The sequence below is a fragment of the Pholis gunnellus genome (assembly GCF_910591455.1).
Source record: "Pholis gunnellus genome assembly, chromosome: 13".
NCBI lineage: Eukaryota > Metazoa > Chordata > Actinopteri > Perciformes > Pholidae > Pholis > Pholis gunnellus.
Window position 1 is genome coordinate 8,309,933 of NC_136540.1, and position 60,948 is coordinate 8,370,880.

At 39.9% G+C, this 60,948-nt stretch overlaps 2 protein-coding genes across 2 annotated transcripts in view; both read left to right on the forward strand.

The window, feature by feature from the left end:
* The window catches only part of b3glctb (beta 3-glucosyltransferase b), a 19,745-nt gene extending 18,806 nt beyond the window's left edge, over window positions 1-939 (forward strand). The window contains exon 15 of the mRNA XM_079171284.1: window positions 1-939. This exon is cut by the window's left edge and continues 555 nt beyond it. The gene's annotated coding sequence lies outside the window, so the exon portion shown is untranslated.
* A 20,624-nt stretch (window positions 940-21,563) lies between these two features.
* rxfp2a (relaxin family peptide receptor 2a) lies at window positions 21,564-54,266 on the forward strand (the record flags this gene model as incomplete). The annotated part of the gene is made up of 20 exons (XM_079172167.1): window positions 21,564-21,648; window positions 27,249-27,392; window positions 32,482-32,565; window positions 32,909-33,014; window positions 37,020-37,091; window positions 38,904-38,975; window positions 39,821-39,892; window positions 41,044-41,115; window positions 42,902-42,976; window positions 43,140-43,211; window positions 43,964-44,035; window positions 44,871-44,945; window positions 46,665-46,736; window positions 46,845-46,916; window positions 47,104-47,333; window positions 49,114-49,259; window positions 50,313-50,408; window positions 51,599-51,767; window positions 53,628-53,846; window positions 54,001-54,266. 20 exons carry the CDS (start codon window positions 21,564-21,566, stop codon window positions 54,264-54,266), a joined length of 2,271 nt encoding a protein of 756 aa, XP_079028293.1.
* Window positions 54,267-60,948: the final 6,682 nt, after the last annotated feature.

Here is a 60,948-nt window from a genome sequence, read left to right on the forward strand (position 1 = left end):
TTGCCGCCAAACATTTGTCTGTTAGCAGGAATTACAGACTTGGAGACTTTACATTTTTCGAGAAGCTGGAGGACTTCCTGTGGACCTCAGCACTGTCTGTCAGGCATTACAGAGACTGGATCTGAAAGTGATCACTGATTTGACATTGAGCCACACCGGTTGCCACTTGGATCGTGAGAGTGGATGTCTGACTATTACTGCTGTCACTTTACCGTGAAGCTAAACTTTAACCATGAACCCAAATGTTTAATTTATTGAAGAAAGATTGTGTTGATATATTTGTGTGATCTGATCTGATATCTGTTGTATATTAAGGATGTCTCAAGTCGATGTTTATTTTGTTTTATTTAATTTATTTAGCCTGTTAAGTCAATCTCTACAAGGGAGACAAAACACAAAATCAGGCAACAGCTTAGATAAAATACTACTAAACAGGTAACAATACGAAGACCGCTTAAAAAACATGTAAGCTAAGAATAGAGACAACTAACAAAGGAGTCATTTACCATACATTCCTAATGATGGAAACAATGTATTCCAGTAATATTAGAGAATTTTGTGTTCATTTTTTTTTCATGCAAACACACTTTTTTCGAAATATGCTTCTTCTTCTTCTTCTTCTTCTTCTTTCTTCCCGAGATTTAGATTTCCCAAAATATCAAACTGTTCCTTTTTAATTTGTAATTCATTTTATATATTTTGAAATTGTGCATAAAAAGTTGTGTACATGTTTTTGTTTGTTTACCAAATGGAATATCATTAACCAAATGAGTCTCTGGTGGGGTTTTGTATAATGTTTGTGGTTGAGTCGCTGTAGATTGGTGTAAAAGTAATTACAACCACAGCTGTTCAAATCTCGGAGCTGTTCTTATGAATATGTAAATGTTTTTGCACGCTTGCTGAAAACCTGTTAAATTACATTTTTCGATCGTTTCAAAATAAAATATCCATCGTGTTGAACAAAACTTTTTTTTGTGCAAGTTTGGTTTTTTTTTCCTCATAACAGACGTGATTGTGTGAAGGAAGACAGAATTATCTTTGTCTTTCTCTAAAATAACTACAGAGTGATCGTGTGTGTGTGTGTGTGTGTGTGTGTGTGTGTGTGTGTGTGTGTGTGTGTGTGTGTGTGTGTGTGTGTGTGTGTGTGCGTGTGCGTGTGCGTGTGCGTGCGGGTCTTTCAGTTTTCCAGACTTGTCATTCTCATTGAGGCCAGAATCTCATAAACCGTGAAGTGCCTTTTGTATCATGTCACCGTGACATCAGTTACTGTAGCAACAGGGACATTGACTGCCGGTAGTGACATTCCCGTTGTGACGGTTTCTCTTGAAGGCTTTGTGTGATGTCCGGCCAGATGACATATTGTCATAGATATGCATCCAACATGCATCCTCGCAGAGAGAATGAATACAAAGATCACTCTATTCATGTCACCATGGTGCTTAAATTGTTAACGGTGTCTGTTTTAAAATGCTTCAAACAATGATTAAAGCAAGACGGGATTGATATGTTTGCTCGCCTTGACTCTTAGAAGTTGAAGTTTTTATTAAACTTTTATTAAACTTTCATATCAGGTTGCAGCTGCAGGGATGTCGTGCATTCCTGGGCCTTTTTAATTGACGTTTCATGTGTAAATGTCTCTGTCAACGCCCAACGTCCAAAATGGATCCGTCTGTTCCACTGCCCGCCACTTTCGTTCACAGACGCATGCACACACACACACACACACACACACACACACACACACACACACACACCGCCGTCATTAATCCAGTGAGATGTTATAAACTCCAGAGGGCTCTCCCTCTCAACAGCACACACAGGAGACGTTTCCAGCTCTGCGGTTCACAAACGAAACAGTTTGACAGCTGTTGCTCATGTTTCTTTTGAGTCTGAAGCAGCTGTGGGAGTCCGCAGCAGCATCGCTCAAGTTTCGGCCTTCAGTGCTCCCTCGTCTTCCTGTTTACATCAGTGACCAGTAAATCAATCAGGTTAAACACACAGATGGTTCTTATTAGCCTGCTCATGAAAAGATTTAGTCACGGTTGCTTTCGTCTGTCGACAGTTACTGCATGTCAAATGATATTCGTACTGTTTGGTCTTCCTGTCACTGAGGTTCTCCTGTCGTGTTTGTTTAGCTTTCACTACATTTCTGATTGATTACTTACGTTTCTTATCTTTTAAAGAGAAATTGGACACAGTTAATCGAAGACTAATCTTTTTTGTGATCGCTCATTTATCCAATTAAAGAGCAGATATCGGAGTGTTAAAGGCACAATCTGTGACCCAAACAGAACCAGGGTGTGGAGGCTCAACGGCGAGCTTTGAGGTGCCTGAGCGTGTTCTGCAAAACGCATTCACACAATCTTCAGCATGTTGACAATGTCCAGTTATCGAATCCGCTTTCAAATATGCTCATGTTAACAAACAGTACATCTTATTATCTTCATATTAAATGATCTATTTAAGGAGGGTTCCAGAGGAAAATGGATGTACAAGGCCTGACTTGTCCCTTTCAGACCACTCTGCCTAAGTGTATGATTCACATTCTCAAAGCGTCTTGGCTTTTTTAAATGTTATTATCCATGCCGCACACATGATTTACTCACTGACGATCACTTAAAAAGGCTGTTTGTTTTATGGAGAAACCAGCCACACGACTGACCTTTTAGTTAATCGCAGGTGTGTGGCTATAAGTGGAATGTGCACCAAGCTTTATTCTCCACCATTGAAAAGATCCACTGACCTTTCCAATTGAAAATGATTTGTCAGTTCATCCTCAAGAAGTTCTGATACTTAGTGACCTGTTAAATGTATAACGGTGCGCCACTTAAAACACTTTAACTGGTATTGTTGCCATGTGTGGTGTGTTGTCTAATAACAGTTCTTTACTTATTGTGGCCGAGTTTGAAAACGGACGTGATGAGGGTTTTATTAATCCATTCAGGTGATTCATTTAGATATTAAGCTGTTTCTAATTTCTAATACTTATAAACATCAGTGTGCAAGAAGCTTGTTTCAAATTGTGTTTTTTACAGCGCTAACAGCTTCTGATGTTTTAGAATTCATTGCTCTCAAAGCACGCGCAGATCACCTCAAAGATATGAACAATATCAGCAACGCTGATAGTTGCATAGTCGTAGTTGCTTTTAATTTGTGTATACACCATGAAAAGGATCCTAATTTACTTTTATTTGGTATTAGTTCCGTGACACAAGATTTAAAAAAAAGGAAAACCTGTGTGTCCATGTACGCTAATTGCTAGATTTTAATTGCGCGACTATTTCACAAGCTGCCGTGAAACTGGGTTGCATAATTGGCATATTCATGCTTGGCTTGTGGTCAAAGATGTGTTTTGTGAGGTCACGGGGACCTTTGACCACCCAAATCTAATTAGTTCAACATTCTGTCCATAAAAATGTTGAGCCAAGTTTGAAGAAATCCCCTCCAAGAGTTCCTGGGAAGCCTGAAAAGAAGAGTGCTTTTCTGTTTTCACTGTACGTCCACAAAGTTTTTCAGATCAGCTGGTCCAGGTTCAAAGAAGCCACTATTTGGGTTTTTCTTTTGTGTCATTGATAGCCAATGATATATGAGAGAAGACAGACGGGAGCAAAGCGCATCCTTCGAAGTAAACACAGTCAGTGCTGGTGTCACATCTGAAGCATTTCAGTTTCGCTAATCTGTCTGCTCCCTTCGGCCGGCCTGAATGCAAACAAGGCACGGCTAACAGCTTTCTTGGCACCTCCTCTTTATGTGGACACGAAACTGAGACCAAAGGGGGCTCTAATGGCGTTCAGATATAGCTCCGAGACAAAGGAGACGGCAGCATGTTAATGACATACAGCTGGAGCTGTTCAGTCCATCAGATAAACAGACACAAACAAGGAAAATAGCAGGCACACATGAGAACACAGGCGCTATCTTGCTGTTTGATTGAATTAAAGCAATTATGAGCTGATACAATCCCAGGAGGATGGAGAGCTGTACTAGTTTGCTATCATAGCTTTTTTCCATTTTAAGTGCTTCTAAACAAAACTCAATGTTCAACATTTTTCTGAGAAAAAGTTGCTTCACTGGAAGAAATAAAGCCTGCAAGTTTGTTCAGACAGACGACTGGAGAGCACCGCTTCACTCAAGCGTTTCTCTATTTGCTGCGACATGTATTAAATGCAACCTTTGTGCTTTTGCTCTGCTGTGTTGCTGCTGTGCTGCAATGTTTCAAAAACACCTGTGCTTGTGCAGAAGGATTTGTAGAGAAAAAAGAAAATCCCGTTCTCACCAAACTTCCTGCAACTCTACTTTTCAAAAGGGTTAATTAACTCTGAAGGCCGTCGCCGATTCACTTCGTTTTGCCAAGCGTTCTCTGCTTGTGGTGAACGGCTATTGAGTGTTGTTTTGTTTGTACAGTGTCATTCTGTTCATTTCTGCTCTTAGGCTGCTGTCATCTCTCTCTGTGGAGCATTTGCTAATTGTGCTCGTTGTAGCTGCTCTTATTCCGGTTGTTTCAGCTCGTGCATGATATTATGACGCTTTCTTGCCGGTGATTTTCAAAGTGGTGAATTATCAGCTCAATGTTTGAGTTTGATATTTCAGTGTTAATTGGCTGAACCGCTTTTGTGGCATGTTTCCTCACAGGTTGCTGTCATTGTTTTGTGAGGTCCTGTTGGCTCATTATGAATTAGATGTCAAGCACATGGTTGTGCAGTATGTTGGCTTTAAAACAGGACTGTCATCGTCACTCAGAAGATAGGAGGTCACGCTCACACTTTCGCCGCGCACTTCATGTTCAGCGTCGTCATCCACTCCGAAACTGTGGAAACCGTATAGTTTCCTAAACATGTCACCTACAACAAGGAACAGTAGAAGGGAGCAGTTTGAAACAGAAAAGAGAGAAACTCAATCTGCTCACTTTGTGCTCAGATTCAAACATAACACCACAACTGCAGCATGTCGCTGCCCGAGTTCCAAGCTTGAAATGCTGCTGCAACCTGAGCAAAACTCTTTTTTTTTTTATACAAATTGAGCAGAATACATTTCCTCTCCCTTTTGTCTGTGGGGAGTCATGCACTAGGGAAATATTTCCACTCAAATCATTGGTTTATGTGACAGCTTACTAAGACGTAAGCTTAAATCAATGACAGTCGACTGCTGCTTTTACGGCATAACATTTCAAAGACGAGATTGTTTCTCTCGAGCTGTGATTTTTTTTTTTTTTAATCTTTTTTTTTTTTGCTTCACAGCTAAAAACATTTGTAGACAGAAATAATGGGCTATAACATTTAACTGTAACAGCTTCCACTCTTTTGAGACCTGGCTGAAGTTCCTCCTCACTAAACTCATAAAACTGTTTCTTTATATCTGTTTTCCCTTATGCACAAGGGAATCGTTATGAGGAAAATGTTGTATGCATCCATGCCATTAGCATAAAACTTAACTTTGTCTGTTTGATCTGTTCTGCAGCAACTTGTCAACAGTTGGTTAGTTGAATTCCGTCTGGCGTCTCAACCTGTCTTGGAATCTCCATTGCTGTAAAATCAGCCTGGTTGTAATTTATATGTAACCATGGCTGCACTGCAGGTTTGTGTCCTAATAAAGTCAGACATGTTTGATGTTTTATACCCCGACGACAAGATAGACTGATAAATGGAAAGATGTTTTGCATTCCCATATGCTTCAACTTTGGATGATTACGTACCTGCTACAAAGCCATTGCGGTTACATCTGGGTGGATATCAAGCCTGAGCTATCATATCTCATGGTTAACTTCTCTCTCTCTCTCTCTCTCTCTCTCTCTCTCTCTACTTCCCCTTCCTACAAAAAGTTTTTTTGTTACGTAAATATCTCCATCGTGGGTTTCTCTGTCAGTCAGGAATGTTTCACCAGCACATGAAACTCATGTTGACGTGTCAAAGACACACGGCAACAAAAGAGGTTAAGGAACAAGTACAACCTGCCCTGAGCTTCTCACCTGTTGCATTATGGTTATTATTGTTTCCTCATTCAGTTTAAAAAAATACACATTATGCTCTGATTATTCATTCAGAGGCGGTATTCGCAAGCTATTTAAGCACAGTTTTAGCGTTTTTCTGTTATTTTCTGAGCGATTATTGTGCAGATTTGTATTCTGTCTGACAAAAGAAAGCACATCACCAACATCTTTTGAAGTGCTTTGTTTATTCTTTTGCCTGTCAACTGGTAGAATTCAGTGTCCTGTCATCCGTTCAGAGAGGGGCACTTGAAGTTGTAAAAAGTCTTCTTAAAAGTTAGGTATCATAAACCAGTGTGGGAACAACAACAGTAAAATGACACATTGCATGTGTTTCACCACACAAATATACATACATAATTTACCAGTACTACACTGAAAAGACTGCAAAACAAAAAGACCTACTGAATTAACAGCTAATGAAGCGGTAGTAGGAAGGAGGAGTAAATTAACAGTTTATATATATATATACCGTATATATAGTATATTTAGATATAAGAAAATAAATCTAATTAAACACAGATCAGTTGTAAACTACTAAAAAGGGACAAATTGAAATGTATGGACGGTTAATGGTTGTGACATGGAACTGCTGTGAGTAAGTGACTGATTTGTGGTTTTGCCTCTTACTGTATGTCTCCAATTACATAAAATGGCAATATGGGAAGAAAACAGATTAAATTAATTAGTTAGAATGAAAATGAAAGAAGATGGAGAAAGAATGCCAGTTGGCGTGAAAGAAGCAAGTGGTTAAGAGGTGTAAGGCAGAGGGAAACAGAGAAGGTGTGTGCGTGCGTGCGTGCGTGCGTGCGTGCGTGCGTGCGTGCGTGCGTGCGTGTGTGTGTGTGTGTGTGTCATATTTTGGGGACCTGATAATCCATATACCCTTATGGTCCCGTGGTTTAATGACAAGCAGTGTACTTTGAATCATATACCAAAGGGCTGATAAGTGATCTGACTGCTCGGTTACTTTCGTTAGTTATATTTTTAAAAAGTACCATATTTTAGAGCACTCTTAATAAAAGATTGCGGTGCACATGATGGGAATAGGATAAAAATCTGAATTAATTCAATTTATTCTTCTTCTTTGTCAAAACCTGATTGATTTGGCTCTCGCATTGCGTCCAAGGACATTTGCATCAAGTTTTGCCACGTCCCATCCTCAATAACTAGCAGCCGATTCCTGCAGCTCCTGAGTCTGTATGTGTCTGAGGCCGGTAACTCCACACCTCCAGATTGTTTTTCATTTTCAATCTGGTCCCAACTCGCGCTGGCTTGAGGCTTGAAGCAATTTATCAGACTCTGTGCAGCTCCCTTTGGAAGGTTTAATATGGGCTGTAGTACTTCAAACAGACTTTCATGTGTAAAAACAGAGTTTGAAATAAAACATTTTTACCAGCATACAGTATATATACTTTGTGTTTGTTGTTATGTATATTAGGTCAAACTGTAAATGATCAAGAAGAAGAAATGTTAAGTTTTAATATTTTTCTGCTGCCATGGTGACCCCTATAATCGTGCTCTCCAGGGTGCTGTGAACGTTTGCCTCCGAATGAACAGAATGAACCGACAGAATGTTATATTCTGTAATCTCACTGGTGTAAAGATCTGTGTGGGCAAACACTCAAACTCGTTTGTTACCACCACAGTTCCATCTGTGATTTATGCACTTTGTACGTTGTTCGGTTTTGAGCAGACTGATCACTTGCCATCACTGGACCCATGAAAGAGACCGCTAAGGCAGTCCCAAGGCAAGACCCGCTCCTTTGTAGAATGCAAGACGAGAGTACCGTGTGGGAGCAGCACATTGCTCTGCAGGTCTAATGGAAAACAGTGGTAAAGTTGGCTAGCTAGGCTAACTAGCGTACCAAATGAACAGCCCGTGCTGTGGGTGTCTCCAAATGCTTTAATGTTGTGAAAGGAGAGATGTCTTGAATCAGTGCTGGTCCAGAACCAACCCCATGCAGGCTTGTTGAACAAGGGAACCATAACTTCTTGTTTCAACATTCGTAGGCCATGAAGTGACACGCTCCGGTCAGTGGTACGCCACAGACGTTGACAGTGCAGCTCTCAGGTGTCAGTCCACCACTGCCAACAGAAACACACCCAATGAAGCTTAATCAAAACACACTTTTACCCTCTTTTTGAAAAATGGAAAAATATGCACATGCTGCAGTATCAATATAGTCAATATTTCCTGGTATAAAAAGAAGATAATTAAAATGACAAATCAGCTTAAATTGAAGCTTAATTAAAAATAAAGCTCGAAGAATAAAATAAAACATTCATTAAGAAAGTTACAGGCAAGAAAGAAATGAAATAAGAGGTGACAAACGTTAATATTTGTAGATAAAGAGCTCTTTTAGTCTATCTGCTGATCCCAGGAGTATAGTGCAGCACCTTGAGACACAATGGGGCTGAGTGTTATTCTTTGTCAAAAAGCTGCCTCGGCTCCACTCTCATGTCTCATTATCACAGTATCCGTGCATTATTTACTGTCTCCCGCACTACAGACAGAATACTTTTTACAGTTTGGTTGATGATTAACAAAAGCTATTTTAGAGTTTCTGGCTTATAGAGAAATGGATCTCACAAACGCTGACACAGGATGCAGAAGATACCATCAGACAGAAGGCACTGCGCTGATTGTTTAATCAATTTATGTTTAACTTGTGGTGGAATGGCTACAATCTACTTTCAAAAATGAAAGTTTCATTTTAGATAACAGAATTTAACAGAACGTTCAATTACCTCGTGGCCCCATCCTTCTTTCAATGATTTGATGTTTGATAATCTGAAGGTTTCTACGGAGTCCGTAACTCAGTAAAACAAATCATTTTATCAGTTTATCTATAACTTAAAGATGTATTGACTACTAGGAATGTACACACTACTAAATAAACATAAATGAATTGGAGGCAATGAAAGGTGGACAGGTGATTTTCAGTTCACACAATTCATAATGAACAGTAAATTGTGTAAAATGGATGAATTTTAATTCGTTAGTGGATTTAACACACCTCCAGCAGCTGAGAAATTAGTGGGAATTAAGAGAATACTGACGGGAGATGCTACTTCTATCTTCCTATCACTCTTATGCTGGAGAATCCATCCCTGATTACAGAAAAAGCAAAGTTTGACCGACTCAGATGGGTGCTCAGGTGATGAGAACGTGAGTCGTTGCTCAGACAAGTTAACGTCAACCACGCTCTTCTCTTAAACCTAAACTGAGTGGTTTTGTTGCCTAAGCGTCACTTCTTGTGAAGATGGAGGTTTATTTTGAAAAGACACTATGCGTGTAACGAGAGGAAACTGACATGCTAGAGCGGTACCTAGAGCGTCATAGTTTGAAGCTTAGGGCAGCTAATCAAGTGTTGTTATTTGACAAATTGAGAATGAGAATATTACCATTGGGGAAAAGAAACAGTCAAATGCTTATTTTAATACGTTTTTGTCTGGATGTAAAGGGACACCGGACTTCACGTCAGCGATGGATGGTTCACAGTGTAAATGTTCTGATTCCGCAACATCATAGCTTTGCGTAATAACTATCCAGTTCTTCATGAATTAGCGTCACTATTGCACACAGCTATGGACATAACAGTGCCCCTCTATTGGCAAAACTAAATTAATTAATGAACTGTTTCATGACAGTTTTCTTCAGTTCTGACTTTAGCAGTGTGGGAACACAGGGGACAGAACAGAGTTTCAGGCAGGAGCAGTTTCTCAAAGTCTTAGAAATGAAGCTCTAAAGCGCTTTGGCCGGAGTTTTAGCTAAAGTTTGAGGCGAGCATGAAGAAGCAAAGAAGGGAAACAATAAAAAGAGGGTCAAAGGAGGATAGAGAGTGCTTCTGGTTTTAATTGACATCCTCGGTAGGGGTTAGTGGCTGCAAAATGACGCAAACCTGCCCCTTCGCAAACAATTATCTCCTGACTTATTCATTCACATGCCCCGTAGAGTTTCCGTGAGACAGGAAGCTGTTATGTCATATTCCTTGAATAAGTCCATTGCCTAATTAACACAACATTTTTCAAAAAATGCAACAATCCATCTCGTTTGTTCTTTGTTTTAGGATCACCAGTCTGTGGCTGTTGCTGCCGTGTATGTCTCTGGGATGTGTAAGTGTTAGCAGCATAAAATTGATGACAGTGAAGGGAATACTAACGAGCAGGTTTTGGTTGTAGGAAAAGGAAATGAAAAATGAAAATGTCCAATTTGTCCAATTTCTTCACGACGGGGTAGGCAGCGTACAGGGGGTTTATAGAGCTTTATGTGGAAACAACGATGACGAGAGCCGCGGTACTGAACCAAAACAGTATGTCGCAGGATGTAAAACCAAGACACTGAGCTGGAAGATACTGAAGTGGTCCAAAGAGCCGAGGAGAACTCATTCTCCGTGGGTTTATCACAAGATACGACCGCTTTCAAGTTCCGCATAGTAATTCCATCCCTTGTTGATATGAAATATGACAGCAGACACTGATCGCTACATCCTGTTGGTTTAAATGTGGACTTTGATATGAGCAATATAACTATAGATGCAGTTTACAGTTGTTCCTCATACTACTTCTCATATGTATCTCTGTTCTTTTTATTTGATTTGAGCCTGGGTGCGCTTTATCTTGCCCAGATGAAAATCTAAAGACGGAAGGACTGGCTGCATCATAAAATACTTGCATTGGACCACCGTGTGCAGAACCTTCCTTTCTCAGGATTAGATGTGTTTGGCCTTCTTGCACCTTAGCGGTTGTCTTGAGTGCGGTGATCTTAATTAATGCAATCATGACTTTTCGGTCGGTTAGATATTAAGCGTTTGTTAAGGTTGAGCAAGATTTCCAGGGCTGTTAAACAAAAGTAGACTCACAAGACTAGAGTGCAATTACCGGTACATATCTTGCAAGATATTTTGCTTCTCACTAAAATGTCTGTTTGCAGCACATTCCCATCTGCATGCACCTGCATTTATCTCATCTCGTTGTTGGAAATTGCTCCTTACAGACCTCATAGTATAAGTTACATTTGGTCCGAGTAAAAGCAAAGCACTTAATCAACTTTTTCAGCCTTGAGGTGTAATTCTATCTCCACCAGGATTTGGGAGCTCTGCTAGAACTGTGACGGGACAGGTAGTACTGAGAACATTTTTTATTTTTTGGGCTAGGGGGTTTTAATTACCACTAAGCCTTATGGCTGTACAGTACTGTCTCCAAACAGGCCACAACATACCTTGAATTCTTGTGTTCTCAACTTTCCAAAATCACTCCGCCCATTCCCCGCTGTGCTGGTCGGCTGGTTATGCCAACACACACCAGTCCGATTCAGTCCTCTCCTATTGTGAGAAAGAGAACTCCACCGAAGTAGCACAGCTCTCCTTTACCTTTGTTTCACAATTGACAGTAATAAAAAAGATCGACGATTCAAGATTCCAGAACTTTATTGTCATTGCTCAAGACCAACAACTTCAGTTATTTCAGCCTCAAATGGTGCATTGTATTAAAAACGTAACATATATTTACAAACAATAAATTAGGAACAAATGAGATAATAAACAACAATAAACAGATAATTAATATTGGCAAAAAAAAGTACAGAAAAAAGTAATGTAAATACGATAAAATTCAACTAACGAGTGTACAAAACAGCAGCAGCAAAAGTCCAGTAAAGGTGCAGTACGACACATATGCAGGGATTTGTATTGTTTTTTTTTATAACGTGTGTTTGGTGTAAGATTACTGCACCAGAACCCAAGGCATCGTCTTTATTATTCAATGCATTATTCCTCTTCAGAACCTACCACCTACATTACCCAAAATGCAACTTTTTAGTTGGAGATTTGGGTGTGTTATGCCAGGAATGACTTGAGCCGCTAGTCACAAAATACAGATGTGGAGCGGGCTAAAGACGTCCGGTGAGATCATCAAAAGCCTTTTTTGCAATGCTTTTCACAGCAGTATGACCCAACACCTGGAAACACACTTTGATGTGTAAAATCAGTCCAGTTCCCTTCTAACCGCCGTTCACTTAGATTGTTTAGGTTCACAAAAAGATAAAGATACAATACCGTGGAGCTGTGACTGACAATTATTTTCATTATGATTAATCTGCCAATTATTTTGTCAATACAATTTTATAAAATATTTAAAAATCTTCGTTTAATGAGAATGATAACAAACTAAAACCAGCAATTGTCAGACCGCCATTGTTGTTCTTAATGACTTGCCTGGTTAAATAAAGGCCATATAACAAATTCCAATTAAAAAATTCAGAACAAACTCAGACTTCTACATTACTTTCACTTCTCTTATGACAACACTACCATCTCTTCAATTACCAATGCTTGGTCAGTGGCCCTACAGGGCTGTCACATTATCATATTTTCACTACAAGATTATTTGCGTCCAAACTAATTAATTGCAATGATATCATTGGTAGCGATATCCATAGAAGATTTGACTAATAATAATGATAATGCTTTGTTTTACAGAGGGGCACTGACCAAGTGTCGGTTCTTTCTCGAGTTGGGAGTGAGAATGGGGTCGGAGGAGGAGGAGTTAAGTGAGACGAAATTTTCATTCACTTACTGAAGTAGAACGAGGTTACTCCAAAGAATTGAACACGTTCTCCTGACATGAACTCTGCAGATGCAGAGAGGCATTAGTGCCACTCCATGTGATAAATGAATGTGAGGTTTTAGAGTAAGAATTGTCTATCTCAGAGCTCTCTGTGACATTTATAATGAGACCAGAGGGTTTAGCCCCATTGTATTAGTAATTCATGCTGTGATGTGAACGAGAGAGAACCCAGAGTTCCTCATAAAATGCTGGTCTGCTGCACAGATGTAATACATCTTCAGCATCTCTCTCTGTTTCTCTCCCGCCTTGGGCTGCTGTCACACCTCTGTTTTTGTCTCACAGCTATTTTCCCAGTTCGGTATTGTAATGCATCAAACTCCACCTGCACAAGCCTGGGAAAAGCTGAAATGGTATTTAATGGGAACGATAAATGTCAGGTGGTGTTTTAAGGAACCACATTGTGGTTTGCAGTTTTCAGATATATGGCTGTTACTGTAGGTGGTTTACTTGGCAGAGGCCATTTGTTTATTGCAGGACTAGGTGCTGCTTGTTCTCTCAGCCACATTAAATGTTACATTATCCTGCAGTGAGCCCTGAGCCTGAATGTATCCCACGCTACAAATCCTTCTGAGAAGGAGGAACAGCTGGTTAGGATGCAGCCAAGTAGTTGAAAAATCCAAGTATAGTCATTTGAGATTATTGTCCAATATCGTATAATTTACATCATTGTAGTCTACTGTATGGAGCATTATCATTGCACTTTAAAAAAATTTTTTACCATAGAATTAAAAAAAAACTGTATTTTTCACATAAAAGAGTCGTAGAGATCAGCTGTTTTGTGATGCTTTACTCCTGCAGTCCTTTCAACTAATGCTAACCTCGACGTGCTAACATGCTCAAGTGTTGGATAAATTGAAACTTTGACCGGACAGTTAGTAGATTATTGTTCGTACCAAATTTCATGATAATCCATCCAATAGTTGTTGAGACATTTCACACATTAAAAATGTCAACTTGCTGGTGGCGTTCACCAGTCAGGGGATCACCAACGTTATTACAAGTCATCCTCTCGGGATCATGAAAGTTTAAAAAAGAAAAAAATCATAGCAATATTTTTGATAGCTGCTGAGATATTTCAGTCTGGATCAAAGTGATGGTACCGACATTGCCATCCATTGAGCCACACCCCTGCAGATCGTTTCTGCAGAGCTACAGCGTCGTCTGACATTTCTTGGCCAATCTGCCTGCTAATTATTGGGACCGGTGTGCTATTTAAACTCTGGTCAGTGAGTCACAGCTCACCTTCTCCAGAGCAGCTTGGAGGATGAGATCATAATGTGTGAACAGCCTTTCGTAGTGACCAATTAGCTGGGAAAACCGAGTCATCTGTCCGGCAGAATATTGCTATAATGGGCAAACATGTAGTGAAAGAAAAAAATAGATATAGTAGAAAACGGTGGGCTTCTATTGTGCCTGTTTTCAGGGAGATTCTGCTGCTGAGGACTAACTTTTTTTCTGTAGATGTTTAATTTGATTCTAGCACATTTTTAATTATTCTGATGGCATATTGTTAAAGAAGACACAATCCTGGTGAAAATTGGGGCAGTCTATGACCCAGCACTAATGTTCCCTGTAAGCTGTCAGCACTGAACCTTTAAAGACTTTGACTCACGTCATCTATGTGATTTCTGGGACTGCACTTTGCGGAATCATAGTTTATTTGATGCGTAATAAAGTGGACTGTTTGTTGTTGGCTTCCTGCTTGTAATCAAAACAGGAAGTTCCTCAAATGAATACATAAGATAAACATAAATGCCATATTTCTGTCACGTTTCCTTATTGTTTTAATTAATTTGAGATTTGACTTCTTCCAATTCTGTCATCTTGTTGCATGCTTGTCTTCATCAATGGTTTAATGGCTCTCAATTGGAGAATTTGCATCATCAGCTGTTTATCTTGATTAACTAACGTTTAATATTTACTGTTAACAGTTGAGGATGGAATCACGCGTTAATTAAGAATCTTCTTTTGCAAATATTTTCTGGAAATTTGGTTCAGTTTTTGGATGGAAACTGTGAGTGAACACTGCAACTGAGCCCATTCATTTATCTGCACATCCTCGACATTCTTCTGCCTCCACTCCTTTTCTCTGACCACTCCCAATTTAATACGTTTTTTAATGCAGCGGACGAGCAGAGGGGAATCACCGTCTTTACCCTTTGGATGGCACAAACATGCCCTTTGTTGAAATACGGAAAGTCCTTTGGGAATTTAAATGGTTGTAAATATAATTTGGTATCGACAATAAAGTGTGTTTGTGAGGGTTTGAGAAATGGGCAAAGTCTCTTTATTTTTTTTTTAGGAACTGGACCTTACTGTAAAGACTACTCTGATATATTGCCCTCCAGGAAGAATGTGCATTGCTCAGCCACAGAACTCTATTTCAGAGAGTTTTTAAACTCAAGAACCAGTTTTTTATTAGCTGTTTTTCATGTTCAGGGGAATCTCTCACAGCATATCTATTGCCTCCGCACTTGTTTGCAGCTAACGGTGCAAACGGTGCAAACAACAGCAACAGTGCTGACAGAGACTGACAGGGAGCGCCACTGACTCCGTCATCCCCGGGACAATTTCCTACCCCTGCACATCCCTTCTATGTTTCTTCATTTAAATACACTTGACACTCTTACATTACACTTACACTTGTTTAAAGTACTGTTATCTGTTTGTTTGTGCACTATATTTTATTGTACATTTGAATATGTTTCTATTTTTGCACTGTGCTGATTGTTTAATGTTACGCACCACCCACCATGTCAAATTCCTTGTATGTGCAACACACCTCGGCAGATTAACGGTTCTGATTCTGAGCTTACAGTGCTTACCTGAGGGGGAAGCGAACGGTGGGTGCTACGCTTCCCTGACAATGCCCGGGGTTTGGACAGAGTTATTAGCAGCAACCGCCGTATGAGCGCAGTGCAGAGCGGTCACCGTTTGCTCCATGTTAACGAGAACTTTGCACAGGAATTTTCCCTTCTTAAGTTTCCTCAATAAATAAAGCCATTCGTGAGCTTTTTTTTTTTTTTACAAGGATGGAGATGTTTGGTGACCACATCACGTGATGGAGGCTTTCTGAAAGGCAAGGCAATAGGTTTATTCTATTCTTGGTGGGAGACAAAATGTGCCATTGTGGAGCTGAAACCAAAGTTGCAATTTTAACAACATCTGATGAGTTAGACCAGGGGTCGTCAACGTTTTTCAGGCCAAGGACCCCCAAACTGATAGAGAGATGGAGCAGGGACCCCCTACTATATATATATATATATTTATATATATATATATATATATATTGCCATTTAGAAACATACCTTGTCAGCTGATACCAATGCCAATATCAACATTGTCTGTCAATTGCATGATAATCATGCGTACAAGCTATTCAAATTGACGCTTTTATTTTAAACATAAATGTGGATACGAAAAATGAGTGATGGCTTATTAGTGCCACTGCCATGCATAAACATACATGTTATCTTGCATACAATACTGAACAATTAAAATAATGGACAGATTCATGATTTTTGGTCGAGTTACAAAACGATCCATTTTCGCTCATAACGATATCCAAACACTTGGCACAATAATATACTGGCCTCAGTAGTTGGCTGTTGTGGATAGGAGCTGCAGTGTTTTAGCCAGTAATTTAGTTTGAATACATTAATATCATAAAAGACATTTATTCTGACAACTTAAACTCTTCTGAAGAAGTTTTTTTGTTAGTTTGAAACGAATGGAAATTGGTTCATCAAATTCCAGTCACGTTATGAGAGAAAGTTTGTCCCTCGAGCTAGTTTGCCTCAAAGAAAGTAGATTGCATTTTTGTGGTTAAAAAAAACTATTCAGATGTATCCTATTAAAAGACGTGCCACCTCAAGAGTTCGCCATCGGAGAGAGGCCCTGACGGATGCATACCACCACACACTCTCACGACAATTGCGTTGCATTCAAAAGTAATTACTGTGTTCACATATCCCCAATCAAACTGAGCCTGTTTAAAAATAACCGGTTAAAGCGAGTGTGAATACACTCTTAATCATATCATTTATCTATTTCCCATATCCCCCAAGCAACGTTTCTTATTTCAGTCACCACATTTCCAGTTTTCCCAATGCTTATATGAGTTGGGTGTGCCTTTTATGGTAAAGACAGACCCTGATCCAGGAACTCAAAATGAGAAAATAACAAGAAGATGGAAATAAAAATGAGCTCTTGAAAGACAAAAGGGCCTAGAAGGGTGACATTCATTTTATCAACTGACTAGTGTGGAAGGAACAAAATGATAAATAAATAGCAGCTGATTGGAAGTCAAAGAAAAGTTACCAGGCTTTGTTTTGAATACTTTATCTTATAGTATTACTTATTGATATATTCCTTTATATTCAATATATATTCAGTCAGTTTCAAGGCTCCGTACTACACAAACCTGGTGATGAAAACCAAAATAAAATAAGCATATTGTAAATGATTTAGGTTTTCATTTTTCAATCTTTAATAACCACATTTATATGCATATTCATAAAAAATAACTTTGAATTGTTTTTGTCACAGTAACAATAAAACACTGAAAAGATATAAGAAATGGTTGAATCATGATGAATAAGATGAGATCGTTTCTTCTGTTTTCAACTCTATGAAGTTCATGAATGTTGATCACTGCGACTGTGTCTCTTAACTGAAAGCCAAATGGTTTGCCCTCCCAGCTGCTCATAAACTCCTCATGAATAAAGATCAGCTTCTTTAATCCTTAAACACCTTTGTGATGCTTTGAGTGAAACGAGCCGCTTTAGTCTGTGTGTGTATTTGTGTGTTTGTGCACATTCGTCCTTCCAAATGTAGGACTGCACTGCAGATGGTGAGGGTTGATGCCTGATAAAAGTCAATTTGGTTGTTTTCGCTCGCTCTCTGTTATTTCTGAGCGGACACCCAGGCCCTTTGTGGTGTCTCTGGTCTCTTTATTGTCTCTGAGCCGTTGAATGCTTTAACTAGCACTGATCAAATACAACGTTTTTTTTAATGCATGGATGCATTAGTTTCACACTCTTCTTGTGTCTTCCATGTGCACGGCTTGTCTGTGAATGTGTGTGTGTGTGTGTGTGTGTGTGTATCGTTTCCGGCCTGCCAATCACTTGGACTCTGACTACCAGCAAACTTGTTTGCAATCAGCACTTTACCTCTCCCGCTTCGGCTCGCCACATCTGCTCGCCACCTGTCCTGCATATCAAGTCTGGCTATTCTCCTGCTCGTCGCCACTAGATCTTGAGTTGTAAAGAATTCAGCTTCTTGCACCATATATTACTGCTTGCCTCCTCTGCCTGCCACTCCCCAATCCCCCCTCTTCCCTCCGCCATCATCCGCCAATTCCCTGACTTCAAACCATCTCCATCATCACTAATCGTTGCAAAACATTCACCTGCATTGAAATACTTCATCAATTTGGAAATCTGTGATTAATCACAACATGAAATGATCACAACCGTTGGCAAGATTGTGATGAAATTGTGTTTGTTCATGGTCCCCAGAGGATGATTTATAACCCCCTGATCTATTGTCTAGCTCTTGACCAACACCTCATTCATTCCATTACAAGATATCTTGACTGATGGCCAGATGAGAGGGGGGTTTTGGGGGCCTCCCTAACCTTTCCTGCTTGTTCCACCCACCATCCTGCTCAATTTGTGCCTATTTGTACACAAGGAACATCACAATCTAATAGGATGAATGTAATCAAATTTTCTTAGCAGATTCATACTCCTCAGAGGATCAACCTTTTGGACACCCTAACTCCATTATGTCAACCTTTTTAAACAACGACTACCACAAATATCAACAGATTGCCATGAAACATTTACTTTCCCTTTGGGATAAACCCTGTTCAATGTGTAACTCCATGTGTTGTGTTCAATGACACACTGGTATGGCTACATTTGAACAGATTCCCCAAAACAAAAACATCTAGCTTGTGCATTAATGAGATGTACCTCAGACGAAGGATTGGTGTGTGAGCCTGTATATATTTGTTTGTATAGGAGGGATGACAAGGTTAAGTGAATTTTCTAGTAAGATAAGTTCAAGATTGTCTTATATAAATATTGTGAATGAAAAAGAGACAACTTTGTTACAATGCTATTAAATATAGTCGATTTTTGCTTTCAGGCTAGTCAGTGCAAACCAATTCCCTTCAGTGTGCTCACAGCTCCCCTCTCTGTATTAAGCAAAAGCAAACACGCCTCCAGTTGAATCTTGCTCTGTCTGCCTGCTGGGTGTGTAAATGTACGACTGTTTGAAGACGCGCCTGCACTATGAAATTTCGAAGGCGATAACGTTTTGCGCTTGGAGCTTATTTCCCTGCCCCCAAGTGGTCAAAAAAAACATGTCATTGATTAAATCGCAAAGCAATCATCTTTTGAATATAGCGTCATCAAATGCAATGCGCTAATTTGAACTGTTGTAAAATGTGTGATATCAGAGATGTCATGAGGTTCACTTGTATCTCCAGGGCTCATGCTGAGACTGGAAAAAGAACAACTGTTGCTCCAGAAAGCAACATGGCAGGGAACTACTGCACCGGGCCAATTTAACTTCTTGATCTCACACACACACGATCTCCTAAGAAGTAACTTGAAGGCTTTCTTTCAGGGACATTGAGTCTCTCATTTTCTTCGTCTATATTTTGCATTTTTTGGGACTCTGTTTTGCATCAAAACAGCAGCTGTAATTTAGATAAATTAAATGCCAATCAAATTCAATGTCACCATGGTGGAGAGTAAGCTGCCATGTTATTTGATGAAACAACAACATGTATTCCAGAAAATCAAACTCTCCGCGGATAATGTTTATCTAATGAAATTACAGAAAGTGGACATGGTTTCTCATCATCCCATCATTGAGTTTTCCAAGTATAATTGTGACGTTTTTTGAGTTACTTTTGGATTCTTTGAATCTGAAACAACATTGTGTCTGTAAAACCATCACACTGAATAATAAATTCAGTGTGTCTTTAAATAAATATTCCATTTCAGACGATCTATAATTCAATGCAAGGTGGCAAAAAAAAGGACAAACACATGCATCAACCGTTATGATATCTTTGCTTACATTAATATTCCCTAGTTCTATAACTGTTTTAATTTCAATCTTATATTCTTTATTCGGTGAGCAATGTGACATATGTCCAGGGACTATAATAAAATGAGGGTTGCTGTTAGGGTGCCATAAATGCCTGGGAAAACAAAGAGCAGCACTGAAACATGTGCTCGGTGTTAACTATAACCATGCTGCTGCTGCTGCTGCTGCTGCTGCTGCTTCGTATCCTGAGTGCACGAGAACCTTTGTTGAAAAAACAAACTTCTTTGGATGATTCTTTGACTATTTCAAAACTCTCCTCTGTTGAACTCAGCCCTATGCATATCATACCATCCAAATGGTAATTAAACTGATTGAAATAAACTTTCATCAAGCCCTTTGAATCCAAGCTAGTGTCAAAATGGCGATGACATAAATGGGTCCAAATATTTGAAAGACAAATGTCTCCAATTATATCCAATAGAGCTCAACTCTGGCAGGCTTTTCAAAGCATGAATGGCTAAAATCCACGCGTGCCCAAACTTTATCTTCACGCCGAATTGTATAGGGCACACTCGTCTCAGTGGTGAAATTTAATTTTACACATCGTTTCACACAAATGATTCACTGTAATGAAATCATTTTCTTTGGAGTCAGATGAGAAGATCGATACCATTGTTATATATTTGTCCTGTAGCTTAGTTTAACACAAAGACTGGAATCAGAAGGAAACAGCACCTCTAACCTAACTAACACATTATAGTATCATATTATAGTATTTTGTCAGTACTAAAAACAAAGTTATTTTGCAGGAGTTATGTGCTGGACAGATGCAGTGACTTCTTGGAGTCGAAGCTGGTTGCCTGACTTCATTGAGACAAATTACATTACATTACTTGAGTTTTAGGTGATGTTATTGGACTCCTTCATTCCTGCTTCCAGTCTCTATGGTCTAAAATGTGAATGTGATCAATCCTTCTTATTGAACTCCCAAATAAGTACAAATAACAAGTGTATTACCGAAATTGTTGGACTAAAAAGAAAAAGGCCTACTGGCTTATTAAATCACAATAAAGTCATTGTTGAACAGAGGAACTAGCTGAGGCTATTTCTGCTTTATATGTTCTGGTACGGAATTTGCAAAACAAAAGATGTGGGCCATCTCGCGGTCTGAAAAACGAAAGAATTTGCTCTACAATTGGGAAGTACAACAGAGATAGATCACAGTGAAATCCCTGTTGCTATCAGCTCCACTAACTAAACTCATGTGTAGCCTGGATCCTCAGACCTGAGGAGGTCCTGTAACAAGGCTGCTGCACCTCCACATTTCACACTTTGTGCTACTTGGGGCAAGTGGCAGGAAATGAGCTTCAAGTGACAGGAAATGAGCTTCTGCAGGTGTGTCACAGAAATGAGACAGAGAGAGAGAGGGAGAGAGAGAGAGAGAGAGAGAGAGAGAGAGAGAGAGAGAGAGATGAGGGGAGGAAGCGTTACGCACCTCGAGACCGTGGCAACGGGTGCTTGTGATTGCGCGTGTGTGTGTGTGTGTGTGTGTGCGCGCGCCCCCACGTGCATGTGTGAAAGAGAGAGAGAGAGACAGAGAGAGAGACAGACATAGACATTCGGTGCCGCTCAACGGAGAGTCTTCAGAAAGCTCCTGAAGGACAACATGGAGAGGATGTCTCTGTCACCTCTGGATGTTTTTGCGCACCGCGTAGCTACTTCTACAGATCCTTCCAAAGGCTTAGTTCGCCCTTTCGGTTGTTTTTAAATGTCGGGCACGCTCTAACATTTGGACTGACTGGGACTTCGGCTCACTTATCTGTCGTCTGGCGGGTTTTTTCAACCTATCGTTAATTTTATCTGCAGCTCTACAAGCCTGAGCGACATGAGCGCAGGAAAACTTCTGAGCGTCAGGATGGACGTGCCTGTCATCATTTTGCTCATCCACCTGACCCATACTGAGATTAGAGGTAAAGAAACACGGAGGGAGGAGAAGGTTACATGGCTATTCTTTTATTGATTGGAGTCTTTTTGCCGTATTTCTCATATTTCTCTCAGCCTTCTTATTGTTATATTTCCCCGTCACATTTGCGTTCTTCACAAGTTGTTCAGGGTGCTTTTGTGAATGAACATTGACATCCGCAATTGAAGAGACAGTTCATGAGTGACACATAATGAATCAATATTATCTCTTGTCCTTTTTTAAAAAATAATTATCTGGCCCCATTGGTAGGAAACGATTTATTAAACACTAAATAAGGCCTGCAGATATATGATTTGGATAGAAATCGTGTTTCTTTGGGGAATTGTCGGCACTGCTCTGCAGATGGAGGCGAAAAGGCATTAAATAGGCTGCAAGATTGACCACTGTCCTCATAAGGATAGAAGCCTAAAATTAAGGATGCTTTTTGTCCTGCGCTTTATTAAAGAGTAGATTCATAATCAATAATATAGGTGAAAATAGTCAGGGAATTTGACATAGTAAATTATACAAACATTGTTTTCTTCTCTAAACTGTCACATCTCAATCCGTCAGATGTTGGTGTTAACTGGAGATTTTATAGTGGGAGGTTGAGCTGTTAAAGATCAGATAATTAAATATTCGAATCACAATCCCTCCACCTCCCAGTCTGTGAATCATTTTCAGATCTCCTATTGTGTCAAAATATTTGCACGAGTTCTGGCATGGTGTGCATGTGTGTGTGTGCAAGTGATGAGCCTGCCAGTACACATATGATGCTGTTGTTAGGTTTCACACTGTGAAATGTCCTGTGCTGGCACAATGGGATGCATAAATTACCACTCCACACATGTTTTTGATTTTGTTCAATTTGCCAATTGATATTACCGGGGTTATTGCTTTTTAATATCACTTGACGGTTACAATGAACATTCAAGATGAATAAAAGATTATAACAAAAGAAAACTACAAACAATTTGCCACAAGGGACAATAAAAAAAGGAACATAGCAAAATCTACAAAACCGGCATCAGCTGTATAAACTGAAGACAGTGGATCATTTCAACAGCCACACGACAGTAAACAATCCAGTGTCTCTCTACTGCATTTCATCACCTCAGTCAGGAACAGTCAGAATTGACTCCATACTTTCCTGAGGGAAATTGACGAGCTATTCACAATGAATCAAAATTTTCCACTAGGGCTGCAGAGCTTCAGGGTCAGGGACGTTGTATCCTTCACAGAGCTATCGGTCACAAATTATATAATCATCTTCTGGGACTTGTGGAGAACTGGAAATGAGGGAGACATTCAGTCTTCAGACAATCATCCCTTAGTTATAAAGCATTCAGACAGTGAATTCCTGTCAGATAACAGAAAATTACACCGATGATTGCTGGCGTCTGTCAGCTCGAGTCTTTTCTGTCTTCAGGGAGAGGGTGCAGTTGGCGTACCAACAGGCAATTTTCATTTTTGAACCTTGAGCAGAGATTCCAGTGGAGCAGAGACCGTGGAGCGAGGATTTAGGATGCAGTCAACCATCAACATTATTAGAGGTTCTCTGGTTCTCTGGTTGCCGCTGGTGGTCTCCAAATTTATTCAGTATTTGTCCCATTGGTCACTGAATAGATACAGTTGAAGTGAGAACCTGTGATGTGGCGCCAGCATCTTTCAGACTGGACGGCCACGGAGGTGGTATGATGTCAGTTTTTGTCATTTCTGGCCTCCATGTGGGAAGGTTCCCTGCCTCTGGGAGAGGTGCTGTGTCTGCTTCTTGTGTTTCTTGTCATTGTCTCAGAGTAGGGGAGCTTTGCCGGAGGTTCGTAATATACTGGATGTAATATTTCCTTTTGTTGGTTACAGATTATATTTGTTTATATATATATATATATATAAAAGAGAAAATAAATAGAATATTTAGCACCTGACAAATCCACTAATTGACTTTAAGCTGCAGGGGTAGATGTTCAGTCGTGGTCATTACAAGCAGCCACATGGTTTCAACACATTCCTATCGTTGCTGTTTTGATGTTTTTACGTTCAACACCTTTACCTGCTTGCTAAGATAAGATGATTAATACCAAACACTCACCTCCAGTGAATATTTAAGGTGCCCTGTGGAGTTTTATTGTAAACGAACATTCAGGTTGTCTCACTAAAACACATGGTGAGAAACGTGTCCTTGAGGTCTAACAAATGTGTTGAGTGCATTCCCTTCCTCGTTAAATATTTGCAAAGCAATTTTTTGAAAAGTCGGGCACCATTTACATCCATGTTTTCTTCTTCACTGCCTTTGTGGGCACATTACTTCACTTTTTGGCACGTTGTTGACACCAGCTGTCAATCAGCAGAATAGTGTCACACTTCATGCATGTGTCGCAGGTCATTTTTCATCTTGGGCAAAGCCTGTTTGCTGAGGTTTATTTTATTCAGATGTATTGCCTGTTCAGCGCAGCGGCTCTTGCTGACACAGCTCATATATGACAAACTAATTAATTGATTCCAGGACATTGGGTTGGAAATAAAACATGAATTGTAGAGGAGACGTGTAGAGGAGACTCTCAGTTCTGAGGATGTCTACATCCATTAGTTTAACTTTAACCTCGTACTCTGTTAAATTTCAAATCCATTATGTTGTCTAAATGCCCATAAAGTAGTTTGCACTGTACTTTAAATCACTATGCCGAAATGGGCACTTAAGAAAATGAAGTTTGACAAGTACGGTCTTAAAATGCCTTAATATTAATAGGTTTATTAAATTCTACGAGGTAATAAATGTTTTAGTAAGTGTTTGCACGTGCACTCTTGACTTCCATTTTGTTTATTAAAAAGATAAACAATAAATCACTTCTCAACAGCCAGGAATAGTAACTGAAAGAGGGACATTGGGAGATACTTCATACCACACTTCTTTCTTTGCTCTGCACCACGGAGCCTCAGTGTGCTTTCCCGCTGTGTTTGTTTTCATACATGGCATGTCATCTCTTTTTATCGCTTTATAGTCCTGCAGGCACATCTCAGGTCCAATCTCAATGGTTCTGAATTTGAGTGTGAGTTTGTGCGAATGGATTCAAAGATTACACTGTGAATGCGACGCTGCGTCAAGACAATCTAGCTAGTTAATTGTTAAAACTTGCTGTGTGACTCAACATGTGTGTGTGTTAGAATGTAGTTTTTCCCAAAGCGTTTGATTTAGATGTTTGCGACTTCTCAGGTAATGTCACGAGGACTTTGTGTTCAGGGGAACATTGGCTGCGTACTGCGGGCGACACCTTACAGAAGGTACTGCAAAAACCACTGTCCACTGAGGTCACATAAATCAGAGACAGAAACATGAAAGGCAGAACATTGCTTACATAAATATTGTTGGAATGGATTTTTGTTTATTCACACTGTGAGTCTCCCATTCATCCATATGTTTACTCTTCACACATGACAGTTCTGGATACAGTCTGGTCTTTCTTCCTCACCATGATGCCAGCAGGAACAAGAGCCCTCTCAAATCTATTTAACGCTTTCTCAATGGATTTTAAATGGGGTTGGGGGAGGCGAAGCCCCGCTTTGATGACCTCTATAATCGTCCTCCTCAATTGTAGCGTTGATTCGATAAAACCATGATCCTTATTCCAAGGTCTGATAGCGCGGTGTTGCCACAATTTAAAAATGGATGACTCATTTGAATCCTGTTATGCTACTGATTTTTCCCGGTAATGTGTTTTTACAGGACTTTCCCCAGGTAAGCAGTTGTCATAAATGCAATTCAATAATTTTGTGAAAGAAATATTATTCAATGGCCACCTCTGAAATCCTCAATGAAATCCAGAATGATTCTCAGGTGACGTGAGAAATAACTAACCAAAATTGCCTCATGAAACACTAATGCTAACATGTATACACCAGCCACAAACCAAATACTGTGTGTGTCCCTCACCCGTCTACCACGTGCCCTCAGTGAGCTGAACCTGCACACCTGTGATCACTTAGTCAGCAGTGACCCTTCCCAGTTGTAGCCATTGCTGACAGAGCTGTTCACCGACCTGAGAACACGTTCCCTGTGTTTGCGTTCCTGATTCCTCCTGGGGATTCCTCAATAATCTGAACAGTGGTGCTGATTGGTCTTGATTGGGATGCGGTTTAGTGGGATTTCTTGCAACGTTTGTGCCTTGTAGGGCAAGTTCATAAAATGCAGATTCCAATGTTGCACTTGCAAAAATAGCAGCTTTAACTGTGCTTAAAGATGTGCATTTTCCACACAGAGGTTGGGATTTATAAAAAGAGAAAACGTGACAGTGGGTACTTCTATGGGAATATAAAATGCTCTGAATTACATGTGAATCAGCTCTTCCTCCCTAATATCACAATACAAAGAATTATAATAGTCACACTCCAGTGACATAACCAGGTCCTAGTGTACAAAGATATTAAAAACAAGTTAAGCATGTCAACCAACAATCTTTTGATCTTCTCGTTCCTCTTTCATTTCAGCATCTAACACTTTTATTTCCCTTTGTGATATCACTAAAAAGACAGCTAATATACAACACAATGTTGTTTGCTGATTATATATAGCAAGTACAAGAAAGAGCTTTGTACGTCTGTTATAGTGGGTGAAAAGTGAAATACTTCATGTGCAGTCTTGCAGATGTGAGTAGTGCATTTATTTTATCTGGCAGGCATTAATGACAGATTTGTTCCTGGCTTGTTTTTCGAGCCAGACACATGACAGGCTGGAGTTAGTGAACAGCCAAAAAAAAGTCTTTATGACAGCTTCGGTTTCTGGTGACTAACTCGTAGTTTGGTCTTAAATAACAAAGCGATGCTCTATGTTAGCTTTTGAAATGAAACCTGAAATTATTTTGAGATAAATCAATCGTCTGTTCGGTCACCCTCATTTGCAAGCTTCACATGCATCAAAATATGGGTCGAGGGTTAGATGGCGGCACAGAGGTGACAGTAATAGTGCAGTAAGAGTAAAAAAGATGAAGTATCTTGGTTTCAAGACATGACGGCTTTGATGGATTATCTACATTTAAGGGGATTAGGTATGCCAAACAAGTTTAACGGGTAATTTTCCCGTCGGTTTGAGAGAGATGGGGCGTTTAGGCTGTGGGAATCAAACTGCATTCAAAAGAGAGCGCAAAAGAAACCGTTTGGCGGGCTTTAGAAATTGAAATGTCCATAAAGATATAACTTTAAATGCAATGAAGGCAGAGTCAGTAACAGATCAGAATGATGAGTATCACAAATGATATGTCCTCAATGCCCCTGAATGTAATCCGGGTTTTGCCAAAACGTTGTTTGAGTCTCTGAATTTATTCCAATACCTGCAGCTATGAATGTCTCTCAACGTGGGAGTTGCTGCGCATCTACGCATGAGACACAACAGCAGTAGCTTCACTCTTAACTATTGGTCTAAAAATCCTTTCATTTCAACTGCTTTAACTTGCAAAAAAACATTAACATCTGTTGATAATTTGACCGTTTTTTTTTGCCAAGTGACTCTTTCCCCTGATATTTCAGGAGAAAGAAAACTGTTGACGGCTGAAATTTGGTGCTAATTTTGAGAATGGTCCATGTAATCTCACTCTCTTTCCTGGATTTATCCCACAGCGCTGCTGGCCAGCAGGCTGGAGGTAGATGCTAGATGTCCCCTCGGCCAGTTCCCTTGTGGGAACATGAGTGAGTGCCTCCCACAGGCTTTGCAGTGTAACGGACACAAAGACTGCCCCAATGGAGCTGACGAGCGGCGCTGTGGTAAGTGTGTGTGTGTGTGTATATAAAGTCATAGCAGCTTCATATGACAAATGTACCTCTTCACAATGTGGGCAAGTTCGATTGTGTGCATCCACACGAGTGAAAGACGGAGAGATCATCCTACAAGTTCTTCTGACAGCAATTTATATTTGTCCAACGTCATTACGGCAAAAGTAGAAATTGTCACTTAACAGTGCAGAGCAAAGGATGAAGGTTTAAAATATAAGTTTTGAGTCTCAACCACATTGTGGCCTCGGTTCTTTCCAGCAAATGTATATCAGCACAAAAATATGTGCACATTGGAAGAGAGTTGATACTTTTAAATCATTAAATCAATTCTTAAAACACATTTTTTATAGACTGGCTTGTATGTGACGTCGTCGCTTTTCTGTTTTATTTGTATTTGTTGATTTGACTAAATTATTTGGCTAAACTATTTTATTTATTTCTATCGTATCTCACTGAGCTTTCTGTTACTGATTTTATAGCCTTGCTTTTGCTGCTTTGTCTGTCAAAGCACTTTGTAAACTCTTTAAAGGTGCTATATAAATAAAGTTAATTTGTATTATTGATACACTGTGATTTGCAAGTTAGCCGATAAGCGGAGGTGATCAAGTAATTATTTCAAGTTTTCCAAATAGCTCCCAATCTTAAATGTTAAACAAGATTAGGATTTGAGGATGACATTTGTTTATTAATCAAAGGCGTCAGCATGCAATCATTATCCACTCAGCATGTGCTCACAACAGACATTGTGTCTTGCTAGATTCAGTCAAGCAGGAAAGGAAAAAGTTTCAGATTTTCACTTGGCTCAGTATTAATCAGAAATGTGATGTATGCAACTATTTTTTTGAGAGCAAACACGGTTCTCTTACTATGGTAAAAAGAAAACAGATGACAGGCTTCCAGACCAACTGGAGCCTTGCTCTCCTTGAACGTCTCCGGCTCCGTGGTTATCTGGATGAACCACTGGATGAACCTCCTCACCGTCTTTATCCCCCTACAATTTCTAACTAACGGTCTAGGAGAAGAGCAAGTTAAGTATGAGGTTAGAGTAACACTAACAGCCTGGGCAGCATCAGAAAGAAAGATGTAATACACAATAGTCACGTTAAGTATTTCAAAAAGAGCCATTTTCAATTAATAAAACTGCTTTCACCACGTGTTTCATCATCCATCACTGGAGGCTAGATCAGACTCCTGTCCTCTGTCTGATAAAGAGTTGGAATTTTGAAAAACAATTTATTTGCAGCGGGTTGAAAATATATTTTCTCCTGTCAGCTAGATCAAGAAGATGCACAAATTAGTCTCAGTAGGGCCATCCAGCCAATTACCACAAACCCACTCTGCTGTATTACTTCTCTTTTCCATTCCTTGACGTTGTGCAACATTGCCGTAATGACAAGAAGTTGAGAAGAGAGACTCACCTAATGGGCACCATCTTCACAGCCATGTTGGGGAACAAAAGCGAACACAGAGCATTCTTTCATTATTTCAAAAAAATACTCAAGAAATAACCATTCAAAATCAACACATTTTTACAAAAAATGAAAACGAAGGCTGTTGCTTCTCAAATTCACATTGAGCACGGCTACTATGCTTTCTCTCCTTCCAACACCTGCCTAAAATATACACAGTGTGAATATCACGCATCATGATTGACACGAAAAGTGCACACACAAAAGTATCTCTCTCTCCAAGTGAAGGGAGCGGTGTATTAACCACGTAATGCATATTTGCTTGTTTCAGTTGCCTGACAAAGGAAGTGACTCGTCTACCAGATTTCACTCTTTTTCATTGACAACATAATGTTACTTTGGACGAGCTTGCTTGCTTGTTGTTAGATAATTTTTGGGCAAGATATCAAACTGCATAGCTTTCTGTTGTAACTCTATCCACATACAACAGAAGTTGCATAATGTCAAAATGCTTTAGCTAAACTGACAGAATTATGGTTAGCCTCAAACTGACATTTCTGGACAAAATGCTTACTGCACACGAAAAGTTAGGCATATTGAGTGTCTGGATCCCACAGTTGTCCATTGTTCCTGCTGATGCCTCACATGCCTCACGCTTGTATCCTCGGTTTCTGAGTTCAGCAGCTTCTAAAAACTTAGTTCTTGGTTCTTTTCCATGTTGGAAAAGTTAGTGCATCCCACCACACAGAAGCTTTTAGGCATAGTCAGTTTTTTTAAGAACTCAAATGCAGTTGTCGGGCATTATAACACAGAAAAATTTAATAAAATTGTCTTGCAAAAAGGGCACTTATCTAGTCAGAGGCCAAAACGGCAGATACTTGAGCCCCACCATTGGTCTATCTGTACACAAACATCTTTAGTTCAGCATTCAGCTTGAAAGTATGAAAGACTGAAAGCGTGCACTTGTATGGAGTAGACAGTTATTTGACATGAATGCCTTTTTGATTTCGGTAACACCTGCATAAATCACGGGGAATTTCATTTAATTGAATGTTTTTGTTAAAAGCTGCTCACCGTCAAAACTGCAGGACTGGTTAACAGCTGCACCTGCAATCTGTTCTTTAATCCAAGCTCCTTCCAGTGAGATGTGGGCGCTCTTATATTTCAGTCACAGGTGTAGCTCCAAGTGTGAATATTTCCGCTTTTATAGATTGTTACGTTCAGTCCTCCAGGGGCTCCCTTTGCACTACAGCGTTGCTCTGAAAACTGGAGCGAACAACCCTGTCAGTGGGAATGAGAAGTTGCAGACCAGGTATCAGATGATCAATGCACAAAGAATGGCTCAAAGACAGTCTGAGGCGTATTTAAACAGTAATGCACACAGGTAATGCCATAGCTCCTTTTATACCAATGTGCTGGATGGATTTCAGTCAGATCAGTGTCAATATCAGATGGTAAAGGACGACCTTGAATTGTATTATTGCTGTTATACTGCAGTTTCTAGTTGACGTTCATAATTAGCTGTTGAAGTGGAGTGCGCTGCTCTTCTACGGGTCAGCCAGTTCCTCAAGCAACAACTGTGGAAAAGCAACTTGGCAACGCTTCAATCTGGAGACTTAATTGAAAGTGAAGCTTAAAGAGATGCGGCTTGAGAATGGTCTCACGGGAGCTCCGTAGATTTGATGACAGCCAAGGCTGACATCTACTGCAGCGCCGAGTGATCTGTCAAAACATACTTTTACCTCAGCGCTGAGCTTCAATAGCTGTGCTTACCCGACTCTTGACACATTTCACCACTTAAAAGGATAAATGTCACTTGCATAGTAGCGAACTACACAAAAGGTTTTTGTCCGAAAATGGCTTTCCATAAGCAAAGAAAGATATCCCTCCATCACAACTGCTCATGATCAGCTGTGACTGTTCAAATCAGTTTGTTATCTACTTTCACTTCCAGCACCAGGGAGGCTTTACATTTCTTAGCTGACTGTAAACTGTGGTTGGTATGCACGCAGAATGTGCTGGCTTCCTGTCAAAGACAACATGCATGCCTGACAGCTCCAATCGGCTCTAATTTCTTCCGCTGGTTCAAATTTGACTTTCATTCAACAACATCGACAGAGCCTCATTGAGATTGTTGTAGTGCAGTTCCAGTTGAACACATGCCTCTTCAGAACAAACTGTATTCTTGGCCTGTGGTGTTGCTGCTTGCGGCTTCCTCAAAAAACGCTAACACAAACACCTTTATGCTCAACACTGCACTTTCTATGGCCAGGAGCAATACAATATGTCCGTCACACACCCAAGTTGTGACTTCTTCCCGGTCAGTGAATTCCACTTTGGTTCAGGAAAAAACACCAGGGGCCAGTTACCGCCTGGGGGCCCAACTTTAATTAAGGGTCTCTAACAGCTTGAGATTTATTAGGATGCTGAAATTTAAAAAAAATGTACATGGAATAACTACTAATAACTGATAAAAAGCCCCTAAAGTAATTTACCTTACAGAGAAATGTTGCTGATTACATTTCATATTTACTCGCAAAATATAACAATTAAAATATTAGCTATTATAAAATATTAGAATTGAAAGCAGACGTTAAGTAAATGTAAGTACATTGTGTTAATAATAATAATGATACTTTGTTTCTTTCCCTCTTCACTTGAAGTTAACATTTGAATGCAGGACTTTCATTGTGCAGTATTAATAGTTTTATCATTAATAGGTAATAGTTTAACCTCCAGAAAAAAAACGTTTTGGGTACTTCTTCTACTATTGCCAATACCAACATTCCCATTCAGGAAAGGGTGAAACAAGACAGTGTTGGCCTGGGGTCCTCTAATCACTAAATCCAGCCCGAGAAAAACACACTTAAGACGTGGCTTCTCGCAGTCAGAAACACTAACATTGGTAATTTCCAAACAGGCGTATTATGTTCGCTTGCTTTGACACAACCACTGCAGTTATAAAGAAGAGCATGGATTTACTAATCAGAGGTATTTCACCGGAGGGTACGTGATTACTGCTGTAAGTTAGCATCAAGTAACAAGCCGTGAAAACACAGTCTCATTCAGGGGGTATAAACACATCCAAGTGGGAAACACGGCTGAATTCTGCTTCCAGTTGTCTATCAGCTCGTGTTGACTTCAGGGAAGTGAAGAAGAGAACTGTCTAAATTGTACCCGGTTTAACAAATGACTCCCCCCTACCTGTCCAAGGTGAACGCTGCCTTCGCCTTCACCCAATGGCAGCTGGGGTCGGCTCCAGTCCCCCCATGACCCTGAACAGGATAAGGGGATAAAGATCAAGGACGGATGGGTTATGATCCCCTTTTGTTGAGTTAAAACACGAGTGTGTAGTCTAGTTCACTGCCATCACTAGGTTGCTTGGTTATAGACATAAAAATGACTCAAATCGGTGAGGTGGTGAGTGCTTCATTTTGACATATATGACAGTCACTTAGTCAAAACTTTGTAATTGTAATATATCTGTTTTGCAGTAGACATACCAATAGCCTCATGATATATTATTACATTCAGCAACATGTATGATCAAACTAAGTGGTTGCATGCAATTTTCCACAGTACGTTCAACCACCATGAAACGCGCTGTTCATGGTCATTTCACGTATTTCTGTGTTGAACAGATAATTATTGTTCCTTGTCTGGCTTTGCAGGGGACAACATCGGCTGGGCCGACTTATTTGGCAAAACACTACAAGATGCCAATGATGTGGACAAGGACTTCCGGAATGAGTGCTGTAAGTGTGTGTGTGTGTGTATATATTGTATTTGTATATAAGTAGTATTTACTTTTAGCATGTCTGTGTACAGTATATTTGTGTGTTCAGACATTAATGAGATGAGGATCATTATGAGAGAATCATCGTTAATTGAATCACTTAACGATGCTGGGAAATTGTGACCGGCATTTTTAATTTCAACAGTTGTTCGATAATGGATAATAATCTTTAATTGTAACCTTAATATCCACCAAAGGATTCATGTTGTGTCCCAAAGTACTACTTCTATCAATTATTATTATTCTGTAATAAGCCTCTATAGTTAGAATTCATGAGTGCGCGTGTGTGTGTGTGTGTCTAGTCTTGCAGGAGTATCCAGAGAGTTGTGACTGCATACACTCGGATGTGGAGTGTGTGGAGGTCAACCTGCAGGATGTTCCACTTCTCTCTCCAAATGTTACCTCTCTGTAAGTGTCCTCTGATTGTAATTACTGTGTGTGTGTGTGTGTGTGTACTCTTCTATCTTTGGCTTTTCACGATATCACAAGATCACACGAGAAACACAAACAGAAAAAACTGTTTTGCTCTGGCACCATCTTTGCTCTTTACATCCCCGGTCTTGTTGGTGTTTATCTGCTGAAAAAAGCATAATTAAGTGATTGTTTCCCAATACAGTCAGTAAAAAAAGTCAGACACAGTGTCTCTGCAGCTGCAGTACTCAATTGACCTGATTTTGTGTTCTCATAAATCAAGATACAAAGTGCTTATAGATCTTTTCCATGGCAGACATTTTCTGCATGTTCCAATGTCCAGACTAGACATACAATGTGGTCTGCCAGACAGATATTTAGTATGTCCCAATACATAGTATTTCAAATGCAGTATGACAAAAATACCACAAAGTTCTACTACATCCGGTCGCATTTTGCAGCGTGCGAGCAAGCATGCTTTTCTGGCTGTTCTGACCCTCAATTGTCTGTGCAGCGGATATATAAGCAAGAGGGTCACAGTTTAAGGTGCAATGAAAGAAGAAGTATGTGGTTTGAGACTACAACCAGTGAGCCAGCACGGCTCTCTTAAATCTTTAGCTGTCCGATATAGAATGCAGTTGTTCTCGATGTTATTGAGTGCAACAGTGCTTTTCACACCATGACAAGCCAAATGTCTGATGTGAAAAATAGCAGCTTCCAGTTGTTATGCTACTCAGACTATTCATTCACTTCTCTCCTTTCATCAATTAAAATGCCAATTAGCCTATTTTGGTTGCCAATTTCAGGACTAATTACGAACTCATTTGGTTTTAGCATTCCAGCAGTAATCTTATTTTATTAGTGTTTAGTGTTGTTGTTTAATGCATTCATTGTCTCATTTATCTCTTTTATTTAGTGAGTATAAGTGTGTATAGTTGGCGTTTCTCTTTTCCTCTGAGTAAAGAGGAACAAAAAGAAGTGACACCACATTTGACTAAATAATCATTGATTGAACTCTGACTACAAGAGCATCCATAATTTATATGCAGCCATCAATCAATCATTATCTACACCCACTTGTAGAGTCACAGAGACGGATGAGTGGATACATTTTATTTTTGACATGTTCATATACTGCAGTGTCCCCACATTCATCTCAGTCTCAGCTTTTCTGCATCTGAAAACTCGTTTTAATTTGAGGCCCGACTGCTTCATTGAATAATTCATTCCTTTTCAATTTGGGTTCTTAGAAAGTAGCCGAACAGTGTGTCCTGTATCCCTCTGTACTGATTAATCAGCCTGTACTGCCAGAGCTCACTAACAAACTCTCCAGACATTACATTACATTACATTACAGTCATTTAGCAGACGCTTTTATCCAAAGCGACTTACAATAAGTGTATTCAACATCGGTATTCAAGAGAACTACTAGTACATCTCCTTTCCCAAACAAGCATCTAAGAACATAACCCAGAGCCAAAGTACAGTGCAGAAGCAAACGAAAACAAGCGCGACAAACTAGTATGAATACAATAAGTGCTAAGAGGAAGGCTCAGGGTAGCACTTCTTGAAGAGGTGAGTTTTCAACCTGCGCCGTAAGATGGGCAGCGACTCCGCTGTCCTGACGTCAGTGGGAAGTTCATTCCACCATTGTGGGGCCAGGACAGCAAAAAGCCGTGACCGCAGGGACCTCTGAGCGACGAGGCAATCAATCGCCCGGGCGGGGGTGTAGGGCCTGGAGATAGGCAGGAGCTGCTCCTTTCACTGCAGACTTGTTGTGGTCGTCTAGAGTCGACGTTGTAACTGATCGACAATCACAAGCTAATATCAGGATGTTCTGGGGCATTGAGTTTTGTTCTTTCTTTTTAACCTTTGTGTGATATTTCAGTTTGTTTCTAAGATTTTGCTATTGTTCACATTTGCTTGTTCTCATTAATATGCCTCTCAAAGCTTAATCATGACGACCTATTCCCTCAAAGCGATATCTCCTCAGTTTTATTTTGTCTGGGATTGTAAGAAACAGGTTCATTTTACATGTTTTTTCTTTGCTTTTCTACGGGCAGTTTTTATATTCTTATAAAAGATGCTTCCACTTTTCTCGCCCTGGCCAGCAATCAGTTGCCAAGCTCCAGTAGATACAGAATCAGTTCCACGGTTTAACTTTTAAGCCACATTCTAGCCTATAGCTTCAATTATGATTTTAGATTGAACTGTGACAAAGCCCACTACTTGATTATCTGACATCCAAACACAGAAAGTCCTTTTGCCATGATTGCACACACATAGTGGAACCAACTGCCCAGCAAGATTAAATCAGATGTACTTATACACATTAGATGTATGTGTTAGTTTCTCACATGCTGAGCACATAACTTGTGTTTACCTTCTGTTTAATTAACATTTATTTGTTTGATGCTTAATCTTATTCCCGTAGATTCCCTTTTTTCTTACCCTTAAGATGTGCCCTTATTCAGCTTTTTCTTAGTTGGTGAGCGATATATTTTAGTCTAACTGCCATTTGTTCTCAGTGGATGGGAACATGAAGCACTTTGTAAAGTATTGCCGTCACTTCACATCTTTTTCACATCCAAATCAATTTAGCCGTGTCTCTGGAGAGGCTTTGTCTACTCTGACAGCCAGCGAGGCGTCACGCTTGAGCTTGGAGAGGATCAATTTTAAAAAGTCAGAATCAATTTAGAATCACAAGTCTCCCAACAGTGCAATATAACATTGCTGGAGTGCCCCTTCAATAGGTCAACTGTTTCAGCATTTGTGCATGATGATGACAGTGATGAATTGTTATTGTCTTATTGTTAAAGTGGGCTCGATTTCTTCATTTCGGCTCCACAAAACCTGCTTAACCTTGTGTGGTTTAGGTGTTGATATCTATGATACATTCAAATCTCATTAGTAATTGAGACGCCATGGCGTCCAAAAAAGTTCTTCTTTGTTTTTATAATATATAACCGTTGTGTGTATGACAGCTGTTGCATCATTTGCCTGAACTCAGTCTGGCAGCTGAAATGAGATGATTTCACCACCTGGGAATTCAGTAGATGGAGAGATGAGGATCATGACCTTTACAAGGTTGTAAACCATTCTAAATATATTTGTAGTCCTATTAAAAATGTTTCCCCATTTCCAGCATATTCTATCTTCTCTGCCTTTAGCATCTTTCCTGCTTAATACGTTTAAAACAACGTCTGGTTCACCACCGAGCTATATGTCAGAATAATACATTTCAACACTTCAGCCACACAACTAAATAAAGATACAATAATATTTATTTTTATTTCTAGGTCCTCATGAGCCATTCCATAGGCATTGATTTAGTTTCTCAGTTGTGTTGCCCTCTTCTGTATTGTGCAAATGAAAGGCGCTTTAGATTATATTACCAATGCGTTTTAGTGTTTATCAAATGGTGTTTGCGTGTGGGTGTGTGTATAATTAAGGCATACGTAAGTTATATTTTGGATAAATAAGCTATTTTGCTACTAATGGTGTGACCTGCTGTTGTTCATTGCTATTGGGGATTCAAATAAAAAAGGATTACTTGAATTCTAATATAATTTTCTGAACTCCTCTTGAGATGTCAGGCGCCGTGTGTGTGTGTGTGTGTGTGTGTGTGTGTGTGTGTGTGTGTGTGTGTGTGTGTGTGTGTGTGTGTGTGTGTGTGTGTGTGTGTGTGGATGGGTGGGTGGGCGGGTGGATATATTTGTGCTCTTGACACTTTTATGTCCCTGTCCTTGTACTAACCTTTTCAGATTACAGTGAACCTTTACTCCAACTAATGGTGCTTCTATTATGTGGGAATGCGATGCCAGCTCTTTAAAAGCAATTTCTGGATAAAATGGCAGCGGTTATGTTTTTATGTGACTGTTCATAAATCCTCATGCTTCAGACACTACCTGCCTGTCTCCATCGGAGTGTATCTGCACTCTGTTTGTGTGAATCAGCTGGTTGTGTTGTTCTAACTGCGGCATGTCATGGCTTCTGTTACAGGTCGCTGAGGAGCAATGAGATCCGAGTGTTGTCTGATTTTGTTTTCTCAGAATACTCTTCCCTCGAGAAACTGTGAGTCGTTTTTTATGCTGCTTTCCACATCCTCACAATAGATACTTATGAATTGGTTTACTCATTATATACGTTTCTGCATTTAGTGTGGAAACACCGTAAATGTGGCTACGTCCTCAGAATGTGTTAGAGGAGACTTTATGGTAGGTGTCAATAAAACATTCTCACAACGGACAATAAAACATTAATGAATGATTAGTTGACTAGTTGATAGTATTAATGCTTTGTGCAAGACATGATTTCACTGCGCCACAGTAAATCTCTTTCTGACGTTTTTACTTTTTGAAAAATAATTTGTGGTCACGTTGTTGTCGTAAAAGTTACTGCATGTCTCTGCAGACTGAACCAGACAAGCTGGTGTCATTATATTAAATCCATTGTATTATATTGCATTGATAATATTATGTGAGACAAAGCCTTAGTAAATAATGTAATGCTGAATAATGAGGCAACCAGAGGGTCAGTTACGTCTCTCTGGCGTCTCTAAGTTTTATCTAGTGTTTTGCTCAAAAAATAATTTAAAGATTTTACATAAATGCACATTGTGATTGTTACGTAAGCTGAAGCAGAAGAAGCAGAAGCTCTTTGCTAATGCAGTTTTTATTATTTCCTCTGAATCATCTCTGGTGCTGTTTGTGAGTTGCATCATGTTACTTTTGAAAACACAGGAAGCCTCATAAAGCACCATGACAAATACTTCAGTAAGCGCAGGCCACCTGCAAAACAAGACCCTCACCCACACTGACATAAAGACATTCAACGTAATAGTTATTTACCACAACTACATACCAAAGCCTTTAGAAATCAAGTTGAGTTAATACCTCTGACGAAAAAAAATCTTTTTGCTGCTTAGTTTAAACTTCACATTTTAACTTCACCCACACAACTTTACCAGGCTAAAATCACAGACTGTGACTTCACACTGCAAACAATTATCCTCCGATCCTGGTGTCATAAGAGGCGGGTTCAGAGTGTCTAACAATATGCTGTACAGTTTAAGACGTTGGTGAGGAAGTTATTGTTGGTGAAGAACTAAAGTCTTGTTGGGAATTTGGAATGGTGTCCTTAATTTAATTGCTGATGAATACTGAAAAGCTGCAATAATGGACATTTGACGTTTTTATAACCGTCAAGCTGAATACAATTAGATTTAATTTCCCATATAATGTAATACACTCGCAAACTGGCATTGTTGTTCTTCAAGATCCATAACAAGATTAGGTTAACAACAAATTATGTAGTTTATCTGTTTAGTTCTGAGACTGAAATGGCAAAACCGTGAATAGACTAAAGAATTGTAATGGTTAGCACAAGGCAAGCACACAGCATTTCCTCCAGTCCAGCACCTCTATACCTCTATATCCTCCTGTCCTGCATGTATTACCAAAATGATTAATGACTTATAATTATAGCTTTCATAAAGCTGGTCTCGCCTGCAGAATCTAATTGGTAGGGAACGCACACCTTCACAAACATATTCACGGACCAAAGGTCAGTAATTGCTGGCTTGTTATTCGTGTGTTTTTAAGGGCCATAATTTGCATCTGAGCAAATGACTGTTCCCTGCAGTTGACTGTCCTCTTGAGTTGATGTGGAGAATATGCCGATGAGAGTATTATCATGTCATTCTTACTGAAGTGTAAAAAGGGAAATGGATGATAGTGCAGCAGATGATAATGATGATTTTACTCTAATCTCTTTTACATTCTAATGAAGTCAATGTGAGTGTGGATGGTGATTACATGCGTAAGAGAGATGAACAGTCAGAGCTGCAGGGTTTCTGATGATTTTTTTTTGTCTCTCTGTTCCCAGGTTTCTGCAAAACAACAGCCTCCAGTTCATATCCAAACATGCTTTCAGCAGCCTGCACAGTTTAAAGAAGTTGTAAGTACCCTCCTCACTTCATTAATGACGGTAATCTCTCCTGAAATATCTACATGGATTTTATTGTCCTTCCAGTTCACATTTCTTCCCTTATCTTTACGTGTATCTTTGATGAGCGCATCTCTTATATCAGGTATCAAATGAAGAACTAAAGGGCAGGAAATGATAAATTGATTTGTTTTGTTTGTTGTATTTTTTTTAAAATAAAGGTTGGAATTCAAGGATTTTCACAGAACGATTAAAAAGTGAAAAATGTATGAAACCCTGAACTCTGGCAAGAATAGTTATTGTTTGAACTCTTTCAAACACTTTAAATTCATGGGGTGAGCAGTGAGCACTGGGCAGTTCTTTATTCTGACGAAATTGAAAAAGGCTCCTGTGACACTGTGCAAATGTGAAACAGCACACACAAAGGAAAGGAATAAGGCCAATGTGAGGAGGAAGCCAGGCATCGCAAGTAGTTCAGATTTACTCAAAAAGTATATTAAGGTCAGAAAGCATAGCTGTCACTGAAGTTTTACAGGTTTTATGTTGTAATATGTAACTGTGTTCTAGAGTTGGACATATTTTGAAATTATCAATTTATCTCCTGGTTATTTTTTCTACTTAATCAATTAGTCGTTTAGTCTATGAAATGTCAACACAACTTGTTTTATTCTCACCAAAACCCAAAGATATTCCGTTTGCTGTGATGTATGACAAAGACAAGCAGCAAATCCTCACATTTGACCAACTGAAACTAGAGAATACTATTTTTGCGTGAAATATTATTATATATTTGAGAGTCAGAGAAACTACATTAAAAGATCACCAACTCTTTCTCTTCTTCTCACTCTGTCTCTCAGGTTTCTCAGCGAAAACTTGATATCTTCCCTTAGTCCTGGTGTGTTCAGGGATCTCCATCAGTTAGTGTGGCTGTGAGTAATAAACACACACACACACACACACACACACACGCACCTACACATGAGGAAGTTCTTATGTTGTCAACTCCGCTGTGGTTTTATATTAGTGTAATATATACAATACATTCATACACACTGTAGTTGTGGCAGTCTTTATGTGTGTGTATGGGGAACTCATGCTCTGTTTTGTGTTGCCTGATTTTATCAAAGTGGATATACCCACACACGGGTATCCTTGTAGGCATCTGGAATTTAGTTTCAGATTTGTTTTAGTGGTTTAGGGTCCTGAAAACGAATCTTCTCTACGTGCTTGAAATCATCTAGGTTGCAGTATTGAGAGCTGTGGGAGAGTTGAATTTATTTTTGTTAGCTGGGAGATTCACATAGCCGAGCCCACCGCGGGTGCTTTTAGTGCATGTTTGTGCATGTTCAGTGCCCACACTGGCTGGCTCACAGCCACTGCTCTGCACTGCCCTCAGGAGGTTACAGCTGATGATGCCGTCCAGACAGATGCTGAGGCGAAGCGCCCACCATCTCTCGTGGGTGGGCGCTGAGAGCTGTTGAGGGGAAATAGAAACGCTCCCAAGTTTTATGGAAGCGGATTATTTTGTCATTGGTCCAGAGTTTAAATTGCATCCTTTGTTAGGCCTGTTCAGGTCTTGATATCGAAGGATTTTTGTGAGGTGCATCTAGTGACACTTAGCGCCCAGCCAGAGAAGAAGTACTTGTCAGAAAACACATAGTTGGGATATAGTGTAGGAGTCCAGTGAGTGTATGGGGACAGGCCATGTGTGGTATTTGTACACAGTGTCATTGTCAGGCAACATTGTAATACTTAAAATAGTTTGACATTTTGGGAAGTTCGAGTCTTGCTGGGGGTTATATTGATACCACTGTCATATCTAAATGCTAAATGTTTAGCTAGAGTCTGCATTACACTAACGAGATGCAACATGTTCATTGGTCAAATTTAGGAAGATTTCTCTGTCTGTTTCCTGTCTTTATGCTCGAAGGTAAAACCCTGCTGGATGCATATTTAGCGTACAGACATGGTGGTATTGATCATCTTGTCTAATTCTTCTTAAGACGGCAATTAAGCGTATTTCCCAAAATGTTGAGTTATTCTTTTGAAAACAATAAATAACAATGTTTCTTTGTGCCAGGATGTTGGATCATAACCCGCTAAGCAGCTTGTCCCAGGACACTTTCATCGGGCTGCAGTCTCTCATGTACCTGTGAGTTGCATGGTTTTCTCTTAACAATCGTATGTTTTAGTGTTGACTGACTTCTAATATCAAAGTGATTCCAACATTTGAGTCTGAGATGAGAAATGCATTGGATATCAGTTGTGCATATACATGTTTGTATGTACAAGTATATAAAACCAACGCCTACTCTTTGAGAGTAATTGCTAAGCTGAAGAACTCAATATGCGTTCTCTTCTTTGCTTTCATAAAGGATTGTCCAATGCTTTTACAGAATTCAACAAGCCTTTATCATTGCTTAATACTTCTGGGTCATTTCACTCTGCAAAATTTGAATGCAGCCCAGGTTTGTGTGTAGGAGGGTCTGTCAGGGGAGCAGAACTGGCAAGAGAGTCTGAAGGCATCAAGCGCCAGAGAGCTAGGCCAAACAAAGAGACTACAATGTCCTCGTGACCAGTAAATGAAGTCATGTCAAATTATATATTTAGTACAATTAAAACAACAGGTAATGCCTTTTCTGCCTTACAGAATGGTTTAAAACACATCATAATTAAATACAAAAAACTAGATGGATAAATAAGTGTAACAGACATCGTAACATGATGACTTCCTCTCCGATGAATCGCCACCTCAACATGGTTTTGTGTGCCCCAGTGACCCATGGGAGCTGTGTTGTTGGGGGCAATAGCTCCTTGAAGTGCCACAGCAATGTTGGCCCAATAGAGGGGCCAGACTAAGAGTGATGCACTGACCCTACATGATATCTGTAAGAAAAGAGTTGTAGCACCTTGCCCGGAAAAGGAAAGCCGGGGTCCTTCTGGAGCCAGACCTGGGAGAGGAGCTTATCCTGACACATGGGGAAAAGTCTACATGGAGCCGCCGCCCTGTGGGCCCTCCACTCGTAGGGATAGACATTGTGGTCCGGTGCATTGTGAGGCAGGCGTAGGCAAAGGCACTGATCTAGGCGACTAAGGGGAAAAGTTGCTACTGAGAAACCTGAGGGAAAGTATGAGAAGCATAGCAATGGTGGAAGATATTTGAATGTAGTTTTTGAATGTCGCTGAAGCAAAAACCCAGGTGTGAGAGGAGTTTGATGAGACAATTGAGAAAGACTTTTGGTTGGCCTCAAGGAAGTTCTGGCAAACCATTAGACGACTCAGAAAGGCAAGAGGGGGCTTGGCTCAGGCTGTGTTCAGCCGGGGAGAACTGTGGAGTCGGATTGAGGATATTATCGAGCGGTGGAAAAAGCACTTTGAGCAACTCCTGAATCCAACCAAGCACGTTCTCCCTGAGGAGGCAGAGTTTGAAGACTTGGAGGGGGAAACTCATTCATAACCCATAACAAAATTAGCTTCCTTATTAGGCTGGCTGTTTAGCCTTAGAGATAGGATGAGGACTTCAGCCATAAGGAGGGAGCTCCGAGTAATATTGCTGCTCCTTTGCGTGGTAAAGGGGCCATCTGTGGTGGTTCAGGCATCTCATCAGAAAGAAAACTCAAAAGCCCAGTAAACATTTGGATTTTGCAGTAATAGTCATTCAACTAGTATGTATGATATTAATGAAATGTGCTTAAGTATGCACTACTGATGTGTTGCCCTGTTTTTGCAGGACAATGGTTCAATATCAGTGATTTATTTATTTATATTTGAAGTTACCCGGAGTAGAGTAGTGCAGGATGTCTATTTAGCCGAAGGTCAGCCACACAAAGGTTTTGTTTCTAGCCGTGCATCACCTCCGCTCTGCAGCGGTGGGAATTCCTGCAGTGTGTGAGTTGAATCTCTTATTTGCAATAACGTGTTTTCCTTCTCATCTTCAGATCCATGGTGGGCACCTCGCTGCAGCAGCTTCCACACCCGAGCTTCTGTCAACACATGCCTTCCCTGGACTGGCTGTGAGTCTGCTGTGACAGTGTGCTTGTGTCTGTGATTCAGTAGATATCTGCGCTCCAAATAATTGACCGTACAGACCGATGTGTGTGTTTGTGCTTATGTGCACACGTAAACACAGGAGATTACAGGAGGGTTAAGTTACCCTTTTTTTTTTTCTGCCATCAGGGATCTTGAGGGAAACCAGATTCAAACTCTCGACTACTCTATCTTGAAGACCTGCAGGACGCTTGAAGTCCTGTGAGTATCCCACTTCACTTTTGAACGTAATAAAAGTCAAAAATGATGGAAACACACTCCTTTTTTTGGAGCGTAGAGTCATATGCGTGTTTCTTTTGAAGTTTTTGAAGTTCCCCAAAATATAAACTCCAAATTAGCTGCATTCCCATCTGTTTCACTGACATACATGAATAGGTGTCCTGCATGTAGCTGCATCAGAAATCCACACTACACCAGACATTTATTCAGTAATTGTGTTTTAGCGATTTCATATTGTTTTTACGCACAAAACTTAGTTTCCGCCTCATTCAATACAACATTCTTTACTCCTCTGTATGGTCGCACGATAATCAAAGTTAAATATATCTCAAAGTAGTATCAACTTTTCAATAAAAGTTTGAGTTTTAATTTAAATTCAGGTAATTAGTTGAAAAGCGAAAAAAATTTAAAAAATGTACTTTTAACAACTCTTCTTTAACATGCAGTATGGTCCGCTGGATCTTCTGTGTGTTACTATCAATTGGAGTAATAATGATCAAGTCGAACCATTTGCATTTGAACTGTGAATTCTTATTTTCAGTTAGTTTTTCTCTCCCGCAATGCAGAAACTCCAGTTTTTGTTTTGTTTTCCAGGCAGAGCTGTTTGAGTCAACATCGACTGTTAACAGATGGTGCATTGGGATAGTTGGGAGCCCAATGTCCAGATACTGCAACAAATGAGATTGAAAAAACAATTTGCACACATTTTCTGACAGCAGCTCTGTCTTTTTCAGGTTACTGATGGGCAACCAGATCACAAGTATTCCTGAAAACACGTTCCAGTCTCTGTGGAGACTGACTGAACTGTGAGTACCAGCCAATGTGTTTGTATCTCTATGGTAATGTTGACATTAAATAATAATAAGAGCTTAGTTTAAGCAGTTGTTGGGTTTCATTAGGAATTGTAATGTATTTTTGAGACTCTTTGAATGTGGTGATGGAGTTTCTTATTGCTAATAGATATATATTTTTTCTCAAATGTAATTAATTTCCCATCAGCAGATCTTCATCAGCTGTACACATTTCTTTGAAAAGACCCAATCATCAAAAAAAATGTCAGATATTTATTACATTTTTAATAAAAAATAAAAAAATGTAATAAATAGCTGAAATTGTTTTGGATGATTAAATGTTAGGATTTAGAGCCTGTAACAATAAAGATTAATTAACCATAAAAGGAGAAATATAACATCACAGAATTGCAAAATATGCAAACCCAATACATGGTTTAGATTGAAAAAAACAACTTAAAATACATTTTACAGCAATGGCAGAAATTCACATAAAGGTCTATAAAAACTGGGTATGGGTGTTATTAAGGTAATGGATGGAGATTCCATAATTAATTAATCCTTGCGAAACAACGTTTTGGAAAGAAATACTGAAATGATTTTCACTGGTTAGTATTCATTAATTTGATCCTCTGCTACTGTAGTTATTCAAATTGTTTTTTAACTTTGGTTAATTTCCTGTAAACATGAATTATCTATGCTTTGGTCAATACTTTCCACAGTAAATGTTTGGAAATGAATGAGTAAACAATGAATATAATTATATCTGCATGTTTCTCGTTTTGCTTTTGACTAAGGAATTTGCATTTTCTTTTTTCTTTAATATTTTTCTATTCTTCATTGGATCTAGAAATCTGTCCAGCAACAGGATAAGGGAGTTGCCAAAAAACACCTTTAAGAGCGTCTCCAAGTCCCTCCTTAAACTGTGAGTACCTGATCGTCTGGCTTCGCGGAGAGGTGTGCGTAATTATGTGAGGATTATAGAAGCATATTAAATGTAAAAACACTTTAAAGATCTCTAGATTTAAGGTTTTCATCTTACTGTTAATGCCTCCCATAGGGAAGGAACTCAGAGATGTTTTTGTGGTGTTGTAAAAGCAAAAGCTAAACATTTGAAAGCCCATTTAGAATTGGCTAAGGATCTGAATGCTCCTTCCATCACTGGTTAAAGGAATGAGCAGCCATGAACAGAAATACAGAACATAGAGCAGATGTGCATCTTGTAGTTCAAAACAGTACAACAAAGTGGCTGAATGGGCTGTCTGTGATGGAAATGTCAACCTCCTTTACATGTTTTGGGCAAGAAATGTGTCAAAAACAACTTTGATTAGCTGCTTTCTACTTTGTAAGTTTGCTTGTCTGGAAAAACATCACCAAGGATTCTACATTTGAATATGAATAGACTTGTTTCACATCACGTCACATTTTTGACTTGTTGTCTGCAGGAAAAAGCTGAAGTGTAAGCCTTACCAGTTAGCCAGCATGTTCCCCAGGACCTGGGAAATAGCACACCTGCAGCCATCAATTATGTGAATACACACCACGCCGTCAGGAACATCAGCAGGCAGTGCAGACGTTTTATAGATGCCAAAGTTAAAAGTGCAGGTCATGTAATAGGCTACTGATGCCCAGAATACGTTCATAAATATATTTTCATTCCAATAGAAACAGCTGTACTTTGGCGTAATGTGACTTTTTTTCTTGCGCACACAAACTTCTCACAAGCTGCCATCACTCCTTCTTCCCCCGTGGTGCAGCAGCCAACACACAGCGCGCTACGGGGGGAAGGGGGACGAGGAAGAGTTTGCTGTGATTTATCGGTTCAATGTTCACGTCTTTTTTGTGAACTGTTATTTATACGTTTTGAAACGTTATTTCAAGGTTTTCTGAATCTGCTCTTTTGATCTACAGAATATGTTTTTCACAAGGCAAACATTTCCAGAAGAACCAAATGTTCAGATAAAGGTCGTGATATGTGTACATATTAAAATGATTATTGGCGTGATGTTTATGCCAGCAGCACTTCAGAAGTTTGTGGTCTCTAAAGCCACATTCCTGACAACAATAGCATGTTCATATTTTCTTGCAAAGGGCCATTTAATCACACCTTATCTATAAAAAAAAAAGATTTGTCCTTGTCTTTCATCTGTGACCAAACTGGGGGGAAAAAAAACATCGATTAAAGTGACCATAGGGTCAAACCCAACACAGACAAACCCTGATTAAAAGCCTTGCGGTTTTCTATTGCCGTGCATGCACTGTGTAACAATGAAGCACAAATGCTCTCAGTTCAAAAATAGTCAGGTGTGAATTACTTTAGAAACACGAGGAAGAGACGGGACATGAAATGCACAGAAACAGATGCAGCAATGCCTTATTGCAAACAATATAACAGAAAGGTTGTTGTACTCTAAGTGCAAAAAGAATGGAAGTACTTGGTATTTTCATTGTAGCTTAATATTACAGGTATAACTCCATAGTGTAATTTATGTGTCTAAATACGTAATGCATTCTGTATGCAGTGTGGAGCAGGATTGCCTGTTATACTCAGAAAAGACGAAGGACATCTGGATCTTTCAGCCACACGTTACATATTACCCAGGCAGGCTTCACTGACTTCATCACAATCTGTTTCTTGTTTCAGAAATATTTCCCACAATCCCCTTCTCCGGATTCACCCCAGCCACTTCAGTCACCTGACACATCTTCAGTCTCTGTGAGCACACACAGACACACCCACACACAAACAAACAACACACACAGAAACCTTTTGCGGCTTTCTGTTCAGTGCTGAGATATTCTCTTATTCTCTGTTGTTTTGAAGGGCGCTGGAGGGGATAGAGATCCCAGATGTTCAGACTAAGATGTTCCTGCCCATGAAGAACCTTTCCCACATGTGCGTACCATCTTACACAAGTATCACAATCCTTACATGTATTCTGTCACCACCGAAAAACACAACATGATGTATCTCAATCATTTTTTTCCCCTTTCATGTGTCATTGCTTGTCTAACTCTGTCTCTCTCTCACTCCTTTCTTCTGCTGCCACCTTCTATTTTTCTTGGCTCCTTCTCTCTGCCAGCTACTTTAAGACATTCCAGTACTGCTCCTATGCGCCTCATGTCAGGTCCTGTAAGCCCAACACAGATGGCATCTCCTCCTTTGAGGACCTGCTGGCTAACATGGTGCTGCGGGTGTCCGTCTGGGTCATGGCCTTCATTACCTGCTTCGGTAACCTCTTTGTCATCGGCATGAGGTCGCTGATACGAGCAGAGAACAACCTGCATGCTGCTTGCATCAAGGTCCTCTGCTGTGAGTAACCACACCATTGTCCATTCAGGTATACTATGTGCAAATGCAGAAATACAAATAGAAATGTAGAATACGGCTGTATATGTAAGGGTGGAGGTAAACTTTATCCTAACAGTGGTAAAAAAGTAAAAGGTAGATGTGGATTTAAAAAATCACAGGGATGAAACTAAAAGAAATCTATAAAAGTGAACCTGTTCTTGAGAAAAACGTGATGGAGTCAAGTAGCCTGGATCCAGTCATCTGAATCACTGCTCACATCTCTAATCTTTTATTTTATCCAGCAAATGATGAAAACATAATCGCAGTTCAAACTGTTAATCAGGTCTGGAGGCAAATACTTTAATATTTAAGGGAAAGCTGTTCTAGAGTCATGAACTAGGTTCGACTTCAGCCTGAAGTCGCTAAAACAGTAGTCGGGCTCTAATGGAGTTTATAGGGGAATAAAAGTCCTGTTATCCAGCCTTGGTGCAAGATTATCCACATGTTTGTATGTAATTAAAAACTTTGCCCAGCAGCTTCCTGGCATTACTGTAATATTGCAATAATCCGGCCTGGACAAAGGGAATAGGTGACTTGAGGATATCTAGCCTGACTTTGTAAGCAGTGGTCACACTACTGCACACATGGTTTGTCACACAAGGCAGCAGAGTGAGCTCGTCAGAGTGCAGTAAATCAAGGCAAATCAATCAGCTGTTTCTCGGGCAAGATTTAATATGTAATAATGTCTGTCGAGCATCCTGAATCAACACAGTGAATTCAATTCTACATGTGATCAAGATCCTGTGAAATCTTACATGTATATCAAGTCTCAGAGAGGACCATTTCCACGAGATAGGAGCCTTTGTGAGGCAGTATTTTGTGAGCAGTATTATCATTATTAGGTTCTTTGAGATGAAGGCAGTGATCTTGATCTTCATAGTTACGGCTTCCTTTTCTTTCAGAGTCCTTTTATCCAGAGACATTTATTGTCACAGTGAATCCTCTTGGTTTTATAGAGAAGTGTAAAATGAAATGCAGAGAGGAAGGTGTGGGTTAGCTGTTTTATATATACAGCTAACCCACACCTCACCTACAGCATCATAAACATTTGAAAAAGCCTCATAAACGCACCTTGTAATAAAGGTTGAGGGAGGTAACGTCTAACCAAACACAGAAGGATCTTACAGTAAATGCAAATATCTTCAGGCTTGCTTATGTCTGCCCACTGCTGTACAAGAACCATAAGTAATGTCAATTTCAGTTTCATTTTTAATATCTTAAGTTTAGGGGCGACCGTGGCTCACTAGGCTAAGAGGGTTGTCTGGTAACCGGTTCGATCCTTGGCTGGGACGTGTCCTTTGTCGAAGTGTCCCTGAGCAAGACACTGAACCCCTAACGGCTCCCTGGGTGCCTGTCATGGGCAGCCCACTGCTCCCTATATACAGCTTTTGTACTCTCAGTCAGTTCTACTTGTACCCCCATCACTCTGACTCTCCCTCTCTTTGCTGAAAAAAAGGACATGACATGTTTATTCTTGTTATCCCTATTTCCTTAAATCCTTATTTTCATCCACGTTGTGTTTAAAAAGCGGTTGAAGCATTGAGTCACAGAGTTTTAATGAACCCAGTAACTCACCTCATGAGTGAGTGATTACTCTTGCCTGCCCCGGAGGGTAGAAATAATGTATTTTAGTGAGAAACGTTGGGTCTGCACTGCCAGCAGCTGACAGATGGACTCCTCTAACAAACCCACGCAGAGCACCTCTGTAAATGGACTTTTGTCATCATCTCCTATCGTTCAGGTGCAGACTGCCTCATGGGTGTGTACCTGTTCTTCATTGGAGTGTTTGATATGAAATTCCGCGGGCAGTACAATCGTAACGCCCTGTTCTGGATGGAGAGCGTTGAGTGTCGGACTATTGGATTCCTGGCCATGCTCTCCTCAGAGGTAACTTGTTCTGGATACACACACGCTAATCTGCTGCGTGAAGGTGAACCTGTGACATTTAAGTATACTCAACATGTGACATGTATTCACCACAATACATATCCAAGAAATATATACATATATACGTATATATATATAGATATATATATATATATATATATATATATATATATACAGTATCTATATTATTTTCAAGCTGTCGATTGCACTTACTTACTCTTCTTCTGCTGATGCTGCTTTTGCACTGATCCCATTCCAGCCACTGCCGTTGCTGCTACAGCATTTTATCAGCATCCAGCCACTGCATGTAGACTCTGATTATAGTTTTTCCGAGGGGCAATTTGATTTTGTGAAACCAACGGTAGGAATGTGGATCACGTGATTGCAAATGTTTTCTGTGGAAGGACTTTAAGGACACACAGTGTTTTGGTAAGAAACACCGAAACAAGGCACCTTTTAATGTGGATTGTTCCCGTTTGGTTGATATCTGATTGGATCGGTGCATCCTTAACTGACTTCTGATGTTGTGCAGAGTGTTGAGGATATTTGTGAACAGAAAACAGTGGACTACCTCACTGTCAAAACATGATTCTACTGAGCAGGGGTTAATGAACCGTACCAATGGTTTCGCATATCATCGCCCATATTGACTGTAAATCATGTAAACTACACATAACTGCTAAATGAGATTGGAATTCACAAGTAAAGTTGTTGGAAAATTAAAAAACATGGTCAGTAAACAAACATGAAGGTTGTTTATAGTTAATTTTGCAATGAAGAAATTGCTTTCAGTAGCTGACTAGCACTTGAACGCACGAACAGAGTTTTCAATAAGCCGTTGCTCCAAACCGCATCAGCACACGTGTGTGACAACAATAAAGCAGATTTATGTTATTAATTAAGTTATTAATGTTAATCTGAAGCGTGTTTTAAGCATTCTTCAAGTCAGTCTACAAGTTTATGGTATTCTTTGGAAAATGGTCATCAGAAATGTTACTGCAAGTGGTTTATGCGTTAAATCCTTTGAGGTTTAAAGTGAATGTTTTCCCTCAGGTGTCTGTTCTCCTCCTGACCTACCTGACTCTGGAGAAGTTCCTGGTCATCGTCTTCCCCTTCAGCAACCTGCGCCCGGGCAAACTTCAAACTGTGGTGAGCTACTTTATAATACTAATACTGAAATAAGGACTGCTGAGTGTCTTAACATTTCACAGTGTAGTGTGTATAATAATCATTGGATTTGCCTTCCTGTATCAGCTTCTTGTTTTAAAAGACTGAGCTGTTGTGTTGCGCTATTCATTTTATTTATTTTTAAATATAGCTCTGTTGTGTAACTCCTTGATTTTAAGTTTATTTTAATAGTTTCACCTGTCCTACTTTATATGCTTTGGGATGATTCATCTGCAAATGTATTTTATACAGTCTTTTAATTGTTTGCTTTTATGTTTTTATTTCTTGGTATTGTGTGTGGGTAATGATCTGCTGTCTAAGGAAAGCACTTTGTGCTCCCAGCTTGACAAGTGCGATACGAATAAAAGTATTATTGTTATTATTCTGCTTTGTCCTCAGCCAGTGCACTTAGTGTGGAACATTTCCTTTTGCTGTAGCTACGTTTGGAAATATACTAATCATACGGCAGAGCAGAACAATTGGCAGAGCAGCCAAGTAGAGCTCCGGGAACGCATGTTCAACGCGAGGAGGTGTAGCCTTTCAGCTTTGGGTCACAGCGGGTTCACAACGGCAGCTTTAATTTGAGACTTTAGGGAATTCTTAAAAGATTAAAGAAGATTCTTTTTGACACTTTCTCCTGTTCAGGGAGTAGACAAGTAATTCTAGAGTACTTTCTAGGTTCACCGAAGTTCAGCTGAACTTCTTCAAATGTTGTGTTGAAAAACACAATAGCCACATAAAGATTACAAATCCAAATATCAAAATGGTAAAGCAAATAAAAACAACAGAATAGTCATACAGCTTTTTCATTGATGCTTCTCAACCACTGCCTCACTCACAGCTGTGTAGCCAGCGGCTGACTAGAAACACAGCGTTGCCATTGAAACACCTCTCACCATTACTCTGCTGATATACTCGTGCTAAAGCCTTTTGCTGCTGCAGCTCCACCACCCCAGCCTCCTCTTTATGTGCTACATTTTCGTTATTGCCAATTTATCTAAGATCGATATCATGTGTGTTTGTTTTGGGGGATTCTTTGAGGGCTCCCTCAAAGAGCAGAGCATTTTCAGCCTAATGTGACTGTATCCATTTGCTAGTAATGCTCTTAAATCCTTTTTAATTGTGGTCTTTGAAGTGAAATCCTAACAGCATGTTTGTCGTCCCGCTGCAAGGTGGTGCTAGCCTCTATCTGGCTACTGGGGTTCATTATTGCTGCTGTGCCCCTGATGAATGAGGATGTGTTTGGAAACTACTATGGACGTAATGGGGTCTGCTTTCCCCTGCACTCTGACAGGCAAGAAAAACCTACCGCCAAAGGATATTCAACAGGGATATTTCTGGGTAAATTGAAGGAAAAAAAATATATTTTCTCTTTATTTTTCTCATGTAAACTCATTATACAGTGAATGCTGATTTTAGCAATGAATTCAATTCTTGGTAGGTTGTTTGGCACAAACCGGTATAGTCTTTGACAAACCAATAAAAACTAATGAAACATTCTTGCCCCAAAGATGAAACTAAAACTTTTCTATATTGTTATTATTTTGTAAGGATGCATGGCTGAATATGATGCATCTTTATTTTTTTCATCTTGACAGTATCAAGAGCATTCTGATCTCATAAAAAAGCATTAGAAGAACATTGCGTCAATAATAAACAATCATCGCACACCTCCCATTTATGGCCAAGTGGGATTAATAATTCAGATCCTGTGTCAGAGCAGATGGTGCATGTGGATTTGACATTGTCCATATTTTCTGTTAACAGAAAATATAGAGAACACATTGGAGCAATTTAAGAGAATGTCGCTGTGTGCCAACCAACTAACAGAACAGGGAACAGCATTGCATGTTAGATTTGGCTATTATTCAGCAAACACCAGCGCTCCATCAGCAATGCATGATTAGTCTGGGCTCTTATTTCTCAATGTTCTCACTGAGGACCAGCGGAAGTCTGGCAACAGTGCTAAATTCATTTCGGGAGACATTTTTCTCCGAAAGGGGGCCAGCATTTGCATCACTGGGTTGTTAAATAAGAATCATGTGAATTAATTCATGAGGTGCCATAATTTCCTGTTTATCGTCGCTGGCTTTTCTTTCTGTGTGTGTGTGTGTGTGTGTGTGTGTGTGTGTGTGTCTGTGTGTGTGTGTGTGTGTGTGTGTGTGTGTACATGCACATACAAATCTGTGGGTGGAAAAAATGTACATGTATGCAGTGGTGCGGAGTATCTAAGCAGATTAACGCGACTTTACTTCTTTTTCTGCTATTTTGTTTCAGTATTTCAGTTTTATACAAAGACACTTTTCCCCATAGACTTGCATTGATCAAGAGGCTTCTGTACCTCAGCGGAGAATAATTTTTTGGTAAACTTCCCATTATGAGCAGATCTTAAATCATTAGGCCTTCCTCCGTTCATGTGAATGAGCCTGAGAACGAGGCTACACTCTACGGGCTAGACCGAGGGATGGGAAGCGGGGCTTTAGGAAATGCCTGTGCGCTTCCTCGGGGCCCCATAATACAGAAGGTTCCTCTGAATTATATACTTGTTGAACTTGAAGTTGAACTTTTTTTGCGTCAATAAGCAGTTTTCACAGGAATGAACAGGGAGCTGCCTCCAACGCTGTGTCCAGTTCTCGTAATACATCCTGGAAATTTCTCAGATGGTTTCATTTATACAATTGCTTGAGGCCCAAAAGGAGTACAATTATCCAATTTACAATTTATGTCACAAAATAAGGTAAGATTAGAAAAATGTCCAAAAACCAATACAAAGATGTGAAGCAGATGTTTCTTTTTCTTTCCCTGAAACATAAAATAATCTCACATCCGCAGCGGGCTCTACCTTTAGGTTGGGAACCATAGAACTAAACTATCTAACTGGTATGATGTCATCAAAACTGGCTCGACCTCGGCCAGCTACAACATTCAAATGTTGCGCAATCATTGATGCATCAGTATTTAACAATTGAATAGTGTAATGTATCCTAATCTATCAGTGGACGGGTCTTTAGTTTGTGCAGAATGTGTACTTAAGTATATTTTTATAATAGTATTTGTGCTTTTAGTTAAGCAGGATTTTGAATACAGGACGTTTTACTTGTAATGACTTTTACATTAATATATTGGTACTTTTACTAGAGTAAAGGATGTGAATATCCCCCACTGCGTTTATGTGTGTGAATAGCATGTGCATTTCTTTAGGTCTAAACCTGGTGGCATTCCTGGTGATTGCCCTCTCCTACTCCAGCATGTTCTACTCCATCTATAATACTGGCATCAATGCCACAGACATGAAGAGCAGACTGCCCACAGATGTCGCTGTGGCCAACAGATTTTTCTTCATCGTGTTCTCTGATGCCCTCTGCTGGATTCCGATATTTTTGGTGAAAATCCTCTCACTATTGGAGGTGGAGATACCTGGTGAGAAATGATTCTGTGTTGCATTACTTTAACAGCTGCCACACATCAGTGATCTACTGTTTGAACCCTTTACTTATGGAATAGCCTAGTAAAAAACATCCGCAGGCACTTACTGCTTTAAAATGTGGACCACTTTGCTCCTGTTTTTCTTTAGGCACCATCTCTAGCTGGATAGTCATCTTAATCCTTCCCATCAACAGCGCCTTGAACCCCATCCTGTACACCTTGACCACCAGCTTCTTCAGAGAGCAGGTGGAAGTCTTACTCTGTCGTTGGCAGAGAAGACACATCTCGAAAAAAGACCGCAAAAGCCTCACCTCCTCGACAATCTTCATGGAGACACCGCGGCCTCCATGTTACCAGCCACCAGCCTATCTTCAGCAGTTGTCACTGACCGGCGCAGATCTTCGCAACGCCTGAGGCCAGGCAGGGACTTTCCGGCCGCTTTGTAAACTTGCTGGTTAAGGGGCCTCTTGCTGGTTTTATCTTTACACTCCTACAGGGAAGTAGCGCTGCTTTAATGAAAATGGCGGAACAAGATTAACAATCACAGGCTCTGACGTGCTCCACATTTGTTAAAAAATACACTTTATACACGCTGGAACAGCACTTTGGGGTTCAGCGACGATAGGAATAACTAAGAAGATGGATGAGAGGATAAATAGAAACAGATACATCTCACGACCACTCTGAGGACCATCAGGATGGAATTAAAATGTCTTAAATCAAGCAAGAAAAGTGCTCATAGTACTTTTCTAGAATACATGTACTTTAGTGACCGACCCCTTGGTCAGATTATCGAGGTAGAGTCACAGATGTAACACTCATCAGACGCTGAGCTGAGGAATAGGTTCAAGGACAAATGGTTTCAGTCCAAACGAAAACAAGGAAAGAGTCTGGGACTGCATAAACTCAAACATGGTTTATGGAATTATTATGCTGTCATAATACAAATAAAATTGCAAATCAGCGGTTGTATTTATTTTCAATTAATGTCCACAAAAACTATTACATGTTTGAAATTCAAATGCCGAAATCCAGCTCACATTTTAAAAACACATGGCATTTTAATATCTTCTATGAAACAATTAAGATTCAAATTAGTAAGATAATTAAAGGTCTGCTATCCAAATAATCAATGATAATAATCATTTATTATGCTCTGCTTCCTCTCTCTGTCTTTTGTTGTCTTCATATTTCTTTCTGTTAATGTCTCTTGCGCCATCAATTGTTGGCTTTATTGCCAACTTTATTAGCTTTCTTGATATACAGTATTGCATGCGAAATTTTTTTATATATATTCCTCAAATTATATTTAATTCATGAAACAGATCTGCAAATGAAATATTCAATGGCACATTCAATTCTCATTTGAATCACAAATCTTGATATTACTAATAACAAAGACATCATTTTACCCTTCATGAGTGTTTTGACAATGACTATATAAACTGGAATTCTGCATTTGAATTATGTCAAAATGTATTTGCCAATGTGAATTTGTACAAGGCACATAACTATTTGAGAGAAACCAGGCAATGTGAGCGAAACATGAGCGAGAGAGACTTAACCGACGATCAGTGAATGTCGTGCATCAGCTATGTGTAGCAGCAGCTTCCTGGTTCCCCACTGAATGTAAACTGATGCCCATATTTGCCATATTTTTTTGTATGTGTTTCTGATGTAATGAGTGTGATGCGATTATTTTTTTTCCTGGCTTTGTTACGTGACATGTTGTGCAATCCATCTGCATGTACAATTAAATTTTAACCGTATTAAGGACACAACTCACGCACAATAAAATACAAAGATGCTTAAAATGCAGTACACTATGTGCTTCAAATTGTAAACCTGAACCAATATGCTGCAGCATCCTGATACTTTTATTGTTCAGTCCCCCTGATTGCGTGACTGACCTGAACTGGATTAAAACGCTTGGTGAGAGCATGCTACGTAACTCACTAATCCATACATGAGAACTTTGCTCAATTCAGATTTGTTGTCATGGGCTTGTGAGACGTCACCTGGACATAAGTTCATGTCTCTATTTATACTTTTTATACTGATAAACTGTGCAATATACTTTTATTTTTGCTGCCTTGCTTTGAGTAAATGAAAATCAACAACCAGATGATGGTGAACGAGGAACAAGACGAGGAATGTTATACAGGTGTACAGATTTCTATAGTAGTATGCCAAGCAGTGGAACCCACTCTCATGAAATGAGGACTGTCATATTACGCTGTGCAGGTTTATATTTGTTGTATAATATTTGGTACAGGAGACTACCTTCTCATATGTTATGTATTGTGTCTGTTGGAGTCAGGTTGGTGATTTCCTGTTTATTGGATTCCACACAGAGATCGCCCTTTGACTGAATTAATTAAAAAAAAGAAAATAAACTTGAAGTACATTAAAACATTAAAAGCGTTTTTGTGTGACCTTTTAATGCTACATGTCACCTAAAAGGAACACCGCGAAAATGGAACAAGCTGGCAAATGAAACACAAGCATGCACACACACACAATGTTCGAAATGAGATGTGCTGAGCAAGCAGTTCTGTTCTAAAATTATAAAGCTCCATGAATGCAACCAATAGAGAGCTGAAGCACTGACCCACTTCCCCGTCCTTTTCATCTGCAAAGCTTAAACACGATAGCAGAGTTTTCTATTCATATTCCAAACTAAATGTAAAATCTACTGTTGAGGACAGAAATAAGTTAACTGTCATTTCACTCCAGATAAAACTCATTATTTTTAATGTCACTCAACACTACATTTCCCATGAGCTATACCGAAACCTAATCAGAGTTATAGTTGGTTATGAATATGAGCAAATTGTAAGTTTACATTGCTAAATAGATGACTGAAGTATCAAGGAACATCAGTAAGTAATTGGTTTGATACATTTGAATACTTTTGAAACATAGGTTAGATTAGATTTACAGTATAGATATACCTTATGAGATAAAGTTCTTATTTAGAGGTGTGACTAAGCCTCTTTATTGATATTTAAAACAAAGAGATGAGCACAAATGCCTTCTCAAAGAGAAGCTGCCTATTTCCTCTCTACATGTGCTTGTGAAGCTGCCTTTGTATCATGCTACAACCTACATCCTTTTCCTCTTTCTACAGCCCTCTCATCCCTTCATTTGACCGCACCTGCGGCGCTCAGCATCCTTCCGTGGCAGGTGGCCTGCCCTTGGACCGCGTTGCGCCCCTTAGCGACACCGTTGACGGACACCGCCGCCTGGCCAATAGGAAACGTGAGTCTCCAGAACCTCGGCATCCAATTGGTTGCTAGGGGCGGGGCCCTTGTCATCCCTAGCAATAAGCGCTGTCAGCCGGGGCGGCACGGACGGCTCCCGGAGGAGAGAGAGACGAGACGGATTGATGAAAACAGGCCACTAATATATCACATAAACAAAGAGCCAGGGCCAAGGATATGATCCTGTAGTCGCCGAGGTCGACGCAGAGAAAGGTACGGTTGAGTTTAATGTCGCATTGGAGCTGTGTCTGATAGTGTTTAATGGTGCTGTGTTGACTACAAAGACAATGTCTGGATAAAACATCGATATAACTACCACAGGGGCTTGAACTAGCTCGTTGGCTAACGTCACCGAGTTAGCATAGCTGGTTATAGCTGTCGACACCTATTACAATTTAAACTGAAACGTGACTATCCTACACGCGCTCCACGTTTCCCTCGGTCGCACTCACACAACGAACAAACACCGCGTCGCTTTGTGAGGCAGCAACAGTCTTCATGTTGACAGAGACGGTGTGGTTGTAAATACACACGTCGTGATGGCGGTGGAAGATAAAGCTAACATTAGCTGCCAGCTAGTTAGCTTACGACCAACCAGGTCACCATTGCTAGTTGCTATAACGAATACAGTCTGGGGGCTTAAACACAATATATAGATATACCATCTCGTGGGGTAACATAACCTACATGTCTGAGCCTGTGGACCACTCACTGGTGTGGTGTTTTCCCCTCATTGTGGAGATGATTAGCTGGTGGATTAACACACAGCCTTCACATTGTGAAACTTAAAATGGGTTATGGTCCATCATCCCGCCTGAGTAGCTGTGCCACTTTATTATTCAGCAGCAGAGATGCTCAGGAGTCGGGGTGAATATTTAGTGAGAGAAAGCCAGTGTTACAGCATGTATTATTTACATGCAGCTGGCACCATTGTGGGCTGCACAATCTCGCAAAACTGAATCGTATTGATTTAAATGTATATTTTTTTGTTATTGGGTTGACGCTGGAAAACCACATGCTTCAGTGAGTTTCCTGAGAAGTTAATTAGTAGGTATCAGGATGATCGTACCTCTTCCCTTTGCCTAGATCTCCTCCTGCAGCCGGATCCATTCATGCTCCTAAGCTAATTCCTCCTCATTATTCACCCTCCCTCCCCTCCTATAACTCAATCACCTCCCTCTCCATCTCTCCAGCTGTTTGGCACAGCCAGTTGGCAAACGGCGACCCAGTTATCTCCATTGTTCTGTGTCTGGACTGAGTAACACAGATACAGACAGACAGCATGTCATGTGTGCCACAGCGCTTCCCCTCACTCCCTTATCTGTTCTTTACAAAAACCTAGCTTAGCAGATCTCTCCTCTACACTAGACCATTGTACTGCCTTGAAGTATTATCATAAAGTTGTAATTGGTTGTTTTTAAGGTATAAGGAGCCGCTTGAAGTGTTTTAAAGAATGTGAGGATTTCCTACTGACTTAGATGGAGTAATCTTTTCTAATCACATGTATGTTGGGCAGCATGTGGAGGTGTGTTATGGTGCACTGGGGGTTCATTAGAGCTAGTGCTAGTGCAATACATACCACACCACTAGCATGTAGCAATTTATTGTTTTTCAATACCATCATGGAAGGATAAAAAAAAACCTTTGCACTATGCATCAAGAAGTGTTCCTTGTGCAGACCATTTGTCTGTGTAATATGTGGCAATGATTGAGCTTCCTCTAGATATAGATATAGCTGTCTGTGCACTTGATGTCACACATTAGAATTAAAGAGACTATTTAGATGGAGAGTGAAATGTCTCCAGTTGTACAATTACTGCACCCGTCCAGTCAGATTCTTTCACACCTTACTGGACCTTGGTGACAGAGACACATCTAGATGTAATGCCCACCGTGTGGCCATACTAAAATGTCATATTTGATATGCATCCTACACCCTTGTCAGTTAAATTATGACGGTACAGTGTGGTTGCAGCGGTGCCAGTCTTCTATTCTCTATGGTGCGCCCACAAGGAACGACTACAAACCAACCATCTAATCATGATGACAGGACCACAATACCTACGAGAGTCTATTTATTATGTTTTAAATGTTTCTTTAGTGCTTACTTGACAGTCGAGAGTGATGAGAAACAGGAGGAAGCGAGGGAGGGAGTCTGACATAGTGACAAACATCTTGGGCTCAAGGCAGTGACTGCTGTTAGATGTGATCGCTCTGAGGCTGTTTGCAGATGCATTAGTCTGCACATTAGAAACCCCAGAGATCTGCTTAACGCAGCTCAATATACTGTGTATATATACATACAGGACTGTCTCAGAAAATTAGAATATTGTGATAAAGTTCTTTATTTTGTGTAATGCAATTAAAAAAACAAAAATGTCATGCATTCTGGATTCATTACAAATCAACTGAAATATTGCAAGCCTTTTATTCTTTTAATATTGCTGATTATGGCTTACAGCTTAAGAAAACTCAAATATCCTATCTCTAAATATTAGAATATCATGAAAAAGTATACTAGTAGGGTATTCAACTAATCACTTGAATCGTCTAATTAACTCGAAACACCTGCAAGGGTTTCCTGAGCCTTGAAAAACACTCAGCTTGGTTCAGTAAACTAAATCACACGTATGGGGATTATCACAATATTCTAATTTTCTGAGACAGTCCTGTATATTTATATGTATTTTATTTATATATATACCGTCACTATATATACATATATTTATATGTATATATACAGAAAGGCTGAAAGGCATACTTTACTAGGGCTAATATTTGTGCCTGAATTATTATTTCCTACAACGGGTCCTGACGGGTTTTTAATCTCTCTTTGAGTTTTCAAACTCAGGTCCTTCAGTCTAGACAAACATTAAATTGAACCTGACATTTTTATGTATCTTGTCTCTTTTATATCCTCTGAGATGCTGTTTCTCCTCCCAAGATGATTTTCCCTACAAAGCAACAGTCGAGTCTAAAAACAAACAAACACAGTGTCTCTGAAGGTGTCTTCAAGACTGACCTGAATCCGCATTGTGACTAGTGACGTAAGCAGAATCATTATATTTCTCTCATGGGCTGAAGGGGGCACCATTGTAGAGCCGGTGAGGAGGCTTGATGTCGACTGTGATCGGTTGGATCAGCAGCGGCAGTAATCATAGTTGTAGCAGTTGTACTATTTCTACAACGTATGATAGTATTTGTGCTTTTAGTTCATTTTAGTTTAAAATAAATCAGTCTAAAGAAAAGATAAAGTAAAAACATGCTGTCAATACGTCCCATTAATAGTCTTCATGTATTTATCTGTGCTGGTGTTGACTGAACATGTGTAATAAAATCATGTTTACTCAGAATAAATCTCAGGCTGCAGCTGTCAGTAGAACAATAACGCTTTGTCATTAATTTAACCCTTCGTCCCAGTAAACCCTGAACTGAAGTGCACCTGTTTGTGCCCTCAGTTCTCCTGCTAGACCGGGTTGGCTGAGTGTCCGGGACGATCTGGGCAACTGTGCTAACATGTTTGAGTGACGGGAGAAATGAAAGGTTTCCCATTGTAGCAGAGGTCTCGGAGGGAGCAATTTAAATGATAAGTGGAGAGATGATAATCAGAGAAGAGGTGGTTCACGGGGTGAGGTTACTTCCGAGTGACAAAATAACAAGACACAGCCGAAAAAAGATGTGTGGTGTCTGCTAATAGCATCTTGGACAGAGTCTAACGATAACAAGTAAATCAATGGCCCATTCCTTGTGGCCTCCTTTTGACTTCAACCATTTCTGCGTGGGAGAGGTTCTAGTTTTATATTTCAGTCTGGTTGGCACCACCGAGTCTTCGT